Source organism: Rhyacophila brunnea, unplaced genomic scaffold (assembly GCF_057557595.1).
Source record: "Rhyacophila brunnea isolate RB1 unplaced genomic scaffold, BYU_Rbru_1.0 scaffold_16, whole genome shotgun sequence".
In the NCBI taxonomy this organism is placed as follows: Eukaryota; Metazoa; Arthropoda; class Insecta; order Trichoptera; family Rhyacophilidae; genus Rhyacophila; species Rhyacophila brunnea.
In genome coordinates, this window is record NW_028232816.1 from 25,407,017 (window position 1) to 25,479,105 (window position 72,089).

The 72,089-nt window shown below is 33.7% G+C and overlaps 1 protein-coding gene across 1 annotated transcript; it reads right to left on the reverse strand.

Annotated features, from left to right (window-relative positions):
* Positions 1-6,651: 6,651 nt before the first annotated feature.
* On the reverse strand, positions 6,652-27,772 carry LOC147074552 (mitochondrial potassium channel ATP-binding subunit-like). Its single transcript, XM_085943371.1, has 14 exons — positions 27,607-27,772; positions 27,112-27,460; positions 24,335-24,490; positions 23,265-23,410; positions 22,288-22,363; positions 21,050-21,190; positions 17,363-17,547; positions 16,276-16,453; positions 15,155-15,274; positions 13,958-14,061; positions 10,255-10,429; positions 9,674-9,852; positions 9,066-9,213; positions 6,652-7,820 (listed from the first exon to the last, which is right to left on the reverse strand). Exons 1-14 carry the CDS (start codon positions 27,651-27,653, stop codon positions 7,737-7,739), a joined length of 2,088 nt encoding a protein of 695 aa, XP_085799497.1. The 5' UTR covers positions 27,654-27,772; the 3' UTR covers positions 6,652-7,736.
* Between the last annotated feature and the right edge of the window lie 44,317 nt (positions 27,773-72,089).

Sequence of the window (72,089 nt, forward strand, 5' to 3'; positions counted from 1 at the left end):
TTTGTCCAACATATAGTGGACAAAAATATATCTCTAAATATATATCTAACTCAAAATTTTATGACAACCGTTTTAGGGGCTTTTGAAACTAGGCGCTTCATATTATATTTATCTACATATTCATATCGTCATCATCGACCTGAACCAATCCACTGGTTAATAAAGACCTCCCTAGCCTGATTCTACTCCTTTCTGTCATATGAATTTCTGTATTTATCAAAATCGGTGATATTACATTTATCTACATATTCATATCGTCATCATCATCAACCAGGATCAATCCACTGCTGGATGAAGGGTTCCGCAACCTGATTCTACTACTATATTATACCTATTTCTATCGTCCTTATCATCATTGACCTGAACCCATCCACTGCTGGATAAAGGCCTCCCATGCCTGATTCTACTCCTTTCTGTCATTTGAATTGCTGTATTTATCAAAGTCGGTGATATTATATCTATTTATATTTCCATTATCATCATGAGCCTGAATCAATCCACCGGTGGATGAAGGCCTCTCTAAGTTGTTTGAATTTCTGTCGGTCATATGAATTGCTATATTTATCAAAATTGCTGATATTATATTTACCCATTCATAATATCGTCATTATCATCATCAACCAAGATCAATCCACTGCTGGATGAAGGTTATCCCAACCTAATTCCACTCTTCTTGGTCATATAAACTGCTATATTTTTTAAAATTTGTGATTTTATATACCTACCAATTTATACCGTCATTATCGTCATCAACCTGCATCAATCCACTGCTGGATGAAGGCCTCTTTAAGCTGATTCCACATCTGTAGGTCTTATAAATTCCTATTCTTATCAGATATAATATGTATTGCTTCATTATTTATCAACATTTGTCTCGATATGAATGTCCCGCACCGGGAAACTATATTGTTTAAGGTTAATTTTTAATTCAAATTTTGATTTTTTAAATATTATTCTATGGCTGCAAGCATTTATTTTTTATAGACAATGAAACAAAATGTTTAAATTTATTTTTTACACTGCTAACCTTCTTCTATTATCTCAATGGGACCCGAAGAAGATTAATATCACATTATATTGGATCGCTATTTATGATAATCACATTGCTTTATATTCGAATGATTGAGATGTATAATTATTAAACATATTTAACTTCACATATATTGTACTTATTAAACTTAAAATGTCAGTGGTAGCAATCGGCGATTGTCAGCTGTTCTGCTAGGCATAGCAGCCTAAGGTGGTGTAAGACGATATTGTGAAGGCCAGACTCCTGAATAGACTACGCATATGAGCCCAAATTTATATTGGCAGTGACGATTTGCAAATCGTAAAACTGACAAATCAGCGAAATGTCAAACTGTCTGACGTGAATAAAAAACCCATCCCGAAGGGAAAACTATGGCGCCATCTATGCATACTTCACAATTATATTAAAATCCAACACCGCCAAGCCATCTGCAAGACCTAGCGAGACAGACTGGCGACCGCCAGCTAGTGTAAATTATTACCCCTCGAAGAGAATATAAAAAATATATTGTTTGGCTTCTTACTCCAATGCATAAACATGGCATTTGTGTTAAAAATAATGCAATAGACATACTTGCCCAACTAGGATTTTTAATAACACTGCAATAACTTTTTGTTTGAAAATAGGGTGACCAATAATTATTATAATAATAGTGAATCTTGTTTTATTTTTAACTAACTATTTATAACTTTTTTAACCATCCTACATATATGTAGGTACAACGTTCTTAAGTAGGTAGGTACCTACCTACAATATACATGCAGCACAGAAAAAATTCAGTAAATTTTGAATCTCTCGGACAATAAATTAATATTTGTATTTATTTTAAGTCCTTAATCTGTTTGATTTTCATTCTGTCTTAGCCAAGTGAATAAATAGATTGTTTTTAAATATTGTGAATGTGAATGAAAACCTGCAGAGAAACAAGACATCAGAAGAATTCAGATAGTGAAATTTGTATATTAGCTAGGATAGCGAAAAACACCTACGTTGGCCATGCGGCTTAAGCGTTGGACTATCACGCCGTGAGTCCCAGGTTCGAATCCTGGGTCTGGCAAGTACACATATTGTTTTTCAATTTGTGTATGAGTCAGGGTATGGACCTAATAGGTTGAGCAAGTGGCTGACATCCATTTCTCGTAAAAAACAAAAATCTGTTAATACAAACCTCTACTCTGTGGAGGTCCATATGATCCTATTAGGATCGGACATGGTCGGAATACTTAATAAAATTGTATCACATTATTTTCATATCGTCTGGTCGCCTGACTGACTGCCACACCCATCGACCGCCATTGCAGTGTTGCCATATTTACTGAAATTTCAGTAGATCTACTGAAATTTTGGTCAGGAAAAGAAGAAATTAAGATATTTGTGATGAATAAAAGTCACTTTTTACAAGATTTTTTAAAAGACACTTATGAGATTATGTCAATATACACGCTTTCACCAAACACAATCGTTGAATTTTATACATTTTTGTCATTCTAACGATATTTTGAAGAAATCTACTGAATTTTGAAAATTGTAGTTGGCAACACTGCGCCATTGTTATATTGTTACGCTTCTACACGGAAAGTTAGAAAATCTTTCCAATATGCTTAGATGGTTACCAAAGTGGTGATGTGCCTATCACTAATATAAGTGCACAAACGAACACACCCAAAATGGTGATCCAGGTAAATGGACCTATCAATTAGAATTTTTAAATTATCTAGTAACACCGAACATAAAAAATAAAACAATTTTCACATTCAAGATCATTTTTATTCACTCCTTTGTTAAAAACAGGTTTGCCGCCCGAAGTGTAGTTAATGTGAGAATACATACGATAAGCTCTATAATTCGCCGGTATTCGATTGTCAAATTCAATAGTCAACCGCGTTCAAGTATACAACGCAGATGAGACGGGTTTATGTTGGAAACTTCTCCTTCGTAAAACGTATGTTCATCACGAAGAAAGTAATGTACCAGGGAGGAAAGTGCCCAAAGACCGCATCACAATTATGCCGTGCTCCAATGCAACCGGGACACACAAAATGAAGCTTTTGGTCATAGGAAAAGCCAGGAATCCTAAGCCATTCAAGAATATCTGCCTCACTGAATAACTGGTTGTGTCAAGTGATTTACTGTTTAATATTTAGTTAATAAACTTAGTTAATAAATATATATAATTTAGTAAATACGTGATTTAAAAAACTATTTTCACGAAATACCTGTTTTAATTTGTGCCATATTTTGTATGTATGCACTATAATCCGCCGCTTTCACTAATTGGACACTTGTCTGGTTTTTGGGGTGGCAGATTACTGAGAGAGTACTGTAGCTTAGATTTGGACTTGGATTCCAGGGGGAAAAAACATTTCCTAGGAGTGCGAGGCATAGAAAAGGTTAGGTACCCCTATTTTATGATATAAACTAAAGGCATATATACTAGAAAATGTACTATTTCGAGAAAGCTTGAATAAACCAAAATCTACATTTTTAAATTAATTTTTCAAAAAAATACTCAAAAAGATTAAAAATCGTAAGTACCTACATGCCCTATCTACTTGAATAAGCCTCAAAGAAATGAAAAAAAAGTACGTAAATCCACTATAAAGTTAATAATCATGTAATAAATGCAGAAATAGATCAAATGAGAGCTGTACTTTCATACTTCTTTTTCAAAAGGCTTTCTCGGTTACATTAAATATGCTTCGGACAGCAGAGTTGTAATTTACAAAATAATATTTCTACAATATGATCTGTTAAGCGACAACAATAAAATAATGTACTTATCGAACTATAAAACAACAAAAAAAAATTTGTCAGTAATATATTAAATGAATTATGAATAAAGTATTCGACATGAATACTTTGGTATCTGAGAGAGCTTGTAGCTCTACCGCCCTGCCCTAGGCTTAGGGCCGTCATACCAGTATCAATTCAATACTTTTTCCCTAATTAGAATATTTAAATGCCGATTGGTGATTGCGATGTTTTAGAATATTTTCAATATTTTAGCGATTATTTTCACTGTAGTTTTTTTCCAAATGGAGCCATATAGATATTATGAAAGTGTTTTGTTGTAATAACTATTTTTTGTTCGTTGTTTGCCAACGAATGTAGGTAAGTATATATTGTAAATAATACAGCTATCAATAATAAATTAATAAACTACTGTGATGTTAATAAGTTTACAGATGTTTTGAGTCGATCTGTTAAAAATATGAAACCTCTCATTGTGATCAGGAACACGAACTATTTTTTAATACATAACAAATAAACATGTACCGTAAAATGGGGTGAAATTAAACCAATGCAATTCAAAATTTTTGTACCTCAAATTTTATTAAATAGTCATCTAGCACCACTAGAAAAATTTAATATAATGAAGATATTGCATCTTTGTAATATTCTGGACTGTAAAAGTCTCGATCTCTCGATAGTTGGGTATTGATATGATACCGATAGCAACTATCGATAGTTTTTCTTTCGATATGACGGCCCAACCCGACCTTACCTGTACTTACTATGTATTTGTAATCCATAATACCAAATACATCAATGCCGGAAAGCTAAGAATTTCTGTGTGGTGAGGAAATTAATACATATTATGATATTTATTTATTTTAAATCCATTTCCAATCATTATAACATTTAAATAAGTTATTACTTAGAGCAGTGTGCGGATACTAAAAATATATAAATTGGTTACAATATGACAGGTATATTATTCAGCAAGCGTGAAAAATATGTCCACATGCCTATTACATTATTTTTATAATTACATACTAAATAAATTTAGTGATAGAGGATACGTTATCACATTTTTTGTTGTAAATACAAGGGTACATTTAAATAATTATTTACATAAAATTTAGCTACATAATAAATATTTTAAAATTCAAAATCACAAAAATAATATAAAGGGAATGGAAAAAAATACTAAATGTGTAATAAATGACGTACATCACTGTAGGTAGTAAAATCAAAATGTCATGCCGATGTTTATTGTGAGCGGCACATGAAAGAAACTTGTAATATATTTTTTTAAAGACAGGGTCTGACATAACGTCTCTGTTCTGGCAGAACACACTAACTGGAGAATACTAGTTTTGAGTAATTTGACTTTGAAGTTGTTAAAATGTTTATCATGTGAGTTTATTAAGTAATCATAAAAAGGATGACTTTAAAATAAAGACTGTTTATTTATTAAGAAGGTTTCCAGACGGTAAAGTTTGAAATAAGGAACATTTTGGTATAACTAACTCAATATGTCATTTTTTCGAATTAGTGTCTTCTGCCAGAACAGTGACGATAATGTGTTGATAAGGTATGGGGGCTGTCGAAAATGTGGCGTAATTATTTTAGACAAAGTGGGGGTTAAAAATACCAAAAGTCTTGCCACGTAATTTATGGATGGCCCCTTATCATAAATGACGCTTTTATATTTTTAGATTTCATGATGAAAAAATTGTTTTTTGCTATGTTTTTACTACCTATAGTTTTATCACTTTAAAAAAGGTACATTTTTTACAAAACAAACGTTATTCTACCTAAAGCCTCGCTGATAGGCATAAAGTGAGCATTAACCTGATATAATAAGTGCACATAACTTTACTATATCATTTTTATCGGTTGATAGAGCAGTCAATAGGCAATAGACAATAGACAACCAGCCAATTATACAATCTCGTCAAAGAGATTTGACAATTATTAAAAGAGATAGTTTTATTGATCTTTTTTCTTTGTCTTTAGTGTGTTTTAATTGGTAACAATATAACAATTAATATTCTATATGCCACATTGCATTGTTTATATATGTCGCTGAGTTTCAAAACCAGCTATAACAGTTTTTCATTATGTCGAGAAAATCAATAAAAACTTTTTGAACTAAAAAGGTTTTTGAATGTTTCAGTAGTGTTATAGCGGGTATTGATAGACGCATTGATTTTGTTTCATAAATGACAGTTAAACGTAGCGAATTTTGAAAGAGGCGATAAAATTTTCATGTAGAGATTTTAATAACGAATCCATCGATATATATATCTTAATTATTTCAAAAAAGTGTTTAGCGGGTTTTAAAACTCAGCGACACATATAAAAGGTCGTCTTTATTGTTTGTTTCTTTCTTGTTTATAAGATTGATATATATATCAGTGGTCAGCAACCGATGGCAAATATGCATTTTTGCAACCCATCAATGGTTGACCATGCTTACATAACATGTATGTAGTAATATTTAAATAATAATAAAATTTATATATTGCAAATCCGTATCAGCAATTAGACGGCTGACACAAAAAGGCACTTTCGTTAGTATTACTGAAAATTTACAAACTGAATTTTCAACAACATTTATGGATTTACATATAAACCCTGTAAGACATGAATGTTTTTATCAAGACAACGACAGATGGAAATTTTGAATCTACATGATACATTTGCGAACAAGTGCATTTTTTGCCATGAGTTATTCTTCTAGACCGACTGATGAACTTCTGCAAGTCTCATTTCAGGTTTTAAAGAAAATTTTGCAACGTAAGACATCCACAAAAGTCACAATTACCAGAGTATATCGTTTTTATCTAATATTTTTATATCTAATAGATAAATAGATAAGTATTTTTTTTTTTGATCTTTATTGCAACTAAAAAATAATTAAAACTAAAAGTTAAATGCGGACCTTAAGTCTGAAAAGGTTGCCGACCTTTGGAATACATAATAGATAACCGACTATGTACTTTCTGCAAAAAATCTGGACAATTATAATAATGTTGAAGGAGTTTTTTGATCTCGATATACTACAAAACTTGATGGAAATTCCAGAACATTTTTAGTATGGCTGAATCGATAACAAATAATATTCTCTACGTTAACAGCATTTGTATGGTTTATAACATTTATCATCTTAATAATGATGATTCATTGCAGTTAACGATATTAATAATCAACAATGGTCACTCACTCTTATGACATATTATATTTATGGCTGTAGAATGCAAAATGCAATAATGCGAATTGCGTTGTTTCCCACCTAAGTCTCATAATTATTACAAGCCAAAAATTTTATGAGAAAATAAATACATACTGTACATACTGTTTAAAATATTTTGTCATTTGCTTTGGTTACTTACTTATCTATTATTACATGCATTTTTCTGTGATTGTTCATTTATATATTGAAGGTTCATTGTTAAAAAAAACTTTTCTTAGGCTTGCAACACTAATATGTACAACGCGTTTTTAAAGATAAATAAATCTGAATTCTGCTACTTACAAATGAATCTGTATAAGAAATTACACGAGATTAATTTTGAAACCTATCTTTAGCTTCAGATATTTAGGCTTTATCTATATCTGCATAGGAGAAAGTTTTCTTGATGTTTACCTGAATCTCGACTGTGTCTTCAAATAGGCGGGATTTTTACATCAAACTTCGCTACTAAACACCATTTACAGATGCATTCCATAGAAACGAATTGCTGGCACAACATCAACAAGCTTATAAGGTTGTCAAACAACGGGGATTATTGGTGACTCCACATGGCATAAGATGAATATGGATTCTTCTAAATTTTTTACATTTATTTATTATTTGCAGTTACGAATTCATACACCACAAATTTCTCTTATCTGTAAGGCGGCTGTGTAATACAACATTTCATATGATAGCTACGTACTAATAAAGTAATTAAAATGAATACTACTAGAGAATTGATTACGATTCAGGAGTTTGCTCCTGTTGTTTGATTAAATTCCAATAATGCCCTTTCAATTTCCGTAAACTGTCATGGTTTCCCATCTGAAATCAGTAAAATTAAATACATAATCAACACTGTTTAGTGAACAAAATACTACCTATATTCTTTCAAGAATTTTATTTCAATTGACTTTTCGGATAATATTTAAAAATTTAAAATACATCTTATAGCTTGTTTACACGTGCGTGGATTTACTGGTGGCAGTACACATCGTCGCGACTATAACAATAAAATGCAAATGTAAACATGTATTATCGTGCAAGTTGCAAGACTGCCTGCATGGATCAAAAAAGTTTAGCCTTCTTCTGAATTCCCACGCGATAGTTGCAAATTGCATGAAATATGTGCATGCGCAGTAGAACGATAGTGGCAAACCTACCGGAAAAAAATACGAACTACACCAGGCAGAGCATTTTGATGTTTACCGACTTTCACAACCTGTCCGATCCTGTCAAAAAGCACCACACAACGACAACAAACGCGTCCGTTTACGCTTCATGAATGAGATTGGCAAGACAGTCGGCACTTTTGTGTGTAAACAGTTATTGTTGCAATAGTTTAATTCATATGCTATCATTACCAGTAAATGTATGCACGTGTACAGGTTATATTTTACTAATAATTATAAATCGTTAAATTGGAAGTCTATTGGAGTGCTTCCTAAACCCATGAGTCGCGCCCCTGGGAGACCGTAGGCTTCTGCGAGGAGCCGCGACTACAGAACTACAAATGTTAAAAATTGTCAGATAAGAACACATTATACAAAATTTTTATTAAAATATTTATATTGACGGAAAATAATACTATCAAAAGAAGAAATAAATGCATGGGACACAATAACAAAATTCAATTAATACTTCAGATTAAACAAAATTAAACATCTTTGCAATTCCGCTCCAATTCAGCTTTAGTTCTAAAATACTGACATCTGTCAATAAAAATTATATCTCTGTAAGGAATTTGAATGTTTTTATCTGATCTATTTATTTATCCTGCGCATGAAGAAATATCAAAATTTTGTCGTGGAGCAGTAATAATGATTTGATAAAAAATTACCTCGTTTACAGAATATTGAAAACAGTTATGTAAACTTTACATTTGCATTTTTAACTTTGAATTCGATTGACTCAACTTGCCGCCGGTGTACTTGTATTCGTTCAACCCTCAATAACTCGTATGGTACACGGAGGAGAAATAGAAAAATAGAAACACAAAACATTGCGTTTCATTCGGGAGAATACAGTAAGCCAACTTCAATAATAGCAAAGTGATTAATTTTGACGAACCTCAACGATTTTTCCTCCCTGTAAGACGACAATGACGTCAGCATTGCGCACTGTCGAAAGGCGATGCGCAATAACCAAGACTGTCCTGCCTTTGCCTGCAAACTCCAATGCTTGCTGTACCACTTGCTCCGATTCCGTATCCAACGCACTGCGACAAAATGATAAGCATTTATTTTATTCATTGATTGTTATTCTGTCTTTAAGCCCACATCACCCTTCAATACAATAATGAACGAATGTAAGAATCCAATCTACTAAATCCATACTAATCGTCATTAATTTGAAGTCAGCAGGTACCTACCAGCGTTTATTACAATAAACAACTTCTTTTGTAGTTTATGAATGCCATGCTTGTTTCGGGCAAAAATTCTAATCGTGTATTTTTGTTTGAATTGCGACTTTTTGTGTTATGTGACCGCTCATATAAAAATACGTGTTCTCTGATATAACGAGTAACTCTTATAACGAGCAAATTCAGTCGGTTCCATCTTCCTCTTAATAACCAAGTTCGACTGTATTACTGTTTTAATTGATTTTTATGATTTCAAAAATATTTATTATATTAAATTTAATCTTTGTTAATGAATAATAATTGTTTGATGTGTCACCTTGTAGCTTCATCTAATAATAAGATAGGAGGATCCTTTATTAGTGCTCTAGCGATTGCAATTCGTTGTTTTTGTCCACCACTGAGCGCGTGTCCTCTCTCTCCAACCAAAGTGTCATATCCTCGAGGGAATTCTTTGATGAATGAATCAGCATTGGCGATCTTAGCGGCCTTTTCAATCTGAAATATGTTTTTTATGTTTAAGTATCCATCAATATTTCTAAAATTAATGAAAGTAAAGTACTAAGTTTAGAACTAGTTCTAAAATTACAGCATTATTATTATTATTAATTAATTATTCAATTTATAGATATTGTGCAATTTTCATAATTCGACTATTGTATGACAACATTATGGAAAATAGGAATTTAAAAAAATGGCAGCACTTTGAATCGCAAAAAGCGACATTGCCATGTTATTTATTGTTTTACTGAACTGCCAACCATGCATAGGGTCCATAAGTCTGAAAAGTATGTATGACTGTCCATATATTCATTAATTCATTACTTTCTTCTTTTCGGTATACAATCAGCAATGTTCGTCACTGTCATAACAAAGTATTCATGACAAATATATACATACCTCCGCATCTGTGGCTCCAGGCTTTCCATATCTTATATTTTCCCTGATCGATGTAGCAAACAGGACCGGCTCTTGGTTAATATATCCTAATGCTCTACCTCGAAGCCAACTCGGATCAAGGGTCCTGATGTCATGTCCGTCGATGGTGACTTTCCCAATATTTACATCATAAAACCTGAAAAAGACATTGTTATTAATACGGTATCAATTCGATCAGCTCACTGTTGAACGAGAAGGATGTAATTTCGCAATGCTTAATGAAAACATCGTCACTGTTCTGGCAGAAGACACTAATTCGAAAAAATGACATATTGAGTTAGTTATATACCAAAATGTTCCATATTTCAAACTTTACCGTCTAGAAACCTTCTTAATAAATAAACAGTCTTTATTTTAAAGTCATCCTTTTTACGATTACTTAATAAACTCACATGATAGACCATTTCAAACATTTTAACAACTTCAAAGTCAAATTACTCAAAACTAGTATTCTCCAGTTAGTGTGTTCTGCCAGAACAGAGACGACATATTGTCACATCAATATGGTGGTGTCAAAAGGATTTGTCAAGTGGCTTTCAAATATTCATCCAGTAATTAATACGAATCGAAGATACTCAAACCTTCCGGTTTCGACAGAATTATTGCAAGCAATATTAACATATCGTCGGTATAGTGGCAAAAGGCGTTAAGTCAAAAAACTTTGTTTTGAGATAATCGTCTTTTTCTAAATTCAAGAAATTGAAACATCTCTATTTAATTAGTTTAAACATTTTTACCTAAACTTGCTACTTTATGATATTCGGTAATCATTTATGAATTCGATTTAAGTATTGCCAAGTCTTTTTTATAGTAATAATAATTAGTTTTTTGAGTTTATTTACAAAAAGGTGAATTAACGTTTTTTGCCACAACGATTTTTGAGTTAATAGAATAGTCAAACATAAAATGTTGTAGTTGAGTAGTAATACATTGGACTCTAATAATAATAGAAACTGGCCAATTTAAAATAAAATTAAAACAGAAATAATATTAGGTAGGTGGATACTATTAGGTAATAATATTAGGTAGGTATAGAAGTAATTTGATATTTTTGTATCTAAGATTAGTAATAATCTTGTTTTAAATTATGATACTTTTCATCTTTATTAAATTATTGTGTAGTTAAGCACTAGGTAAAAATAATAAAAATAATACATTTTTATTTAATTTATTTATCAGAACGTTAGGTTAGGTTAGGTGGATAAACGGTATGGGGATGATGATTACACAAAAATAATGTATGAAAACAATTAAAATTAACAATTATCCTATAAAATTAATTAAGAAAACTTAAAATATAATTAAGAGATCATTTCCGCTTCATCATAGCCAACCTCGAAGGGTTCGAGAACAGTATTTAATTTATTTATTAGAAACATCGGATAACAGGTGGATAAACGATATGGAGATTTAAGAAAGAAATTTGGCAAATACTTTCTTTTAATTCATTTTGATAAAAGTGGTATGATTTTGAGTCCTTGTGCAGTTTGCCGTCAGCAATTCGTACCCTTTGGGTTTTTGGAGCAGCACTGTCTGCATTCCTTAAAATAAAATCCCCTTTGCGCTCGAAGCTCTTTCTTCGTCTTCTTTGGCCATAACCGCCCCTTAATTGGAGCATATGGACACCACGCGGCGCCTCCAAGAATCCCTGTCGCTCGCCAGTCTTTTTGCTCCATTCTAGGTCAAACCAGCATCCCGTAGCTTCGCCGTAAATACTCTATAGATAGTATTTAGCGGCTTACCAGGACGCCGGAGTCCGGTCGGCTTGAAGAACAGGAAAGCCAAGTTGAGGTTCTCTTCTGGCATCTGCAGCACGTGGCCGAGCCAGGTCCAACGTCGCCTCTTCACTCTCAGCGTGATGAGAAGCTGTTTGGTGCATTCTCTTATCTCCTCGATCCTAAAGTCATACCACCGCACACCCAGTATTCATCGCAAACATCTGTTTTCGAAGCTCAGTATATGGTTGCTCTGAGCCTTCGTAAGGTGCCACGATTCGCTACCGTAAAGCAGCACCGTCAGAATGCAAGCGTCAGATAGGCGGCATTTGGTTTTGACCGAGTACAATCGTGAGTCCCAGACATTTCGCATCGAGTTGAATGTTGCTCCAGCCATTCCCATTCGGATAACGAGCTCTTTCTGTAAAATGCTATCTCCCGTGATGTGTACCCCCAGGTACTTGAAGCTATCGACGCTCTCGATGTTTTGTCATTATTAATTATTTATAATTATTAAGACTGGGTGGATGGTAAAACCAGATTAACAATCGCACGTGGGGAGACCATGACCAGATGAAGTAGAAAATACTGACATTCTATCCGACTGGCGATTCAAGACAAACAAGAGGAGATGAGCCCACCCCGGGTTTAGTGATTAAACTATCAAGATTTCAGTTTCCAATTTCATTCCCATTTGACACATTATTTTGCTGCCGTTGTCACCGCAAGTATTTTATGTTCGTCAGCGCATGATTATCGGTATATTCTCCAAGTCAACTTCATCATTTATCGATCCGTCTTCTGTAATCAAATGCATAATGTTAGCATTGTAAAGATGAAAGTAAATCAAGGGTAAAGTACCTAAACACTTTTTCATCTACAATTTATATTATACTACCTACTAAAACCTTCCTGAGGCTATAATATAATTTGTAAGTACCAAATGAACGAGCTAAAAAACTTAACTATTGTCCTACAAACCTGTTGTCATGAAAGTAGTAGGATTATTATTAATATTGTCTCCATCCACAACATCACTTTGGTGTGCATCATCTAAAATATAAATAAAACATATGCGTTAGTAAGGATGTCTTTCCGATTACATTAAAATACGCCATAGAAATGTGATATCAGTACACAAATAATCAATAATTGTAGAGCAAACTTCATTTTGAGGTTATATTGAATTAAGTTGCTTACCTTTTACATGCTCCCTTATTTTATTCTGTTGCCCATACAGAAACATAATATTTTCCAATCTTAAATTATACACGTCGTAAAAACGATTATACAATAGATTACAAGCACAATTGTAGAAAATATGAGATATATAAATACGCGCGAAATGTCAACATTCAGAACCAACTGTCAAATGGTTGCAAGCTGTATGTGGCATAGACAATAAGTCAATATAAATGACGGACAAGTGACTAGAAGCTTGAAGCCAAATAACGTTAAGTCATCTTATTGTTATTTGCCACTATGAAGTATGAAAGAAAGTGACTTAATACGTATTGAATTCTTTAAATTATGTCACAACTACATGGACTTTGGCGGAACTTGTTTTTTCAGACGATAGAGCATGTTAAACTTTATCATTCTGCATTCATAACTCAAATCAGCCAATTTTTGACTTATCGTCTTCTGCCACTACACCGACGATATAGCCGTTATTATAGAAACAAAATTAAAATGCTAACCGAATCCATAGACATTGTGTGCGCATATTGGTATTTATGATTTTGTTTCTGTGTTCTATTCTGTACTCTGCTGCCATATGAGAAGAAGAATTCATAAACAATAACACATGTTAACCTACGTCCATCAGATTCCAGTTAATGTGCTTTTCCAATAAGATAATCTGCACCATACTAACCATGGCTAAATTTACAAACAACATTACTATGCGTCATCTGTATATTTAAATGTAATGTGGTAGTACAATTTACCTCTCTAGAAGAGCTGCTATAGTAGATTTACCATTTCCAGAGGTACCAACAATCGCAACTGTTTTTCCAGCTGGGATTTTCAGGTTAAAGCTATGCAAGATTTTCTGTAACATAAAAACACATTCAATAATGTCAATTATAAAACCATGAATTTAAGAAAACTAAAAGAATCAGTTTGCAGAAAAAGTTAATTAAAATATATACATTCGTATATCACTGATTAATAATATAATTAAGTACTACTCGAGAAGTAGAAAACATCTGAAAGAGACCTAGAGGATAGCAGATAAACAATTAAAGAGGGATATATTTGAACTGGATGCAAAACTATAATAAGTTATAAAAAAACAACAGATGACATGTGAAAAGAATTAGTCCTCCGACAATTATGCTGCAATTACATTAAGATCACGTCACATGCTGACACGGCAACAAATTTAGTTTATGGTTTCGTAATTCTGCAGAATATTTTGAATGAGCACTCTCTATAAATTCAATTATGGAAAGTGCCAACTCCAATTCATTAGTATTTTGAAAAATTACTTGCGATTTTGCATCTATAGATAATATTTTGAACAGAACCCAACCAGGACATCATAGATAATAGACGTAAACACCAGACATAGATATTAATTTAATAGAAAATCCACAGAGAAAACCACTAAAAACAAAGAACACGGAATTTTGATGTGTCGAAAATTTGTAGCTCTGCAGATACATGATAGAAAAAAATGTTCACTGACCAGTGCAGTAGTCATGATGTAGGGCGATACGCGTGAGGTGACCTTATTGTTGTTCTAGCGATCTCGGCAGATTTTGACAATGTTCATTTAAAGGTTCAAAATATGCTACAGGATGGGAGCATCAGTCTGATAACATTTCAAAATACGAATAAAAAAAACACACTTTTCACCTGTAGCGGCAGTTTACTGTGACAGCATGTGACAGAACATAACATGATGATAATGTATTTGATGGTTTAATCTCTAAGGAATTGTCAAAAACGTTTTCTCATTTCAAATAAGAAATGAACATTCCAGAAAATATCTTCGTTGTAAAGCGATGTATTGGTGTAATATTATTCTTTAATATTGTGGGATAAATCCTTTGAAAAGCGGATATGGAATAGTTATTGTGAAATGGATTTGTAGAAATGCACTGAAAAAAAAAATTTAATTATTATGATCAGAATCTTACCGATTGTAATCTGGTAGGATAGGCAAAAGTTACATCTGAGAATTCAATATCACCGACAAACTCGTGATATGGTATCCTCTTTCCTCCTATCATTGGCATTCGAGGTTCCTTATTGATATACTGTAAGACAAATATCAATTAGTATTGAAACTGCATACTTTGGAAACTGGGAGTGGAAACAGTGGCATTCAAACACATAATAATATTTTGTTTGTCAGACAAGTGCTCTAACCATTATGCCGCTGACCCAAGTCTACATATTTTCCAATAGGCATGTTACTTCACCGTGAAACCCCGATTTTACATTTTTGAAAGGACTGACAAAAACTCATTCTTTGTAGAAACATTTGAACGGGTATAAACAAAAAAAAACAACATAACTGCAGATATGCCTATAGATAGGTACGCACATATCTGGGATTCATTTCAATGATTGCCATGCGTTGAATTAAGTGTTCAAATAAATTATAATTTTTGTACGTAATAATATGTACGTATTTTTAATTGAATTTTGAATATTTCAGATAAATTGCGGGAAATAAAAATTTACAACCGGGAGTTAAATGCACTAAAATGAAACGGGATTGCTGAAACGCAAATAATGAGAAAAAATGAATTCCAGGTAACATAAAAATGTGTTCCACTGTATTAATATTAGAATAAATTACAAGATAAAAAGAACTTTTTATATACAATGTTTTTAAATTTTCTGTTGAATCATATAAACTTGACTTGACTAGCTTAAACGACCAAAAAAATTTGTACTTGATAGAGAAATGTCATTTCATATTGATTTCCATAGTAACGCACGTATATATTAATAATTTAGTTGCTAGGACCCCAGACCCCTAGCAACCAATAATGGTGTCGAAATAACTTTTCATACAAAACAGAATTAACTGAAAATGAATTCAATTCTACTTAAAGCTGTCTAAAAGTATTAAAAAAATGCATTGGCATCGTGTTCTGATATATTCTAAAAGTTTTAAATGTCTAGCTAGTCAGGAAGTTAGTTAAAAATCGATTGCAAGATTTGTACCGGACAAAGAACCACCGGACGAATAATAAGAATACGAGCTAAGAAAAACGTTGTAAAAAATACTGTTTTATTTAGAATTTACCTCAAAAACCCGGCCTCCGGCACTTAGTCCTTTAATAACGGAACCGAAAAGTAGAGACAATTGTGCTGTGGAACGCTGTATGGTTTGCGAATTGATCAGGAAAGCCATAACATCTCCTGCGCTCAATTGCCCCGTTGACATAAGATGTCCTCCTAGATATAGTGTCCCCAGTACCATGCTAAAATAATAAAATTACTATTATGACTTGCAACAGTGAAAATTTATGGTAGTTAGTTCACTACTCGATTGATATGGTGTGTTAAAAATGTTTCTTGTACTAAATTCAAAATAATCTTTAATTAGCGTTTCAAAAGAGAAATAGTTATTACAAAATGGTATTCATAAAAATATATGATAACCATTTTCATTTCTTCGACGCTTCGATACAAGATTTTGATGTTTGATTTGACAAGACTTTTAAAAAAACCTTTGAATATTTCGTCGATGTTTTGTAAAAAGAGCGAATCAACCATTTTGGCGAAATCGAGATTTTAATGAAAATACAATATGTACCCCACTAGCTTTGTTGTGTAAAAACGGCGAATTTGTATCTCCACAGGAAAGTACTTAAAAATGATAATCGTAAGGGCGAATATCCATTTAGTATTACGAATAAAAAGCGAATGTGACATATTAGGCATTTTAAAATATTATATAATAATGCCTATTATAATATCAGTATTCTTTCTAAGCTTTATTATAAACTTGTTCGATATTTATAATCATCCACAGGTAATAAACAAATAAATGTCTAAAGTTAAAAATCCTTCTCCTGTAAAATAGCATTTTGGTTAATTCGCCCTTTTTACAAAACACCGACGATTTGATGACTTCGAAATGCGAAAAGGAATATAATAATAAATTATAGTACATGTGTATTATTGAAAGGATTGATATTTTATTTAATTAGTGGAATATTAATTGTTATACAAAACATGTACTGGAAATACATGTTTTTTTGTTAAACTATAGGTTTTTTTTATTGATAACACAAAAAACCTAAAAATGAAAGGCATATATAAGACAATTTTTCGAGAGCATCAGCATTTGATTAGTGGAGATCATAGCGGGTAAATGAAAACTGTACCTATTCAAGAAAAGATTGGTGCCAGCCTGAAAGAGTCCAATTCCCCTTCCTAGTTCTTGTGCAAGAGATGCCGCCTTTATACTTTCTTTAGCAAAAGCTTTTTTCTCCTGCTCTTCAGCGGCAAATGCCCGAACTGTTCTGACATTGCTCAAAGCCTCCTCGGCTACGAGTGTTGATTTTTCTATCTAGAAAATAATAAATAACTTCAATTCAATACATAACCTAACCTAACTACTTACGTTATACACAAATAAACAAAAAAAAAATATAGTTTCCTAACAAAAGATATTGGAGTGTTTATGTTTATTAAAAGTACGAGGGTGGGTCAATAAGTCCTTAGAAAAGCCGACAGGTGGCGCGACTAGTACTGTAAGCGGTTTGTTTTCATGCAGCGGCACTACCGATTCAGTATGCTGCGAAGTTTCAATCAGATTGGTCGGGTTGTTGTGTGTTTCTCGTACATTTAAAAAAAAATTTTGCTTGTGGAAAATGGAAAAATGGAAAATGGAGAAAATTGAGTTTAGAGCTGTTATTAAACATTTTAATATAAAAGGGTTAGCAGCAAAGGAAATAAAAAATGAGTTGGATTTAGTTCACGGCATATCTGCTCCTTCACTTGCAACTATTTATAACTGGTTAAATGAATTTAAACGTGGTCGTACATCAACAAAGGATGAACCACGCTCAGGACGTCCTGTAGAGGTGACTACACCAGAAATGATCAATAAAATCCACGATATGGTGTTAAGTGACCGAAGATTAAAGTTGAGTGAGATAATTGAGGTTACAAGGATCTCTAAAGGTAGCAAACATGACAAATTGGGCATGAAAAATATTTCTGCAAGATGGGTGCCGCGTTTGCTCACAGTCGACAATAAACGCAATAGGGTGGTGGCCTCTAAAGCCCTGTTGTCGCTCATGCAACGCAATCCGGATAAATTTTTTCGTCGCTTTGTGACTGTAGATGAAACATGGATACACCACTATACTCCCGAGACGAAAGAACAGTCAAAGCAGTGGATTGCGAAGGCAAACCATGTCCAAAGAAGGCGAAAACCGTAAAATCAGCTGGTAAGGTTATGGCTACTGTATTTTGGGATGCACGTGAAATTATTTTCGTTGACTATTTGGAAAAAGGAAAAACAATAACAGGGGATTATTATGCATCCTTATTGGACCAGCTAAAAAACAAAATTGAAGAAAAACGGCCTCATTTAAACAGGAAAAAAATCCTCTTTCATCAGGACAATGCCCGTGTTCACACATGTTTACGATCAATGGCTAAAATTGAAGAATTGAAGTTCGAATTGGTCGACCACCCACCGTATTCGCCAGATTTAGCCCCCAGTGACTTTTTCCTTTTCCCAAACTTAAAAAAATGGCTAAGTGGACAACGTTTTTTTTCAAATGAAGAAGTCATCGATCGGACAAATGCTTATTTTGAGGACCTTCCGAAAACTTATTTTTCTGACGGTTTAAAAAAAATTGAGAAACGTCTAACCAAGTGTATTGAGCTCCAAGGAGATTATGTTGAGAAATAAAAAAAAAATACAAAAATAAAAACTGTTTTAATGCTTTTTTCTAAGGAATTATTGACCCACCCTCGTAATATTATAAATAAGAAGTTTCACTAGAAGTACTGCTCCAGTCAATGCGTTAATTTGTATGTAGGTATATCCTAAGAATAAGATTTTGACAACCATAATGTGAGTATCATGGCCCCCACATTCTAAAGCGGGCCCCTAGGCTAGGATCATTGTCAGCCCCCCCTACCTATCTCAAAGGTTAAAGGCAATGTGACACTCTATAGTAGCGCTTTCCAAATGTCGTTCACGGTAAAATTAAGGGTGTTTAGTGTATTTTTAATACTTACGTCCACTTGAATTATGGAGTTATCAAATAATGACACAATTAAAAATTACATCACACAATCAAATATTCTAAAATATAACCATTATGAAAGGAAAATAGCGCCGCAGGTGACTTTTTCTACTATTAGAGCAAATCTGTCATGTGTGTGTTTATCTCACTTATTTGGTCGACTCGCCACGCCGGGCCCCCAGGCTAGAGCCCTGTCAGCCCCCCCTTGTGGGGCCATGGTGAGTATCCTACTCACATGATGCCCAATCGGCCCTATTTGTATTATTATAAGTACTATCATTTCCCTCCATTTTGGTAAGCGAAAACAAACTGTCACTTTTATTTTGTTGTCTGTTTTTCGTCTGGATTTTAGGATTTGGAGATGAACAAATAACACACCGGAATTGTTTTGGAAACGGCAAGGTATATTTACGTTAAAATTATATAATAGTTACATTTTTAATAATTAAATTTTACGGAGCACGATATCGGCGTGTTCGCGATTTAGCTGTTTGTAGCGTTCTGCGCGCCATCTTGTGTTTTTTTCCAACGAAAGCCGTCGTCGAAAAAAAAAGCGACGTTGCAAATCTTTAACGGTTATAATTTACTCTACGGCATTGCCGGCTCGGCTCTGTTATTATTATTTATTTTCGTAATCAGCGCTTTACTATTTGTTGGGTTTGACACCGATTCGGGCCTCTCCAGATACACAGAGACATCCCCAAATGGGGTCCATATGGGGGTGCCACAGTACCTATATTATTATATTGTATATCAACGCATTGAATAAAATAATTGAATCATTAAAAGTACATAATTGAATGAATTGAAATTAATTCAATCAATATGTAAAATGAATTATCTTTTTTGTCAGATCTGTTTTATAAATGTAGTAATGTGGAGATTTAAAATTTTTTGTTCATTCGGAACTTCTACAATTATTGTGAATAATATGTGGTTTGTGTAGGAATGATAGAGCATTTTTTTTTTTAATTCACGAAGTGGGCTTTTAATTAGCGCACGCAAAAAAACTACATAAACACAGTTTATTTTTAAACGGAGGCGGAGACTTATTGTTAATACTGTAGTTGATACTTTGATGTGGGTCGATTGACAAGGTGGTTGAATGGATAGAAAGATTGACGATCTAACTGATAAGTCGGAAGATAAGTTATATGATACTGATACTGATAAGTTGGTGGCAGTCAGGACGTGGACACAGGGCAGAGGAGACACAATATGAGACTCGGATTCTCTACTTATTACTACACTGGTGCCTTTATCATTGGAGAAGACAACTGTGGTTATTTTAGGACCAAAGCCCATTATAGTCAGGATGTGATACAAAACTATAAACTTTGATCGTAATAATAGTTATTGCTCATATTTTGAATGCAATAATAATACTATGGTTGTCGATCGGGCTAACCTTCTAGCAACAGCAAATATACTCCAAAACTTAGAAACAGTGGTCGAATTTGTATATATGGGATCGACCATTAATGGAAAAGGCGGATGTGAAGCGGAAATAAGAAGGTGCACACAGATTGCAAAAAATGCGATGACACGTATATGGAAGGATTGGGTAATTTCGATTGCCACAAAAATTATGCTTGTGCAAACATTAGTGTTCTTCATATTTTTATATGGTGTCGAGTCATGGACCCTGAAGGCAAGGTAGCAGAAAGCAATTGATATCTTTGAGATGATCCTCAGTCATGAGAGTTCGAGTCAAGTCAAGTGGCAGACATACGGCGCTTTCAGTTATGACGCTTCTAGGAAACCCGGGGGCGTGTCAGAAGCATGATCTTAAACCGGCGAATATACCTGTGCCTGTGATTCACGGGATAGTTTCCTTAGCAGCGATCCAATAAAAGATCCTCCTATGACAACAGAAGGAATACAAAGTAACGTCAAGCCAGTCAATTGAGGAGATATTACCAGCAAGCTTCCTGCAGACCCGACTACCTAAAATTCATAAACATTATATTAATTTAATTTATATTCTTGTGTTCTGGCAGAAGACACTAATTCGAAAAAATGACATATTGAGTTAGTACCAAAATATCCTTATTTCAAACTTTACCGTCTGGAAACCTTCTTAATAAATAAACAGTCTTTATTTTAAAGTCATCCTTTTTACGATTACTTAATAAACTCACATGATAGACCATTATTTCAAACTTGTTAACAACTTCAAAGTCAAATTACTCAAAACTAGTATTCTCCAGTTAGTGTGTTCTGCCAGAACAGAGACGATATATTGCTGTTATTATATTTAATTGTGTTAGTTATATTTTCCCTTCACATAAAACATTAAAATAAAATTTATATAGATAGGAACTTATTGATATTGTTCCTAACAAAATAAGATATTTTCATATAGTAAAGACCAGTGGCGAAGGGTGGAGGCTGATAAAGTCAAAAGTATTTGATTGCATTAAGACTATTATATTGTGTAGATAAAGTTTGTTAGTTTTTAATATTCAATTAAGCCCTGCCTAATCCACGCCACAGTAGATTATATTAAAAATATATTCATATATCTAAAAACTATGCCATTAAACATAAACCATACATACTTCAAGATATTTTAAAGATAGAAGAATATTTTTTATCGATTATGAATTATTGGTATAGGTAGGGTTTAATTGAATTAATAAAAACTAACCAGTACCATCTGCAAATTGTATTCTTAAGTTGAATGAAAACAAATAAGTATGACTGACAAAGTTTCTTTGACCATGTCCGATCATAATAAGATCATATGAGCCTCCACAGGGTGGAGGTTTGTGTAAGAAGATTTTGTTTTTACGATAAACGGATGTCAGCCACTTGCTCAACATATTAAATCCATACTCTTGACTTATACACAAATTGAAAAACAATATGCGTACTTGCCAGGCCCAGGATTCAAAACAGGGATCTGGGCCGACGTTTAAGCCGCGTGGCCATTGTACTTACTAAGTTTAGTTTGCACTATTTATGTTGAATCTTAATAGCCTACCTCCACTCTTCACCACGGGTAGACGTTTATTGATTTTTTTGTAAAATACCAAACAAACCTGCGTTATTGCTCGAAGACCGTTTGATATTGTTTGTTTGAAACTGCTTTTAAAGTCTTGAACATCAACGGTTAACCTAAAAATTATAATGCGATTAAATTTTGATAATACCAAACTATAACTAAAGATAGTCTTATGAACCTTTTGTATCAGAGAAAGCGATTTTTTTTAAATTTTTGGTGTGGTCATAGAAATATTAATTTTCTGTATGTTGGCGCATTAAAACATGGCGGTTATAAAATAGCTACACTTGAATCAAAATATTAATGCTTTGGCTCCGGTAGAAGTTTTTAACAAGGGTAAACAAGATGAAGTTTGTTATGGATGAACCTGCAATGCGAAATCACTTGTAGCTAGTTTAATCATTAGTCTTAGTAACCTCTTCTTCAGTTTCAGCTTAATTTAACCGGTTCTATGCCTTCAGCGAGTTTTCTCTCTCTATATCGACAGTCCACACATACAAATTTCGCGAGTTGTGTCATTGACAATCTGCGGCCTGTCAGATACTGCAATAGTAATATCGTGAGGCATAGCATAGGTTAATTAGGTACTGTATAAAGAAGGTTTTTTGTCAAAGTCTAGATTCTAGAAGCAAAATAGACTCTCAATGTAAGAGAAAATCAAAAATTACAAATGGAAATGGAATCGAAAGGTGCAGGTTGGGCATAACGTATAAAGATCACAAAAGAAGCCAATGGATAAGGAAGCAGACAAGACTAGGTGATTTGACATAGGTCGCTGAGCAGATGAAATGGTAATGGGTTGGACATGTTGCCCGTCAAATAGACAACCGCTGGACGAATGCCGTCATACAGTGGACCCAAGGGGCACTAAACGCCCACAGGGACGCCCTAAAATCCGCTGGATAGATGAGATCATAAGGTTCGGTGGATGTCTGTATGTAGAAAATAATATGACTATTATTTCAGATATTATAATGTGGATACTTCAGTAATTTGAGTCTTTCAATTGGTCACCTGTTCAGAAGTTCACCTGTTCGTTCTTGGTCAAAGAATGCAATGTCCTGTCTCATTATTGATGCAAAGAGATCTTGCTTCATTTGACATGCTACGCCCTCTCCAATCTCGGCAAGTAGATGAATATAAATAAATGTGAATATAGCCTGAAAATAAAAACATGTAATTAAAAATTTGGCTTCATACAACGATGTTATTCCCAACAAATGATAATTATAATACATTTATATTGAAAAAGTCAACAGAAACATTGCTTATTACAACGTTTTTATTAGATCGTATTCTTATTTGTCTGGGTGGTTGTTTGTCCGGTACAAATCTTGCAATCAATTTTTAACTAACTTCCCGACTAGCTAGACATTTGAAACTTTTAGAATATATCAGAACACGATGCCAATGCATTCTTTTAATACTTTTAGCCATTTTTAAGTAGAATTGAATTCATTTTCAGTTGATTCTGTTTTGTATGAAAAGTTATTTCGGAAGAAATCCGTAATCCAATCCTCTTGATCACTAATCTGTTTCACTTCTACTAATATAAGGTTCATCAGATATTCACAAACATAATATTTGTCAGGGCTTCGAACCGGAACTGAACCGAAAAAAAAATATCGGTTTTTTCGGTTTGGTACATGTTCAAACACGCACATGATTTTACTCCCAACTTCAGTTGTCATTTAGTTGTCGTAAGCGCAACATTCTTGCGTCCCGGGTCATGGAAACATTTAAAAATTAATCACTTGGAGCTGAACCGAAAATTGGAACCGAACCGAATATTTTTTTACTTGAACCGGAACGAAAACCGAAACGAAAAAAAATAACAGTTCGAAGGTCTGATAATATTTGTATCAACCAGCGATTTCTGTTTTGTTATTGAAATTTTTATAGCTGCGTGGATTTCAGTGAGGGAATGTACTAAAGCCTAGAATTATTGTTATTTGTGACAACTAATTGAAACATGCTGCGGGATACTATGTCTAGCAATCAGAAAGATTTGATGAAATCATTTGATGCTACAAAAACATTGTGGGATGTCCCTCACGCCATTGGTAGAATTTATTACTTATTACCTGTCCTATGTACATGGCTACAAGTTTGGCAGCCGGCGTTTTGACTTCTTCCAGGAAGTTGGAACTGGATCTGTCTCGGACACTGGCCAACACGTTCACCACACACCCAATCAGCTGCGGAATGTAAATGTTTACTGCTGCTACAGCCAGAGCTGCCTAAAAATATAAAATATATCGAATAATTGTCCTGCTCATAAAACTGATGTTTGTACCTTTTGTTTCTACCGCATAAAATCATATGTCTGATAAGCTAATTTTATATTCATCATTCAAGACAGGTACAATACTAAAATTTTTGTTTCAAATCAAAATAATGTTTATTGTTTTAAGTATTGGAACTTGAAACAGCTCTATTGTAGTGTGATTTCTAACATAACTAAGACTTTATGCATATAAGATGCAGATGGAGGTAGGCTGTTGCGATACATGCAATACAAATTGTGCAAACTAAACTTTGTTAGTCATGTTTATTTGTTTTCGTTGAACTAAAACTACAATGTTTAGATAGTGTTTGTCAGTTTTTAAAATTCAATCAAACCCTGCCTAATCCAAGCCACAGTACATAACAGTCAAAAAATATTCGTTTATCTATAAAATATCTAAAATTTTGCAATCATACATAACTTTGGATATTTTATAGATAGAATAATATTTTTATCTATTATAGTTTGGTTTAGGCAGGGCTTAATGAATTTAAAAAAATGAACCAACAATATGTGTAATATCTAGGAAACCAAAACAAATAAGTATGAATGAAAAAGTGTGCACAATTTTGTCGTATCGCCCAAAGTATACCAAAACTATTATGGTTTGGCTTAGGCAGGGTTTAATAAATTTTAAAAAACTAATCACCACCATCTGTAAATTGTAGTCTTAGTTCAATAAAAAGAAATACGAAGGACTGATAAAGTTAAATGTGCACTATTTATGTCGGATCTTAACAGCCTACCACCACCCATCGCCACTGATGTGAGGTATCAACATAATATTTTATTTCTTGCCTTTTTTGATCAGCCTAGCGCCCATACCGCCCCTTGCCTTACTCTTCCTTCTCTAATGATAAAAAGTGATAAATCTTTGTATACAGATTCCATTGATCGCAGGGATACATCTTGGACATGGTTGCATTAAGCAAAAATTTGCGATCAACAGGGGATTTAAAAAAAAACGATTTAAAGGATGAAAACACTTTAAATAACAAATTAAACATAATATAAAAGAAATCTATTTTTGCAATACACCTAAAAATTTACATCAATTTTGTTCCGCGTTCAAAAATATTATGTTATGACATATCAGCTTACTTTTGTTTCATTCGCATTTAACTTTATGGTGTTAACTGTCAATTCATGATAGAAATGAATTGTATTAATTAAAATAACACACAATTTTTAGTATCAACTCCACTTTTTAATAATATTATTCTGTAAATTTATGCCTGAAATGAATTTATTTAACGCCTGTACACGTGCATGGATGTACTGACAACAATATTGTGTAAATTAAACTATCGTCTCAAAAACTTTTTATACAATTATAAAAGTGTTGACTGTCTCGCCAATTTCATTCTTCAAGCGTAAGTGAATGCATTGGTTGTCCTTGTGCGGTTGCTATTTGAGAGGTTCGAATAGGTTGTGAAAATCGGTAAACGTAAAAATGCTCTACGCGGTGTAATTTGTATTTTTTTCAACAGGTTTGTCACTATTGTTCTACTGTGAAAGTTGCAATAATTGCATGAAAATCCAGAAACCACTATTTTCTCATCCATGTCATGTAATTTGCACGATAATACAGGTTTACATTTTCATTTTATTGTTATAGTTGCGACAATACGAAATGCCACCAGTAAATCAAGGCCATGTAAACGAGCTATTATTATATGTGAGCGATTGAGGAAAATGATACGTGTGTGATGCCACTTATTATGATGATTTCTGACACGTGGCACATATCAAAACAAGTGCGGAATAAAATAAATTAAAAATCGATGGCGTATACCAAATTTGCACTAAGAGGAGTCATGAAAAAACGAAGGTAACCTTTGTATGGTTTTAGCCTTTTCTATGCCTCACAATATTACTATGGCAGTATCTGACAGGCCGCAGATTTTTAACGACACGTTGAATGTAGAGCAAAGCTCTTACTACAATCGCTGCTTATACTGATAATTTGTGGCTTAGTATATCATAATTATTCAAACAGATGTCACTGTGTGTTTAATTTTTTGGATTATGTAAATCAATCGACAATGGCTAGTAATTTGAGTTTAAAGTCGGACGAGTTAACTTGTCGAAATTCGTATGTGCGGGCTGTCGATTACTGCCTCATAGCCCAGGCGCGCACGGGTGACTTTTGTCACGGTGACAGTTTCGTCACTGTGTCAAAATACATAATGCAGTATATGGAGGTGCGCGCATGAAGCGATGTGTAATTGGGGTGACTTTTAGTTCCTCCAGCCGGCGACTTTTAAGTGACAAAACTGTCACCGTGTCAGTACTTTTATATCAGCGCCCGCGCGAGTGACAAGTTGTCGCTAAGTGACGCGTCCGCCGCTCAGTTCAATACACTACGTTGCAACGGGTGGACATACAAATAGCATCAGTATCACTGATGAATCGTAGACCTATGACATAATATGATCTGATAATATCCCAACTCCTCCTTTAAAGTTCCTAATATATATTCCTAATAGATAACTTGCTAAAGACATAGAACCGGTTAAAAAGGATTAATTTAATGTTTTTAGTAAACAAATAAATAAAATTGGATTAAATTACCACAACAGCTGCCAAGAAATGCCACCGGAAAGGCCATAGGTACAGTAGAAATCTGTCCCAATCAAAATGTTGTTGCTCATCTGTATAATTTCTTCTTATACTCAGCGGCTTAGCGGTGATTGCTTGTTTGCAGTGTACAGTCCATTTGTTTACGAATATATTGAAGCATGCACCAGTAAATATTCCATAGCCAATTTTCCACGACGGGCAGAATATGTTATCAAACGCCTTCTCTATCTGTTTCTTTGGTACATTGGTAACAATTTTGCGACTATTTGAATATGAATATAAATTTGATTTGCCTATATGTAAGGACGTTTTTAGATGGTATTTTGATAATGGAGCATTGCTGGAACGAAAACATATTTTACGCACTGATTAGTTTATTGTCTTGTGATAAATTTGGGGCAATTACGTAAACATCAATTTTGACAGTTGTTTTATAGGTTATACCCATTTAACACCTATTTTATTTAATACTATTTTGTAAATTACCCAATTAATGGCTTGCAAAATGATTGGACTTGTAATATTCTCCACATTTTAATTCATGATATGAAGCAATGACAGATTCAAAATGTATTTAAACAAAAAACATAATTTGACAGCTAATACGGTTCATAGTCCGCAAGCAAAGTTTCGAAGAATAATTACTAAAGGTAGGTACATACTAACATGGTATGACCAAAGAGATTAGGCATAGACTAAAGGCTTGTTCGGACTGTTACAGTGATTTAGTCGATAGCGAGTGATTTGGTAAATAAACGTGTCTGAACAGACAAATTTAGTCGAGTAGTTTAGTAAAATCGTCAGTCCAGTCGATCCATTTTATTCTATTATCTCGGCCGAGTAGCGACCCCCACCACCTCTCACTAAATACTAAACAAGTCTGAACAGGCGAGTTCATTAGTCGCCGACTGCCGTAGAAATGGCACAGCGTTGGAGCGAAGATTCTATTCGAAATAATATAACTAATAATAATTATACTTCAATGCGACAAACATTAAGATAACCGTCGCGAACGTGTGTTTATAGATCCGTAGATAAATGGCAATATTTCACAGAAAGCTTGTTGTTATTGAGGATAGGTAAATTATCTGATGACACACAAAACTTTCCATTAGCTGAGAAGCCAACAAGCTAGCGACTATTTTGACAGAACGTAGTTCGTTTTTTACCGGGAGGTCGCTACTACGCTCTACTGCACAGACGCAGTAGGCCCACACGCCGGCGTGTAGCGTGTAAAGTTGACCGGCTTTCAACTTTTCTCGATAGATTGTTTACAATCTGCTTGTTAGCTTGTTTGATGATGACACTGAGCTACTTTACAGGCAGATTGTAAATTCGCCAACAAGCAGCTCGTAAAGTAGCTCAATGTCATTGACGCATCACTAATGCACTGTGTTCGGACATGTATCTATAGTCTAAGTGCTCGGCCGTAGTGGTTTGGCGGGCGCGGCGCGGCGGCGTCTTGCGGAACTCAAAAGTATAACCGTGTGTATTATTCCCCAAAAAAGACATTGCCTACGAAAATTTCACACACGGTTATACGTTTGAGTCTCACAAGACGCCGCCGCGCCGCGCCCGCCAAACTACTACGGCTGAGCACTAAGGTTCGGACACTTTTCTGTTACTAATTCACTAAATCACTCGACCGGTCCGAACCGACCTAAAGGCACAGTGCAATGTCTTTTATACCCGCATAAATATTTTTCCCTAAAATTCATCATCGATAATTGAATCTTTTTGATTTTATCGATAAGATAAATTTCTCTAATCATTTAATCAATAAAATTATTTAGCAGATCTTGTATACCAATATTTCTTAGTAAATATTACACAATTATTATGTAGTCCAGGGATAGTGTTATAATCAGCGCTCGAAATGGAAAAGTTTACGTACCGGAGCGCTCGACAGTATTCTGAAGATATTTACATCGTTATCACATTTTATGTGTATTTTATGAAAATAAATGTGTTAGATTTTCTATTATAATATGGCATATCTGGCTCAGACGGTCAAAATATTTTTTTCTACGAGACGGAGCGATAATTTTACCGATGTCACGAACCGGAACGGTGCTCCGGTGCGCTCCGGTCCATTTCGAGCCCTGGTTATAATGTACTTACCTACCTATCTTTGTATTATTTTATCATATATATCGTTATTAATAATATTATCAAAGATCCAGCAGTTGTTTAAACGATTAAAACCCCTTTAACATAATTAAAACACAATACAATTTGAACGTATTATTAGATGAGGGTCAGCGACGTATAGATCGCGCAACCAGAGTTGCGGTGGCCGAATACTCACACAGACGCATTAAAAAAAGGAACAGCCTGTAAAAGAATACTATATTCTTCAGAAATTAACCAATATGTACACACAATCTTTCGTATATGTGTCGCACCAATTCTAGCTGCGCGATCTACACTTACCTCCTTTATTGCAAGAATAGAGGAAGGACAAAATTCTTCTAGCATTGTGACCACGGCGAAATCACTTTGGAATAGTGTTGGTCAGTTAGTGTCATTTGAAAGTAACGATACCGACACATAAATGAGTTGCCTGCACTGCCACAAGACTCTTACACCATTCTAATAACGCAAAGCCTGCGTATTTTTTGCATAGATATGGGGCTATATTATTTTAGTTAGGTACGTCACTGGTCTGTATAAAGAAGAAATAGTGATATTATTTCCTGGAATATAATATTATTAATAAAGATACACCATGTTAAAATTTAGAACTAAGATAATCACATTATGAAAAGTATTGAATGATATTATGTGTGTTCCTATTTTTTTTGTTAATTTTTTTTTACAAAAACATTTATTTTTCTGAATACCACCGCACAACTACCACAAAACTACCGCACAACTTCCACAGAACTACCGCACAACTTCCGCACACCTTCTGCGCAACTACCGCACAACTTTCGCACAACTTCCGCACAAATACCTCACAACTGCAGTTCAACTACGGCACAATTACCACACCCTAGTTCGCAACAATACGTAGAAACGGGGCTGATTTTGATGTCACTAATAATGAGTTAAACAAACTTGTGTATAAGTGAAATTGGGAGAGTGACGAGTAACTATTTTTGGATTTGTTAGAGTTGAACAGATGGTAAAAACTGATAAAATGCTCAAAAGTTGTGATAGAAAGATAAAAGACCGTCGTCGGAAATTGCAAATACAATAATGGAAACTAAGGAACGTACAAAATTTTAATTATTGTTAACAAATAGATTATAAAATATAATTTTTAATCGTAAATATGTCACTATATAATGTTAAGATTAATTTTACTAATTATTTTTTAAATGCGTTTAAAAATTAATAAACCTAAAAAATCTTAACACCACTTCACATAGACGTACTGAAATATGACTATATTCTAAAATATTAGAGCGAGACGTTTAAAAGAATACTATTTTATGTAATAAAAATACTTTATGCAGTCATAAAATGTATAAAATAAATATAAAGGATAATAAGGCTTCAAAATTATATAAATATACTATCTACAACGTTTAAGGAATGTCCAGGGTTATGCTCTGAAAATACCATAAAAACTCCATTTTGACCTACGCTGAGGATGTGGGCCGTTAAAGAAAAAAAGATGGATGACTTTTATGTCGAATAATATCTACACAATTATTATTATTTTTGACTATAGAATATTTATGTAATTATTGGCCTATGAGATACCTATTTGGAATGTTTCAATTTTCATGTTTTTAATGATTTGATTTATTACGATATTCTGCTACATGCCGATAAGAATTGTAAATTGGTACCTAATAATATTATATTGTAATGTACCTACATAATAAATCTAATATGAAAACTCCTAGGTATGCATAATCCTCAGTAAGTTAGTAGACAGTCAGTTGGCGTTTAATGCTAACAAATTTAATTCCGAGGCTGTACCTATATTATAGGAAGCTGGGTATTATGCAATTTGGTACTTGTACATCTGGCTCACTGCTTTACACACTTGTCATGAAAAAAACACACCCGCAAGGACTTTATTGGCACACATACCTACCTACCTAAATACCTACTACCTAGATAATATTACAAAAATACGTTGATTTCCAAAAAAAGGAATTATCATACTTAATAATTACAAACAATTTAAGGGTTCGGCACATACTTGTTTATTATATTGGGTAGCTGAAAACCATTACCAAAATATTTAGTTAATTTAATTATTCAGGAAATGTCTTGTCCAGATTAATTATCGATTGTGTTCCTTTATGGTGTAATTAAAATTTTATTCATGGTGGAAATGCGTTGTAATAGTAATTAAATAAATATTTAGTATCTACTATCTAATAATTAGTGGAATAAAAGTGCAGTTATTCCACTTTTTTATATTATTCTGGACCGGTTTCGTCCGCTTCAGATGGACATTGTAAACTAGTAAATAATATGCAATGCTATTTACAGATATTTATACTAACCAATTTAAAAAAAGGCAAACAATATTATTTATTGAAATTAGGTACATACCTATAATAATTAAGTAACTTATAACTACAAAACAAATCAAATACCTTGCTCATTAGAAAAACATTATTATAATCGCATTTAGGTACCTACTTATAGCTCAAAATGGAAAATTTTACGAACCGGAGCGTTCGATAATTTTACGAAAATGTTAATATTTTAATATTAAGGTAATAGTTATCTGATTATGTGTATTTTATAAAAATAAGTCTTGTTAGATTTTTTTTTATTATATAACATATCTGGCTCAGACGGTCAAATTAATATTTTCACAAGACCGGGCGATAATTTTGGGGATTTTATGAACCGGCTCCGGTCCATTTCGAGCCCTGATTTCAATACAAAATAGGAATAATAAGATAGGTTACCGGGATTTTTAATGCTTCCATTATTTTTTAAACTAAGATATCGGTACTTTCTAACGAACCGACCGTATCGTTTGTTTCATGGAAAACCGCCACTACTCTCAAAAGTTATAAAATTCGTGTTATTTCCTTCATTTTTGCCGCCCTTTATAAAAATGTGCCACCCTTAAGCAACGCGTGGCGTGCCTACCCCACGGGACGTCACTGCTTCCCACCATCGTCGATAAGCAGAGTACTGACCAACAAACTTATCTGAAGAATTGCTGGGGGAGAAACATTAGAAAACTACCCAATCAAGACTCGCAACTGGACAGAATCTGACATTTTGATGACGTTTTCAATATGGCATCCATATGGTAGTTCGTAGTTTCATTTTTAACCGTTCTTCAGATAAGTTAGTAGGACTGTAGGTAACTATTATTGGCTTGCATAAACTCATCACACTAAAAAAGGCTCACAGACTTAGTTAGGGGTGGTTTATTGACTTAATAGCTTGATTTATACACTTGTTATGTCAAATACAAATGCATTATAACCGCTTTATTAAATCTTTTATTCATAACTACCGAAGGTTTGAATCACCAAAATTTACATTTTCTGACTAAAGTTAAACGAAACTTTACAACACATTTTGATAATTTAGGTAGCTCCAAATTTTCAAGTGAAGAGAAGTAAGTATCGCAATGGATATTATGTTTGCAGAGATTATTTACTGTTAACAGTGACGTCTCGAAGGGGTAGGCAAGTCATGCGTTGCATAGGGGTGGCATATTAATTTAAATGACTGCGAATGAAAAAACAAATACAACTATTACAATATTTTTTGAGAACAATGGAGGGTTTCTATGAAGCAGACGGGTGCGGTCGCTTCATTATAAAGCGACGACATCTTTGTTTAGAAATATCGAATCTATTATAATGGTTTATCTCATAAAGATTTTTGGTTCTTGTCTGCTTAGTGGAAGCAAGCGGCAAACAAATTTTGGAAATAGCCGAATAATTATTCTTGAATTCATGAATTTTGCCTAAATTGATTATGAAAATTACCGCTGTTCCCGCCTGGTTTCCAGTAAACAGACTTTTACCAGATATTTTAAAACAAGGTTGCCTTCAGATCTGTCAGTGCCATAGATTTCCACGTACACAAAACGACCGTTGTTTGAGAGTACCTAGGTTTCATGGAAACTCTTTAATTTTCAGTAGATGGTGTATGTGTGTCAATTTAAAGATTTTTGGCTAGCGTTAGAAATGGAAAATTTTATGAGCTGGAACGCTTGATAATTTTACGAAAATATTAACATTGTTATCTAATTGTATATGTACGAGTATTTTATAAAAATAAGTGTGTTAGATTTTTTATTATATCACATATCTAGCTCAGACGGTCAAATTAATGTTACCACAAGACGGAGCGATAATTTTGGGGATTCTATGATTTGTATGATTTATTTATTTATTATGGTTCATTTTGAGCTTTGTTTTTGGCTTCGGTATGTGACCAAAATGACCAAACCAAAAATGAAAGAGGATTACATTCTAAGTCTGTGCTGACTAGATAATTAATTATTAATGACCACATTTAAATAGCATGTTAATTATATCGAATGGCTACCTAATCGTTACGCGCCGGGCGCGTCTTTAACATCCAATGTATTAAGGGCGGCATTTTGTCTAGGGATGTCACTGACTGTTAGCCATTGCTTCAACGTTCATTCAATGGAAAGGATGAAGGAAGAGATCATGAGAGTTTTGCGCGGCCCTGAGTGTGACTGAGTTTTATCTACAGACGTAGGTAGATACTCGTATATCCATTCAGGCGCACGCACACAAAAATAGTTGGAGGGGTCCATTTCGAAATTATGTATAACAAAATGTAGCATGTACCACTGGGTGTAGCTTCTAGTCGCTTCAACCGGGGACGACTGCAGTTTTGCGGGTACATACTTCATACTCAGACACTCCGCACTTTGAGTCTAGCGATAAATATTTGACCTGCATATACCTATAACTATCTGTACCTATCACACTGGTTTGATACGTTCTGGTATATTATCCAAAAATATATTGACAGAGGTGGGATTTGAACCTGAACTCTTACAGGCTAGTTTCCAAAACTACCATTCAGCTTCTGCGGCCAGTTTCATATTGTGAAACGTCATTAGCTGTCGTCAAATCTCTAAATCCCCCACATTAATTTCTGTCAATAAATATAATATTGTAGGTACGTGCATAAATAATTTAATAGTTCACGCCACTGGCTATTGTCAATATTTCAGATAGCTACATATGGGGTGTCATTTAGACCTAAGCTTCGGAATCATCCCCCATAGTAAATGATAAGAAATTATTTTGCAAGTAATTTATCGCTCTGATTGAAGGATTAGTATCCAGGAACGGGCCAAGGGTAGCTGCCAGCCACAAATTGCCTACCGCGTAATGGAAATATGACAGAAGTCAAAGAAAAGTTGAAACACTTCTTTTATTGTCATCAAAATGTGTACATATTAATAAATAATTACAAGATAAAAAGAACTTTTTGCATACAACGTTTTAAAATTTTCTGTTGAATCATATAAACTTGACTTGCTAGCTTAAACGATCAAAAAAATTTGTACTTGATAGAAATAATACTGAAATGTCATATTGATTTCCATAGTAACGCACGTATATATGAATAATTTAGTTGCTAGGACCCCAGACCCCTAGCAACCAATAATAGTGTCGAAATAACTTTTCATACGAAACAGAATTAACTGAAAATGAATTCAATTCTACTTAAAAATGGCTAAAAGTATTAAAAAATCATTGGCATCGTGTTCTGATATATTCTAAAAGTTTCAAATGTTTAGCTAGTCGGGAAGTTAGTTAAAAATCGATTGCAAGATTTGTACCGGACAAACAAACACCGGACAAACAACTACCGGACAAATAAGAATACGAGCTAAGAAAAACGTTGTAAAAATATTATGAATTATAATGTAAAGCGTCTTAAATCGATAGACATATTGTATACCTAGATAGAGCTCGATACTACAATTTTATTGAAATATTTAATTACCCTTTTTCATGATAAAGTTTATTATATTTAATCGAATAACATATTATATTTTCAATAATAGTATTAAACATGTTTTTCCGGACTTATTTGGTTTCATACCCCCCGCTTACATACGTATCATGAAAGTATCCAGAAACCTTTTCCACATTACGAGTATTACGACGTATCTACCTTCCATGTTATGTCGTAGATCTGGTATTTTTTATTAATTTGATATTGAATGACATTATATTATTTAATAAAGCATATTTGTTTAATAATAAAACACAAAAAAAATATTGGGTAAATTAGGTACTAAAAAGTAAGAAAAATATTTTGGATAAGATCTCATATTCGCCTGATGCATTTATTCGTCAGTAATGCGTCAATTACATTGAGCTACTTTACGAGCTGTTTGTTGGCGAATTTTAAAGCGGGCGATTCAGCTACTGCGATTGTGATGATGGCACACAAAACTTTCCATTCTGAGGCTGTGAAGCCAACAAGCTAGCGACTATTTTGACAGAACGTAGTTCGTTTTTTACCGGGAGGTCGCTACTACGCTCTACTGCTCAGACACAGTAGCCCCACATGCCGGCGTGTAACGTGTAGAGTTGACCGGCTTTCAACTTTTCTCGGTAGATTGTTTACAATCTGCTTGTTAGCTTGTTCGATGATGACACTGGGCGACTTTACAGGCGGATTGTAAATTCGCCAACAAGCAGCTCGTAAAGTAGCTCAATGTCATTGTCGCTTAAGTAATCGAATAAAAATGTAATTACCTAATTTAATTTTTTGTAAAAATTGATGTTTTTTTTTAAATTGAAAAAAATTAAAATAAAACTACAATTAATTGAAAAAACCGTATGAGAGTCCAAATAAACTTAATAAACAACATTTAAATTGACAATTTTGTTTCAAGACTACTTGGAATACAAAATAACGAACCATTTTTAGCCATTTAAATAAAAAAATATATTTTATTTTTCCCATTGTATTTAGATAGGGATTGATAGATTAAAATGTGTTTAAAGCTTCAATTTGACAAAAAAAAAACTATGCCTCTCCCCCTTAAGTACCTAATTATTATGTTGGTAATTAATAATATTTTATTGTATGTAATGTTTTTTTAATGAATGTGGTTCAAATAAATTTATGGTGACCGCCTGGTAAAAATAATTAGAAAACATAGCATGGGTTATGAAATTAAAATAAAACACACATTTGTGTATTGCTAAGTAAGTACTTAAGTGTATTGCTCTTTTGAAGAATCGGAACCGAATCCTAATGAAAATTAATAAAAATGGCGTTCTAACAGTTCTGCTTATTCTGTTAATTCGACAATCATGAAATGAGAAAAAATATTATCCTTATTGGTTATTACACACCGTGACATATTTATGACAGGTAATTGTTGGTGGTGGAGTAGTGGCAGAGCTTTCACATCTGAGGCCGTAGTTGTGTGTTGTGGGTACGTTTAAAGCGTTAAATGAATGGATCATTTCTCATGAAAAAAAAACCTTCTCAGAAGCAGTGACGACATTCACATTGAAATTTATTTATATTTTACATACCGTAAACATTACAAATTAAAAATTTAAGACGTTCACAACATGACATTTAAAAACAAAGAAAAAGTGTAAAAAAGAAATAAATATATTATGCAGTATCACAAAAACAGTATGAAAAGTAAAGTAAGAGGTAAAAAATTATAAAAAAATAAAATATAAATTATAAAGCATGGAAGCACACAGAATGAGCTGAGCGGAGCCTATTTTAAGAATTTATTAAACAACGTCCACCTATACTCATCCTCACGTAGGTGGAATATATCAACACCCGAAGCGATTTGGTTGAACAGAGTTATTGCCCTCCCAATTGGCATCACCAACGGCAGGTTAGTTCTGCTCCTCGGGAGAAAAAACAACTGATGCTCCCGATTTCTAAGATAGTTATTAGGGACACACAAGTCAATACTACCATGAATGGCAGAGTTCTCATTTGCAAAAAATACGGGGCCCTGCTTTCGTCTTTTACACTACAAAAACGCTATGAAATCGCAGCAGTAGTATGTAAGTATTTAAAATATCTCTTAATCTATAACAATAAAGATTTCTAGACACATTTTTTGAAAAATTGTTTTTTTTTTTTTAATATTTTTGTAGTTAGTTTTTCATATACTATAATAAGTACTTACTGAATCCAAATATTTCGACATTCGTGTGATGTAGATAAATGTAAAAGCAAATATTATGGCAATATTACATAGTCAATAAATAATTCCTAACAATAATATGTATTATTATTCTTCACACGTTCATCCCTACAATTTATGAGGGGTTGCGTATCGAACACAACTTTCATCTGTTGGACATTCACCCCATTAAAGTATTTTGATAATTAAATTTTACTTAAGGGGGGACATGCTCGTCGAAGGTCAAAATTGAGTTTTTATTGTATTTTCAAACCATGATCCTGGACACTCCTTAAACGTTGTAGATAATCTATTTATATAATTTTGAAGTCTTATTGTCCTTTATAGTTATTTTAAACATTTGATGACTGCATGAAGTATTTTTGTTACATAAAATAGTATTCTTTTAAACCTCTCGCTCTAATGTTTTAGAATATAGTCATATTTCGGTACAGAACTGTGCAGTGGTGTTAAAATTTTTTACATTTATTAATTTTTAAACGCATTTATAAAACCATTAGTATAATTTATTACGAGATAATTTTTGTAAAATATTCACGATAAAAAATTATTTTGATAATCTCTGTGATCCCAAATTTGACAAGAATTAGGCATTTTATTATTCAAAAAATCGGCAAGATTAACACATTTAGAGATGATTCTAAAGATATTTATTATCAGCTATGTCTTTGACCATTCAAGTGTGATAAACATCTTATGAATAATGATTGCTTTATAATAATTATTGACCTAAGAATAAGGTAGTGTTTTTTTGAAATACGCCATTTCTTTTGTCATTCCCTAGTGGTTAAGCTACAACATACGGCCGTAGCCATAAAAACATCAAACACGCGCGTCAATATCATTTTACTCCCTACTTCAATTAAAGTTTGTTAATTTATGGCTACGGCCGTATGTTGTAGCTTAACCACTGGGGAATGACAAAAGAAATGGCGTATTTCAAAAAAACACTACCTTATTCTTAGGTCAATAATTATTATAAAGCAATCATTATTCATAAGATGTTTATCACACTTGAATGGTCAAAGACATAGCTTATAATAAATATCTTTAGAATCATCTTGAAATGTGTTAATATTGCCGATTTTTTGAATAATAAAATGCCTAATTCTTGTCAAATTTGGGATCACAGAGATTATCAATATAATTTTTTATCGTGAATATTTTACAAAAATTATCTCGTAATAAATTATGCTAATGGTTTTATAAATACGTTTAAAAATTAATACATGTAAAAAATCTTAACACCACTGCACAGTTATGTACCGAAATATGACTATATTCTAAAACATTAGAGCGAGAGGTTTAAAAGAATACTATTTTATGTAGCAAAAATACTTCATGCAGTCATCAAATGTTTAAAATAACTATAAAGGATAATAAGGCTTCAAAATTATATAAATAGATCATCTACAACGTTTAAGGAGTGTCCAGGATCATGGTTTGAATATACAATAAAAACTCAATTTTGACCTTCGACGAGCATGTCCCCCCTTAATGAAAAAATTTAGACTTCGTACAACGCTACCAGTTTATTTGAAGTAAAATGTTAACATCTTTAAACAAATAAAAACCAGATATTACCTATGTGCTTTACAGGATAATGGGAAAATCTACAAGGAAGTAGTTCATGTATGCTTCCTTTTAAATCATCGGTAGGTACTATTACCAACGTCGGTCTTGGAGACGTCTCCAAAGTGCCTCCCTTAAGCAGATTGTCCGTATCCTGTTATTTTACAACGTTTTTATTAGGTCGTATTCGTCCGGTGGTTGTTTATGAAGTACAAATTTTGCAATCGATTTTTAACTAACTTCCCGACTAGCTAGACATTTGAAACTTTTAGAATATATCAGAACACGATGCCAATGCATTCTTTTAATACTTTTACCCAACTTTAAGTAGAATTGAATTCATTTTCAGTTAATTCTGTTTTGTATGAAAAGTTATTTCGGAAGAAGTCCGTAATTCAAACCACTATTATTGGTTGCTAAGGGTCTGGGGTCCTAACAACTAAATTATTATTATATACGTGCGTTACTATGGAAATCAAAATGACATTTCAGTATTATTTCTATCACGTACAATTTTTTTTGATCGTTTAAGCTAGTCAAGTTTATATGATTCAACAGAAAATTTAAAAACGTTGTATATAAAAAGTTCTTTTTATCTTGTAATTATTTAGTTTCAAATTGTCTGCAAGATTGTTAAGTAGGTACCTACGTATCTACCTATTTTATTAATCATGTTGGCTATCTTAAACTGACTAATATACCATAAATCTTAATTTGCCATTTACACCATCTACCTACCAAAACAGAGCGTTTCCATGAAACCTACGAGTGGTGGCTTTAGGTACGTGGAGGTCTGTGACGCTGACAGATTTGGAGGCACCGTTGTGAAAATGTTGCGATAAACTCCCATTACAACATAACGAAATGTGTGTAAGAAATAGAAAATTAAAATGGTTATATTGTTTTACCATCGTATTATTGCCAGTTATTTTTTTGTGAGTCAGTCGATTAGCAAAAGATCAAACATAAAATTTTAAAGTCTCTAACGTTAACATGTCGTGTTTTAATAATTCCGCAATTTGCGAATGTTTTATATCCTCTTTCCATTATAATCCTAAAGACAAACGTTTTTTCGAAAAGGGGAATTTCAAACAAAAAATAATAACCATCCTTTGTTTGATAAAACATTTTCACAACTGTTATTAATGCCAAACAAAAGATTATGCCTTCATCTGTGTATATTGTTCCTCCATAAGTTTTTAATCTCTGTTATTAGCCACAGAACGGTGCTTTTATATTGTCTTTCGGCAAAGTTGGGTACAGTAATTATTGCAATAAATTACCCATTGAAAGTACTCGTACATAGGCAGATACCTACTACTTCTTGTGAGTGGTTTTATTCTAGCTCAAATAAGGGGGTGACTAATAAAATATAGAATGTTTTAGACTTTAAGCCGGCGCTCCATTGGCACGCAAGTCAGACGATTTACAGTCTTCGGACTTTTTTTCGCGTGGAGCACCCCAGACCTGCGGACTTTTTAATCTGCAAACCAGGCTCGTTGGATTTCAAACATGTTTGATATTTTTGCCAGACTTCGTCAGTCGATCACTTTGCAAATTCGATTTGACATTATTCTGACCGAAAAAAATCTGTAATTGTTTTAAACATTTTCATTGATTAATTTGTTAATTTACACATTAGAAAATGAGAGATTTACCAATTATTTTATTATTTGTATTTATGAAATTCATAAAAGAAATCGTAAAACTTGTGTTGTTTTCACTGCTATATTATTTTATGCAAGTCTACATATAAATAACACAAAATTATAGGATTATCGGAAGACATTACGAGAATCGTAACTTTTCACTTTTAACAGATCGACTTTTTTATTCGTTCGTTGATCAGTAGCAGAGCATAGACAAATCGGACAATTTATTGTCCTCGGACTTTTGGCTCGCCAATGGAGCGCTGGCATTATGGATAGCGTCGGAAAATTTCCCGACAACTAGTTCACAGTTTAACCACAGGTAACAAAACAAAAAAATAAAAAAGGCTTATGGTTGTCGTTAACAGAGCGTTGGAACAGAACTCAGACCAGGAGCATGACCCAGTGGAGCAATGGGGTTTTACCCAGAGCAGAAGCAAAGCTGAAGCACCGAAAATGTGTAGTGCTTCACTGCTCCGGATGTTGACAAGTTGACGGATGATGAAAGACGATTTGCTGTCAGTTTTGTATAAGGAGTACACAAATATGTAATACATGGTACCTACTTTTTATTTTTTATAATACTATTTTTAAAATGTAACAAATCCACAAATAAATTAACCTAATGTAAGAACATTATTGGATATTAATTGTTTGGCTAATAATTTTTAAAGACTGATATCATAGATATAATATCTCATTAGTTAACTCCATTAATTTCCAATACGTTACCATTGTTCCTAGAATTGACGATTTTACACCTCTTGAGTGTAGTATTTTTATTGTTTATAAGTAGGTACTAATGATCTATTATTAGGTTTTGACGATTATTATTATAATATGCTTATCGAGTCTATTATTATTAATAAGATAGGCGGTTTTTTTTACTAACACTTCAATTATTCATAATTTGTTTGCTATATTTTTATTGAGACCTTTGACTTGATAGGTAGGTAATGGAGTTTTTACCTACTTAATTGTATTGATTTATTATAAAAGTTAGAGTTAAGAGTATTCGTTGCCACTGTGTTTGTTGCCTTTGGTGAGTATACACAGCGCCTGAAGATGCCGAAAGGCGAAACACGGGTCGCAAAAAACGACTCAAATGGAATAGTACAAAACTTAAATCAATTAGAATTTTTAATTCAAATTCCATCAAGTACCTTCAGTCGATAGTATCAATGTAATAATATAACTATTTTAGTTTCGCTTACAGGTGGAGTATACGAAACTCAAAAGTATGGAGGTATCTCGTGGAGACATTCAGGTGCAGTATACGAATCCTCGACCCATAAAACAAGAGGTAACTGTTTTGGTGTCCCAAGGTGGATATAAAATGAAAAATAATATTTTCCTAAAATGTATTTTTAATATTTAAAAATATATAAACAACGAAAAATGTATACTCATTAGTATAAAGTAAAAAAAAAATAAACCCAAAATCGTATTATACCTACATAAATGTCAGCGGAGAAATCTCCGCTTCCCTTTACAACAAAGAACGGCAAAATACGTAGTGTATTTGCAATATACATACCTAAATAAAACTTAAGGTGTAATAACATAAGTTCAAAGCTTTGAAATAGGCAAAGTTTTCTGTCGGACGCAAGCTTTTCAACAAAGCACATGGGCGTCGCGAAAGGAAACGGCGGAAAGCGTGTTCTTTATTTTCTTACAGTCGGTTTTTTTTAATTCTGTGCTCCCTGGTTTGACGCATTTCATGTAGGTACTTATATATTTTTTTCTTCTAGTGAGTATTTTGTAGACGTGGGAAAACTGGTCGATTTTGAAGACTAAGTATACTTACTGCCAGTATAAAAATACTTACTATCGAAACTTGTTCCAAAATACTTACTAGTAGCGTTTGGCGTGCAAAGCTGTGTCAGTGCTTTTTAGAATCCATTTGTACACAAATTGTTTATATAATTATTATCCATTTACACAATTACGCATAAATTTTGAAGTCAGTTTATAAGTTCCAATTATAACACTAAAAAATTGAGAAACTCAACGTGATGAAACCGTAACGCGTAAATATTTATCAGTCTCATACTCAAATGGAACTAAAACTAACTCCATATTTTTTCTATAAAACGAACTTGTCACCATTTCTGTCCTTCACTATACCAACTTTACAAATTAAGAGAAAGGGAGAGCAATGACGCCAATGACAGTTGATTATATCACGGCTCGACATACGTGTATTATGCTATCTCGCTCGCGCGCATTTAATGTCAATAGTATTGAAAGTCTACCAACAGTACCGACTAGCGAGTCGCGGCGATGATCTCATCGCATGCGTTCGAACTTCGAACAAGTTTCATGGAACAAGTTTATTGGGCCACACGTACTGAGTATGGGTAGTAGCATGCCGAGACTTGAGTACACAAACTAGTGACAGTATTTACCTTTAGTATTTTGCCTTGGAATATAATATTACATTTACATAAACCAAAGCAGTACTTTTAATCAAATTGTAGTTGTTCATCACTTTTCGTCGGGATCACCATTTGTAGTCGTTTGGTATTTTAATGTGGTATAATGTCAAAGTACTAAGTTTAATTTTATATGGATACATATTGGATTAATAAACACAGAATTTTGTTGTGGTCATTGTATTGTATGCACTTCTAGGGATTGCAATAATGGTATTCAATTATTTATCGATACCGAAATACCGGTTTAAAAATCCAATATACCGGTATTTTCGGTATTAAGAAAACATACACGTTTATGTTTTTCGAAAATGAATTTAATGATATTTTTTCATTATTTATTACTATATTGTATATTAAATTTAATGTGTAATTTTTATGCTGCAAAAAAAGCAAATATCATATTGACTCAACGCAACAAAAGTTAAATAAAAGAACAGCTAATTTTTATAAATACTATAAGTATGAGTACCTACAGGAAAATCTCTCTCAAATTCAACTTTTGTTGGATATACTGTCAACGTTGGATCAATAGTAAAGTTATAGAATAATTAGAAATATTTTCCACGAATGTTTTAGTTATATAATTTATTGATAGGTACTTATTTTTTCTATATGTTTTGTCGAATACCGGTATTCAAAAAGAAATATGTACCAAAATACCGGTATTGATATATTCATTCGGTATTGCAATCCCCATGCACTTGTACAGAGTATTACATTTTGAGGATGTATATATTTAGATAATATTAATTTGGTTATCTATGTGAATTTAGTATTAATAGTTTTACGTCATTCTCGGACAAAAACAATATGCATGGAAACATATCACATATCATATCCGATCATAATTATTGGATCATATGGGACCTCCACAGAGTGGAGGTTTGTATTAACAGATTTTTGTTTTTACGGTAAATGGATGTTATCTATTTGCTCAACCTACTAAGTCCATACTCTGACTCCAAACACAAATTGAAAATAAATGCCTATATGTATTTGCCAGACCCAGGATTCAAACCTGGTACCCACGCTGAGCTGATGCGTAAGCAGCTCTCTCGTTAGTACTATTTTATGTTGGTAGATGATCGCTCATAAAGTTAGGTGGATGTACATAGAAGCGAAGAACTAGGGCTCGAGACCTCCATCCAACAGTGTATCGAAGATGGCTGATAATGATACGTAAGATACGTTTTAGTTATGTTGTGAACTCCTTACACTTGTGATTTGTAATGTTGTTTTAATGATTGTAAGTATGTAATGAGTGTAAATCATTGGTTAATTAAATATTGATTTAGCTTGAGAGATTGTAATCGTATATATCCAGAAATTCAGTGAGAACATATTATTTAGCTTCATGTTCATAATTTTTCGTGAATATTTTCCCATAAAATTTTTTTTTGTCTATTAGCTTGTAGGTATCTACGCAGAGACGTCACTGCCACAATACACGGCTCATGCCATAAGTTCAATTGCTTGCGACTGTTTGAAGTCCGCCTGGCCCGGACGAAGGCTTTGTGCTCGGAATTTGATATTTGAAGAAGGTAAACGTTTCCTTTTCCGGTATTTCCCCTTTGCGCCGGCGTCCCCGCAAGATGGCGCCGGCAAGTATGCAAAAATCTTTAGCTGAATAAATTGTTCAAACTTTAATAACACACTTCCTAAGGTTTTCTTTGATGTTTTATTTTTTATGCTTTCTACACAAAGAAGTTGTTTGACTCAGACAATTCGTTACAGGAATTTGATAATATCAACTGAAAACTGTTCACCCAATGAAATTCGTATCTCTGCAGTATTCACAACAAACGGATATGATGTTTCATGATGCAGTATATCGAGCGGTGAACTCTTTTGAAGATTGCTATATTATTTTAATTATTTAATTTTTGGGTATGTGGATTTCAGATGATAGGTATATTTTTTCGCCCACTACATAAAGAGAGTGGAGGCATTAATACCCATAGAAACTACGCACAGTAAATAAAAGCTTTCGAGACGTGAGTGTAAAAACTTTAGACTATAGATACATCTAGACGCCACCCATTGCATTGCTAAATGAAGCTGCATGCCATGCGTTTTGTTTGTGCGCGAGCGAACGCATTCGTATACAAATGTTTGAGACCATAGACCATTTCGCTAGTGCTCGCCAAAGTGCTCGCACTAGACGCTCAGAATTAAAATATAATTTTCTATTTTTTTTACGTTATATAGTATTTTTAAGCGGTTAAAATGCAACCATTAGGTAAAGATATCCATAATTTAAGCTATTTTAAAGAAACACTAGGTCACTTGATATTAATAATAATATACAAATAAATTATCACGACCATGTATCAACTTACCTATAAAACGTAATACCATCTTCTTGCTTATCAGTACGGCTACCGCATTTTAATACAACACACAGAACCATCTTTTTTACTTAATTAACTAAAAATATTTACCACTGACGGTACTGTTCGGTTAAAGCGGATACAGCGGAAAACGCATTTTGAAAATAGCCGATAAACTGGATTATTTGTTAGGTTAACCTAACCAAACCTAACCTAACCTAACCTAACCTAATCCAACCTAACCTAACCTAAAATAACCCAAACTAACAAATAATCCAGTTTATCGGCTATTTTCAAAATGCGTTTTCCGCTGTATCCGCTTTAACCGAACAGTACCCCACTGACTTTATGTTTAACACAAAAAATAGCAATTTTAGCAACACGGTTATCGACGCTTAGTTAAGTAATAAACTAAGATTAGGCGGCGACACCATAGCAAACCATCTCCCACATCTATAAATCTATTATCTTACTCTAGCGAGTGTCGCAGAGATTAGAAAGGTGCCGAATACTTTCTCACTCGCACTTATGCATCGTTTTTGTTCAGGCCTTGGTAAAAACTCTTGCTAGGTAAAATTACGAATGTTGAGGATGAAAACGGCAAAAAATGGGAGAGGAAAAAACAAGAATTTTATCATACTGTGACCACACCATTTGTAACAATATTATGGAGAAAAAAATGTATCCGTCAATGGCTAGAGAATAAAGGTACTTTGACATATCTAAAGAAAAAGAATTAAAAAAGGTGTATTACTATGGGTCAGTAGGCACTTTAATGAAAAGGACAATTTCGTCTCAATTTTATGATGGGTATGATGATTATGATAAGTGGGTACTTACATTCATATGGAGTCTTTTGCGATTTTGTGGACTCGGTATACGCGAAATTATAGTTCACGGAAGAAACACCGCGGAAAATAATGATTATTGTATGTAAACAAAAAATAAAGCTATCATTTAATTCCATTGGTAGCAATTTAATAGGTAGCGAACCATGGCACCTTACGAAGGCTCAGAGCAACCGTATACTGAGATTAGAAAACAGATGTTTGCGACGAATACTGGGTGTATGACTTTAGAAGCAACGAGGAGATAAGAGAACGCACCAAGCAGCGTCTCATCACGCTGAGAGTGAATAGGCGACCTTGAGAGAATTACAACCTGGCTTGCCTGTTCTTCAAGCTAACTGGATTCCGGTGTCCTGGAAGGCCGCTGAATACTATTTATAAATAGAGTATATACGGCGGAGCTATTAGATGCTGGTTTGACCTGGAACCTGGAACGATGCAAGAAGACTGGCGATCGTCATGGATTCTTGGAGACGCCTCGTTGTGTCCATATGCTGTAACTAAGGGGCGGATATGGTCGAAGAGGAAATGTTCTAATCGTCTATTCGTCAGTAGATTTTTAGGTACCTATATCATTTTTTCAAGATTAATTTAACAAATTTGCATACGATTATAAGTATGCTTATGTGCTGCAATTTACCTGCGCGAAGAAGCTCCGCATCCACATAAAATATATATTATTCAGCACTGATGCCTACTGTTTTTAGTCTGTGTCTAGATCATAATGAATAGGTAACAAATGTTTGAGAATAATATGTCCACACGAATCTGTTTTGTATAGCTACGGAAATTTGATGTACTTACCTTTTCAAAAAAAAAATTGCATTATTGGGTAAGTACATTCTCTTTTTAAAATTTCTACATTCCCAAAAGAACCATATATTATATATATTAAAATTTAGCACATTCCTATGACGAGTTGTCGGAAAAGTGTGTCTGACACTATGAAATTTTGAAAAGCGAACCCATTAAAAGCGTCGTTGAATGATAATTTTTGTAATTTGGAGGGCTGGGTTTTAAGGGGTTAACTTTACGTGACATGAAAGAAACGTAAAAATGTTTAATGAAGCGGGAAGAGGGGTGAACTCTATAGCGTAATTAATTTTTCTCTGGTGGTTAATTGCTTGAAATCTAATAAAAGACATCCCCTGATAACATTCCCCAAAAGAATTATCTATACTAAAATATAAAACATACATATTATTATTTATTGATTTTTAAAATAGGATAATATTTATAAATACAAAAAATATAGACATTTATAACTATTTGGTTTGGTTCATAGTTATCAAAATAGATTGTGAAAACAGCTATAAATTGATATAAAGGATTAAAGTACATCCACAGATCATAGTCTAGAAAAGATAGAGTCCAACAACAGCTATAACTTAATGTTCGGCGGTTTTGAGAATTAATATCTTGAAATACATCGACAATTACTCACAACACAACACTATCGTCAAGGTCACGCATCAAGTTTGGTTGCCGGTCTTTGTCTTAACGAAATTCAGTATGGTAGTTAGAGAGTTTCTGAAGATATTTGGGTAAAGGCCTGTTTACGGGCGGGAACAGCGGCAATTTTCACAGCCAATTTCAGCAAAATTCAAGAATGATAACCTAACCTAAGCTAACAAATAATCTAGTAGCTAGGTATATCGGCTATTTTCCAAATTTGTTTGCCGCTGGCTTCCACTGTATACAAGAACCGCGTTTTGACTTCCACATTTGCCTCGCTTTTACTTAGAGCCTTTCGTCACTTCAACTACGGAATACCGCACTTTCCAGGCACATTCCCCATAACCAGACACTATGTCTGTTTGTGTCGTCCGCGCTGTCTTATCTTTTAGAGAAGCGCATCGGAATATTAAAACAAACGTTGAATTCCAACGGATTACCACGGATCTTCCAGTGACCACCATACCTTGCGTGTCGTAGAATGCCGAGAGGAGTGAGGTCAACCCGTTGAGAAGGCTGTTCGACAGACAATTCATCCGATCAACGAAGCTCATTCATGGGGTCCTGATGAAGAGAATGAAGATTTAATGTTACATTTACCTAAATAATAAGTCTTTTTACGTTTCTGGGGTGGTTCAGATCGGCTTGTGTGCGCGTTTGATATAGTTTTATACAAGAGCACATATTTCATGTAGAATAAAACATACCCATGAATATATTATAATTGTTATCAGTAAAAATACTGAGCCATTTTACATAAAATCACCATAGTGATTATGAGAATGATAATAATAATATTAGTATTGTCTTTCTATCAAATTGAACCTTGTTGTGTCGTGCAAATTGCGGTGAAGTGAGCTTCTAGGCGCCTCCGCAATTTCTATACATAACAGTGCTTTCAAACTATATTATCATTCATAGGGCATACGGAGGCATTGTTGGAGAGCATCCGTCTCTGAAATCATAGTTCAATTCAATTTTTTCAATTCAATTCAATTTATTTATTTTTACATTTGCGAGTTCTAATCCCATGTCTGGTAAGCGACATGTTGTTTTTTCGATGTGTGTTTGATCCAAATGAAAAGAACGTTAGTATATAGGTACTTATTTTTATTTACTACTCAGATGATTATGTGTGCTGCGTGGATACTTATTTAAACACCAGTGACGTCCCTTGACAAAATGTCGCCCCATTTTTTTTATACAGTATTATATCTAAGAAATGTGTTGTGTGGATACATTACTAACAACAAATGCCATCTCTACTTCAATTGACAATGTTGTAAGTCTACGGTTTCAGATACATTCATTGCGTCCAACGCAACTGGTGCTTTGCCCATCAGGTGGCCATTAGATATAATTAGCATGTTATTTAAATGTGGTAATTAAATATTAATTAAAAGGTCCGCAGCCAATGGGTTTCAAAAAACACACCTGACAACTTTCAAAACTCGCGAATGACTGGCAAAAATATTCGAATAAATTAATTAGGTAAGTATGTATCTATCTACCTATAATTCAAATATAATTCACCAATCTGCACGTGTCATTGCTGGTCATCAAGGACGTTACGTCCAAGGACAACGGAAGTAAACTAGACATCGCAAACCCGACAAAAAAGTACATTCCTGTTAAACCTTGTATGTTAATTAATACACTTAGTTTCCAACTAGTGGGGTGAAGTCTTTAAAGAAAAGATATTTCCGTTATTACTAAGTTTAGGTAAATATTTTTGTATATACATAATGATTCTTCTCGATTTGCCGCCCTTCGAGTAACTTCCGCCCCCAAGCGATGCCCAATCTGCCTACCCCCACGGAACGTCACTGTTAAACACTAACGCAATTTTTGTACTTTGTACTACAATACAGGGTGAGTACAAAACATTTTTTTATAAAACAACGTGATAATTATTTACCACAAAGATTAACGGTTAATAAAATTAGTAATAGACTACCTATTTTTTTTATTTATTCAATGAACAATTTTCAGAAGATTTAAAAATATGCCATCTTTATTGAACGTACATATTCGAAAACACCTCAGAAACATACGTAAATCATTTGTAAAGCATATTTTTTGTTGGAATCCGATGAATGCGGATTTGAATCCCATCCGGACATCCGGTAATATATTTTTACAAGATTCTCTTCTTAATTATGTATGTAAAGTAAAATTAGTAGATCGTCGGATCATAAAAAAAGTACAAGGTCATGCGCAAAGTTTTTTTGTTATTATTATAATATTATTATTAACCACAGCCTTGCTTTTTCGGACAATGTGGTGTGTTATTAATTTGAACAATCACAAACATTCAGACTTTGAGAAAATCACATAAATATATTGTGTCCTCATTGGGATCGAAACTAGAGCTCCCGGATGGAAGGCCAGCGCCTTATGCACTACACCACGAGAGCCGCCCCATGCGCAAAGATTATAAAAAAAAACATTTAACTTTACGGCTAATCTTAAAAAAAACTTAAGTACCTAGTAGTTTATTAGTAAACATCACATTCGTACTTATGGAAGGTGGTTTACCTCTGGCATCATAGTATTATTCAGTACTCGTCAAGAGGGGGGCGCGTCACGCAGGGGTGGCGCGGAGAATAGAAATGCAATAACGGATATCGCTTTCGCTTTGTGCCCCGTCGCGGTGTGCAGTGTCAATATTTGTTGACACGAATGCACTCCTGCGATGCTCGTGGTATCACGATAAAGATGTATTTATTTAAATTGCTCTTCTAAAATTAATGAATAATATGAAGATAAAAATACAATATCAAATTATATGGTAAACCATATAATTTGATATTTATAACATATTATCGTGGGCATTCTGATAATATGGTATATCTGACATATTTACTGAAATTCATGTTTTATATCCATTTAATGTCAAAAAATCGTGCGGATCTTTTGCAATTTGTCCCATGTGTTAAAAAAAATATTTATAAAGTTATAGGGAAAAAACAATTTGGCCTATTAAAACATTAAATAAAATTGGCGGCAACATGACCTATCTAGCAACATTCCTATGACAACTGCGTTGTTAATGTGTGCTCTTCGTTGTTTTTTTAATAAATTTCATTAATGATATGTATAAAAAAAAACTAATAGTTTCATATAAAATATATTGTTTACTATTTTGGCCAAAAACGATTATCTTATAGCATACCAAGCGTGGCTATCGTCCGGGCGCCATCACTAAATTGCCGCCCACCCGAATCTATATTTAAATATTAATGGCAACACAAAATATGTGTACCAAAAATGTTGAAATAATAATTATTTTATCTTCATCAAAATTATAATAATATAAGGAAAAAGGGCGTAATCCACACAAATCAAATTTTACAGGAGACACAAAAACGTTTTTGTTATGGTTTTCGTTCAAAATTAAAATACAAAATAGACAACCTTTAAGTATGATAATAAAAAATTTGTTTTTATATCCCTAATTTAGTATTAATTAAGGTATTATTAGTTAGTAAAAAAAAACAAAAATGATGGTTAGGTCGTTTTTAGCTATATTTAGATAATAAATCGGCATTTGCAGCTTACATTCTTTGGACACGTTGTGTAGGTATTTAGTCGTGTACAACGTTAGTATTCAATAAAACCTATTTTGAAAAAAACTGAGGGTTACACCCTTTTTCCTTTCTAAAGTCGATACTCAAACACAATATATCGATATGTATCAACATAATGGAGTAAGGTCAACGATAAAATTACGCCGAAACGCTTCTGACGTTCTGACAAGTCGGAGTTGGACGAAACGCAGACAAATATTAATAATACGTTTTATTTAGATATGGTTGTAAATATGTTCAAAGATAGGAGTGTAATAACCCACCTAACCTAACCTAACCATCAGGTATAAAGCCTGGCCATCCTAATTCTCATTATGACTTGCGAATAATCGTTTACCTTTTCGGGCGGGCCCCGCCATTTTATTTCTTTAATATTTACATACAATAGAAAATATATATACATTGTAAGCTGTCCTCTCCGCCAAGTGCTTGATTGTTGAATTCGTCACCCCCTAGCTTTAACACTTATTTATGTAGGTATTCTTAACTAATATATTGTAATGTAATGTTTAAATTTAACTAACATTAACTGTTAGTTATTCTCAGGGCCCAAAATAGGCCGGAGCGCACCGGAGCGCCGTTTCTGTTTGTTAAATCGGTAAAATTATCGCTTCGTTTCGTAAAAAAAAAAATTTTGACTGTCTGAACTAGATAGGCAATATAATAGAAAATCTAACACACTTATTTTTATGTACACACACATACAATTTGATAACTATGTAAATATCTTCAGAAAACTATCGAGCGCTCCGGTTCGCAAACTTCTCCATTTCGAGCGCTGTAAATTCATGGTAGAAAGAGATGGTAATAATTAAAATAAGTAATTAAAAAAAACCTATTAAATGGACGAATCTAGTCCAGATCTTGTGTAAATTATGAGGGATAGGTATTATATTATTATGTTGTGTATTAATTTAATTAATACAATTCATATACCATTAACAGTTATCACTTTAGCTTCTTCTTATTGTGCCATCCCCTAGCGGAGGTCGGCCACCATCAAGGCGATCTTAGCTTTGTCGTCTGCTACCCGGAACAGTTCAGTAGAGCTGCACCCGTACCAATCACGGAGGTTCTTATGCCACGAAATGCGGCGTCGTCCTCCGCTACGCTTACCATTTATCACTTTAGCAAATTTCCGTTATTTTCATTGGTCCAGATTAACACGGAAGGTATTCCATACACAAGGCGGTTACGGCTGTCAATTATCTACAATAATTGGTAAATTCGTAATACGGCGAAAATTTTGGTTGGTAGATATGTCGGTCAAATTCAGGTATATTCGTGCTGGCCTACAATAAGCATGTCATTGCGATTGCAGCATGGTAGGGCAATGGTAAAATAAGTATTATGTTACTACTAGCCACTCGATATTTGATATATCGCGGGGAACTATAAATTATAAATTATTTTTCAAAACAGCCGGATCTTGCATTTAAATTCTCAATATGTAAAATTGATTGATTACACTATCTCGCTCGAAAAGTAAATACAGCCAAGAAAGGGGCTGTTAAAAGATAGCACTTTTTGACAGTTCATCCTTATTGTAATAATTAACTGCCTGATTACATAAAGTGATAGATGTGATATACTTATCATATGTATTAATTGTTCTTTTTAGATGTTAAGTGATATGTTAGAATAGCCTCGTGATGCAATTTGAGTTTGAATCACATAAGGGGGCAGAAGCTTTTGGCCAGATATGTTACTGCATGTTGTAGCCTAATTAAGATCAGTAAATTACACAATAATCAATTGTTTTAAATAGGTAGTAATTAACGTGCCCGGAAATTTGTACGTATGCAATTCGTCGTATCACACTTCACCGTGAAATGTTGTATCGGAAATATATTGTCGTATATTAAAGACCGTCCAACCTCTTTGGGTTGTATCTTGGTTCTTGTCAGTTTACAGGAAGCCAACGGCAAACAAATTTTGAAAATAGCCGATATACTGGATTATTTGTTAGGTTAGGTTAGGATCTAATAAAATTTGAACATTATTGTCTGCAATGCTCCATAAACAACGCGTACTTTTTTTCATCTTGGTACTACAGATATGACCGTATATTATATACTATACGTTCATCTCTTTTCTTATTATGAAAGCTCACGGCGAGCTTTGATACGGTGAATACGTACAATTTACATGTAACCATTAATTAGTTATATTTTACACTTACAATTTTCAATATATTATTTTTCAATGTGACAACACTGCGAGAATACTGGATGAACTATTTGATTACGCATTGTCTTCTATGAATAGTGATATAAATGCGCTTGGAGACACCAGACGCGAGAGACTTTTCAAGTTGTGCTGATGCCGCGAAACCTCCGAAGCTTTCTGCCGAGGCAGGGTGTTATAGGAAGACTTGTCATTTCCGCTCTTTCACTTTGTTTTCCGTTTACTAGTTACTTTGCCTATTCGCTTTATTGTGCGGTATAAAGCTTAGGTTTAGTTTTCGTTAGATCTGTTTCATTTATTACCAGCGTACACTATTTTATTATCTCAATTTATAATACTAAAATATGGATAGTTTTTGAAGTTATACTTCTTTTGGCGCGTTTGGGAAATCAGATCATAGTGTATTTTTGGCGTGTGACAAAGTTGCGCGCGCCGATGTAACGCATTCGGGGTGTGACACCGATGTAACGCGTTTGGCGAGTGACGGAAGTTGCAACACAATTTATTATTATGATTATTCAATCTTATAACTTTTATAACATTCTACACTGTTAATTTATATTCATAAAACTTTATTTATAAATTGTAGTGTATATTTATTTTTCATTGTAAAGATTGTGTAAGTATCAAGATTTGAGGCTATATTTTATGAGAAAAATTATATATCAAAAAATTAATAAATTTTCTGAATGTTGAGTTGGTAAATAATTCAAACAATGGTATGTTGTAAATTTACAATATTTAGACACTTCATATACAAAAATACATATTTTTACAGTTTAGTTTAGGATAATATTTGTCGTATATCCCATGTCAATTTATTTATTAGCGATTTATAATAATTGAAGACAATAATAATATTATGTTTCATCACAAAAGCCAATATCACGTTTCAGTTAAACCATTAAATAGGCTATGTTTTTCTTTTGATTTGTAATAAATTATAATTGTTAACGAAAATAGTTGTACAGTCATCCATCTGTTTAAGCAAAGATGGTCGAAATAGCGGTTTACTAAATTTTTCAAACACAGGTTATGGGATTTTTTTTCTTCCAAAGTAGGCAGATACATTCTGCAATAATATTATTTATTCGCATACATAATATTATTGCTGACGATACCTATATCGATAAAATACCCTTGAGACCAAAATGAATATAATCATAATAACACGCCAATAAAATTTGATTTTTTATTAATTCATCATGGGCACTTCTGAATCGATTATAACCGCTGTATGGTAAAGATGAGTTTTGGTCCAATACAATAATTATTTGTTATGTTACGCCAAAAAAGTATAAGCTAGTTTGAAAAAAAGCAAGTTTGTGGTGTCTATCTCACTTAACTAATCGACCCGCTACGCCGGAACCCCCTAAGCTCAGCCCCCCAGTCTAGAGCCCCATCAACCACCCCCTTATGTGGGAGTCATGGATGATACAAACGTAAACAAACGATCCTAATAACCACTCGTGGTTGGGATAACTCTAGCACATTTAGTAATAGCTGGAGGTAAGTTATCCATAGACACGTTTTTCCTAAAGTGCGGAGTAACTGGGTATGGTAAATGTTCCTGCAAAAGTGCGGGGTTCACAGTTGAAGCGAGAAGAAGTCATTCGTAGATGGTGGGTAAATACGGAAGTCAGTGCCATCTGCAAGCTTTGGTTAACTCTGCCCCTCCTGCCGCCTTAAAAATCAAAAATAAATCATTATGGATATTTTTGAAATGGACACCACTCTACCATTTTTCTGTGTGCGTCCCTACACTACAGTAATGATTTTCTACCAGCATTAATAAATAAAATAAAGTAAGTAAGTTAATTAAAATCAATTTTATACAAGACTGCTTAATTCGAATGACGTTTAATTAATGATAAAACAATAACATATTTTTCCTACGTATTTTCAATTACGATATAAAATCATCAAAGGGAAAAACTCTCTACATAGATTTGTAGACTGAAAAATGTTAAACATAATGGTAAATTATCGTAGTCTTAGTTCAATGAAAACAAAAACCTATGACTGACAAAGTTTAGTCTAAACTATTTATGTCGGATCTTAACAGCCTACCTCCACCCTTCACCACTACTATCCAACTACTTAGTATAGGTTATATATATATAAAATATAAATTTATAGTATACATTATATATATATATATATATATAACTACAGAAGTGTTTATTTAAAAAATAAGCAATGTTTCTGTTGGCTATTTCAATATAATATGTATTATAATTATTATTTGTTGGGAATAACATCGTTGTATGAAGCAAATTCTTAGTTACATGTTTTTATTTACCCTTTGCCACTGACTGACATGCTAGGTAATTTAACATAATATTAAAGGAAGCGCTTTACGTGCGTAAAAAAACATAATAAAAGAATGCAATTCCTTACCAGACATGATAAGGCGAATTATTATATTGTGGTTTACGTATGCGATTCACATGTGGACAATGCCTGCTTGTAATAGGTCGACTAGCATTCTGCGGTACTGCAGCCATTGTATAGCTGAGGACATCTGCTCTATATAGACATTCACAACATATGAACAGGAACAGTCCAGCCACCAAAAACAGGGTCTTCGTAATTACACGAATAATTCAAATAGACGTTTGAAAATTATTCGTTGCATAAAAAGAAATTATTAAATTATTAGTAAGTACAAGCACGTTCGTTAAATTATTGCCTTAATTCAAATTACAAAAGCCGGTACTCAATATTGGCGACATTTGAGACGCGCTTCAGTTGCATGACTATTATTAATTAACTTTGCCATAATTGGGTAGGGAATATGTAGCCAGGCGCAGTGGCAAAGACTCTATACTAGGCTATTATTCAAAGCCTACCTTCTTACGAAAAATATTTTTTAATTGCAACTTAACGTATTTCAAAAATAATAACGTGATTATTTTATATTCTACAAAAAATAATTTGACAACGCCATCAGACGATTCTATCATATATTATGTAGAAATGTATTATAATAAATGTATACAGAACCTTCTGTCAAAGGTTAAAAAAATACAACAGCGACACCTCTCTTCAGCTATTGTATGTATTGGATTATTATGCGATGAATGTCAGATTTTTTGTATGGACTTTATATGGACGAAGCCTTTGCGCATAATTTTATTGTCGAAATTAATTAATAATAAGATAATTTAATCACATATAAATATATTATATTGTTTTTAAAAATTAAATTTTATTTTATTTGATGATTTTTAATGTGTATAAATGTTTAGAGAAATACATAATTATTTATACGGGTCTAGGACGATTTGGCACCGGACAACTGGACGCTACGGAATTCGAAAATAAATAGACCTTAGGTACTTATAGGTACTTTAAAAAAATATATTATTATTTATATTTAAATGATTATATTATGATTTAATAGTTGGTGAGAATGTAAATATGCAGACTTAAATAATGATTTAATCGTGCATATGTTTAAGTTCCAACGAAAAAATAGTTTTTTATTTCATATAAAGCCTTAGGCATGGTAATTCTCATTCCGCAATAAAGAATACACTATGTTAGAGTAAAATGAATTAAAACTACTAAGTAGTAGATAGAAACTGATTAAAATATCTCGTTTACGTTCTGTATACGTGTCTACGACAGTGGGGCGTCTAATTGTCCGGAGTCCAGCTGTCCCATTCCCTATTTATACTCATCGCTCAATTTTTTATCGTCAGTGAGCTTTTGAAATTTCATTGATTTGCTGTGTCGTTGTCATTAGTGTGTACATATTTATAAGTAATAATATCGTATTATCTTCGTATTTTTCGTAAGTAGGTATACCTGACAAGTATGCTCTTTTTCTCTGATATCGACAGCCAACCTCTTTGCAAAAGTCACCTTTTACCACTGGGTAAGTTTCCGGGTCTAGACCCCCAAAGAACGAAAAAAATACAAATTATATAAGTAGTTGAATGGAATACTATTTCTTCTTTTTCTCCGTTAGAACCACATGACTAAAGGGTCTTGGCCTAAATTATTTGGCTGTCAAACCGCCTTTTATGGGGTTGGAACCACTCCTATGAGCAATTTACGGCACGAAATGACTATGTCAGTGGAATAGCCCTGGTATTCATGAATTTGGTGAAGTCATCAGGGGTATCCAAAGTTTGTTTTAATATTCTCGCGGCATATCTAAAATACGAGACACCGCTGACAATACAAATCGATAATAACGATCCTAATAATTATAATAGTTAGGCCACATGCATTCGACAAGCTCTTGTGGATGCGACACGTCGCAATTACTCGTAGTTATAACTGCAGAACAGGTATTCATCGCTATACCCATAGTGTGGTGGAAGGTCTGAGTATGAGGAATAATCCCGAAAAAGTGCGGGAGTTCATAGTTGAAGCGACGAGTAGCTATTTATAAGTAGTAGGCGAGGTAAATGCGGAAGTCAGTTGCACCTGGTAGATTTTTATGAACCCCGCTCTCTTCTACCGCTCTAAAAAAAAATACCAAGTATAGGTGAATCATTCTACAGTGGCACCATAGGCGTTACGCGTATGTATTGGAATTGCATGCTGCAATGCCTGGTTTAATGCTAACAAACAATACCACACAACTACAAATCGCTTTTTCCGTGCCCATGGTGCCACTGTAGAATGATTTACCCATACCTATGTACATTTTTTTCGAAATGGTCCCACCCATTACATTTCTCTGTGTGCGCGCCTGTAGGCACCTATATTGATAAAACACATTCCGATGGATGCAGGTTTGTTGTCCTGTCTTACACCATATGTTTTCTAATACAAATAGATACCTACTCATATTTCTGAATTATGTATGTAGTAATTATTCCACAATTATAACAAACTCAAGACCAGTTTCGTCATAGAAATGAGAATGGAATACGCTTGTTACATAGCTCAAAGAAAGAGCAATTGTTGGACAATTATAACTATCCAGTGGTACTCAAGTGGTAGAAAGGATCCGTAAGCCGGCTCGCAGATCTAAACTCGTCCCGTCTGAAACGTGTCAAATATGTATGTAGCTGTGACGTCATCGTTATTCACAAAACACACGTTGCCAAATGGAGCTCCACACATTGGTGGAATGTGACTTTTTAGTACAAGAAATCTAGCGTTACTAGCAACAAATCGCACTCGTCTCGGGCTGCAAGTCGAAATTGCCAGTATGCATACACACACGCTACGAATTGGAAATTCCTGTTTAATGTATGGCTGTGCTGTGCGTTCCATGACAAAACAGAACGGTGACTAAACAGAACATGACAAAACAGAAAAGTGACAAAACAGAACAGCCAGGGGAAATCATTTTTGTAGAATCTAAAGTACTTAAGTTGTATAAGTATTTAATTAATAAATAGATCCCACAAAAATGAATGATTTATTTTTCGCCTGGCTATTCTGTTTTGTCACTGTTCTGTTTTGTCACGTTCTGTTTTGCCCTGTTACCGTCTGTGCGGCAGACACGGCGAGCTTAGATGTGCGAGCCGGCTAGTGTAGATCTAAAACTCTAGGATCGATGAAATAGTTAAGATCTGCGGAAGTACATGGCTACACCACGCGCAAGACTTACAGGAATGAAATCAATTTAGAAAGGCCTTCATCCAGCAGTGGAGAGATTCAGGATAATGGTGACGATGATGACATAGTGATAAATCGTGAAATCGACAGGTACATACTTAGACTGTAAATTTACGGACATGAAACATAAAAAAAAACTCTAAAGTACCGGGCGTGCGGTTTACCGATATAACTACGTCATTGGCGAACGGAGCACCATATCAGTATGGAAGACTATTTCACCGGACAATCCGGGCAATTTCGCGACGCAAGCAATAAAAGACGTGTCCGAACACGGTCAACGAGGTCATTTAATCACGCGGCGGAATGTATGGGAGGGTGTACACAATTCTCACCCCTACTGCTAATACACCCTGGGCGGCATATGGAGCAACCCTCGCCGCCCTGGGAGCTGGTAGGCGGGTCCACCCACAGATATCAGAAGCATCGCAAAACCGTGTAATAGAAATGTGAACACGAATACGTATGTTGTACGAATTAAAGAAATATGTACATGGTGTCATTAAAAGTACAGAGATACTTCCATCCATACTACATACTACGTACCACAGCGCCTCAGACTTCCACGTACCTATAATCACCGTGCTTGAGATTAGGTTTTGTGGAAATAATGTAGATTATCTGTAGCTATCATTTTTTTCAAGTTTTTCGTTAGATTTTTCTCTAACATTTTCGTATACAATTTTAGAGCAAAAATGAGAGGGTGCGGCATTATATGTCTGCTTAAGGACTTTCCCTAGGAACGTCACTGCTGCGAGCAATAGTAAACATGGTAACGAACGATTTTTTTTAATTTTTTTTCATTTCTGATTTCTCACGCATAATAATATTTTTTTTTTTTACAATTAATGTATTATGAACCATACCCTTGCTTTTTCATAGAATATAAGAGACAGGTGTGTTAATTATAATATATATATTAATTTGTGAAAGGTTTAATTAAAGATTGTTATACTATTAGACTCCTTTATTTGAGGTTATATGGATACTATCCGTGGCTTTATCTAACTGACTTTCTCTTAGGTATGCTTACATACTGTAGTTTAAGTGCTAGAAGATATCAATATTTGGCCACGTATTTTTTTCGACTTATACGTGGTGTGAATGAGAACTTTGTTATTCTTGGTAGTATTGACTTGTGTGTCCCTGATAACTATCTTAGAAATCGGGAGCATCAGTTGTTTGTTCTCCCGAGGAGCAGAACTAACCTGCCATTGGTGATTGGGAGGGCAATAACTCTGTTCAACCTAATCGCTTCGGATGTTGATATATTCCATCTACGTGAGATGAGTATAGGTGGACGTTATTTTATAAATTCTTAAAATAGGGTCTGCTTAACTCATCCGGTGTACTTCCTTGTACCCATATAATTTTTTGTATTTACACATTTATACTGTATAATCTATATAATTTTCTGAAAATTTTTACGTAGTTATCAATTTTATGTATATTTTATAAAAATAAGTTTGTTAGATTTTTTCTTATATGACCTAGCTAGCTGAGATGGTTAGATTATTTTTTCCACGTGACACCGATAGCTTTGGGGATTTCATCAACCGGAATGGCGCTCCGGCGCGCTCCGGTCCATTTCGGACCCTGTGTTAAGTGAAAGATATAAAAAAATATTGCTATAGTACTTACTATATTTGAAATTACGAGTTTTAAGTGGAATCTGTAGTGCGCACCATGTCAAGCTTATGTTCCTCAGTTTATTTCTTTATTTTCTTAATCGCCAGAGCTAGATATTTTATATATTGTTTCTATGTTGTTTCGTTGTTTAGTATTTCATGAGGCTTTTGGAGGTCAATATCGTGATTTTATTATCAACGCGGAGTGGAGCTCAGAGAAGTCATTGATCTTTTTTTATATTAGGCAGTCATTAATTACTTGTCACACTGTTTGACTGAGGATTAAAGCATTTTACGAAACCCATTCTCAAACAGGTACGTTGAGATCTGAGGCGCTGACAAGTATGTAGGCCTCTTTTTTTAAATTCTGCCTCTGCTATAAACCGTTTGTATTACAATATAAACATTCCATAGGCTACCAGGATGTTTTATGCTTTGTTGTTTTAGCGATGTCACCATTTTATAGGGAAGCGACCGCATCGCTTGCTTCGTGGAAACCCGTCACTGATCTCAAAAGTTGTAATATTATTAGTATTCGTTTCTTCATTTTCCGCCCTCTATAATGCGCCGGACCTAAACAACGCCTGACCTGCCTAACCACGCGGGACGTTACTGGTTTTATAGGTAACCAATATGACAATATTCGTAGTCATGTAAAAGACGTGTTTCAAATCACTCCACAATCCATATAGGTACCTATTATAATGGTAATATAATATGTATCATAAAGGATAAATTACTTTTTTTCACTCACAAACACAGCATATTTTCTTGAAGTTCTTTTAACTTTTTATTATTGATGGTTGTTAGTTATTTACCCAACTCTGATTCAAACACACTTTGAAAGTTTATATGAAACATTTTATAGACGCGGAAATCGAACCCGTGACTATCCCGTGGACATTGGCGGCTCTACCTTAAGGGTTCGTAGGGACCATCCCCACATCGATAGCATGAAAAAATACACGTCGTTGTCATAATTAACAGTCAACTTAATTATATGATTAAATAAACTATTTATTTTATTTTATCCATCTAAACCCGTCGTAATTTTTTAGAGATGTTTAGATCATTATACAATTACATGCAATGATTGTAAATTATGTAATAACATGATGGTGATTACGCGGTAATAAAATAATTAATTAAATTAGCTAAACTCTATTTTACGTTGACACCTATGATGTACACATTAAGAAAGCTATGGCGTCTATTTTTCGCTGACCGGGATGACTCAGTCGCATCCCGTCGCCACGGTATAAATCTCGTTCTCCAATGGATATGAATGCATTAGCGTTAGTATACGCATACTGGGGGCGAATCATATAGCCCTATAGGTGAGTGAAAACGCTCGCTGTATGTCATTGTGCAAAACTGATAATGGTAAATATATAATAATTATTATTGAGTATTATTTAAGTTAATATTTTAAGCACGCTTTTTAGATGTGATTATGTAAGGACTCAGATAATCATATTATTTATTCTGGAAAATTACTCATTTCCCATTAATAAAATCATATTATTAAAAGTTGCTTGGTACATAATGTATAATATGAGAAAGTAGGTAGGTATGTATATTTAATAATTAATGGCTAAACCCCACCACCTAGAAAGTCGTCGAGCCGCCACTGCCCGTGGATGTACAAACAGATAATAATTGTGATCCAATACAGTGACGATTTTATTTGACGCAGATCGCGCAATCGATTCGACTAAAGATTTCAAAAGAGCTTCGTAACAGTCATACATTATTTAATCACAAATAATAAAATTATGCGGAATATCTCACAAATTATGAATAACGTATTACCGAAAACATAACCTTCAACTAAAACATTAAAGGGGCCAATAACAACAACTCAAACAGATATTTTTTTGTCCTTGTACATAAAAATATATCACTAATATTATCATTATTTATAATCACTGTAGTCTTAAATAATAATTAGTTTTATTTTTATTTTGATGAAGCGATTCTAAGTAAGAGATATAATGATATTTTTACTAGGTCCCTACATAAATGGGTTTATAATTGAACTTTTTATAGAATACATAGTTGGAATTCATGATCTTTCTTTCCCTTTTTTGAAGTGTCCACAAAATCGGCCAGTGCGTTAGATCTCTATTAATTTGAACCTGCCACTGGTACAATGATATGTTACAAAGAGTCATCGAAGTGCAGTTAGTTTTCAGGTTAAAGTGTGTCTTATATTAACTGACTTGAGAGCTTTCTTTCTTTACGAACTAAACTTTCTAAGCTAAAGTCACGTCTCAAAGCTCAATATCCAACCTAACCTCGTGTACATCTCCACACTCCATCACAAAGCATTTTGTTGTTCTTTTTACTCATTTTGTTCGAATAGTTTGCTAGGCTTTGTACCTACCTCCGCCTGCAAAGTAAAAAGTATAATACTCACCATTCTCTGACTTTTCTTTATTCCGTCCAGGAATTTCCTTTCAAGGCGCTTTTCGTATAGGCGGTATTTTTATTTCTTTGCTTTAGTTTTTCTTTTCTTTTTTTTTTGATCCGACGGCGCGTTCGGGAAAATGGCGTTCGCTTTTTCACGCGGCGCCGAAAAGTGGAACGGGTAAGACAAATAAATACTGAGCTTTAAGAATAATACCTACCGAACATAAAAAAAGCTTTGAATTATAAGGAAAAATGCTGTGAAATGAAAGTGAATTAAACAATTAATCCAATGGCCAACTTTAATTTGTTTTAACAATGATAAAAACCAAACTATAAATCAGAATTATTCTTGAATCGAAATTCCAAAGTGATACTAGTCTTAATCAAATTACGAAATATTCTTTTATACGTCAATCCGGCCATTTTAATGGTAGGTATCCATTTCAAATTTTATTATATGTTCATATAAAATAACTGTGTATTTTATCAATCTTATTTTTAAAATGCTGACTAAAATTTAATTTTCTGGAAAATTTAAAAGAAGTAAGTAATATTTTTTGCATTACACTTATTTCTTTCACCGTATTAAATTGACGACGCTATAGTATTACCGGTAAATCAAGATAATATGTTTAAAAAAAATAATAATCTCAAATATGCAGTTAATATTATAATTAAGTAATATAATTAAGTATATTATACTATAATATAAAAGTAGTGTTCTAAAATAGCTAAGTAATTAGTGTAATTTTCATAGGTTAAGTGGGCATTACGGAATAAATTATTAGTCTGTTACTAATAAACAATATTTTATAAACATAAGTAGGTACTATATAACAGTTATCACTTTAGCACGTTTCCGTTATTTTTATTGGTCCAAATTAACACGAAGGCATTCCATACACAAAGTAGTTATCGGCGGCTATCTCCAATTCGTAATACGGCGAAAATTTAGGTTGGTAGACATGTCGGTAAAATTCGGGTATGTTCGTGCTGACCGTTACGGCTAAACCCAAGCGGATTGTCAATGATTTTTACATGGTTTAAAGCAATGATACTCAACCTTTTTTTTCTTCGGGCCAAACACATATATTTGTAAAGTAACGCGGGCCGCATCACTACTGGTGTGACGAAAAAAATCATGAAACCCCCCCTTTTTTACAAAACATTTTTGAGATTTTAAAAATTATGCCTGTTTTTGAAATGAATCGTGTGCAATAGCAACACTCTTATACCAGATCTGATGTAGACCATAATGACAATCCTCTTCGGGTGTCACTATCTGTGCGTCAAAGTCGAAACGAATCTCAAGATATACGAAATTCCTGATAATAAATGTGTTTCGGGCCGCACATAAAAGCTTAAAGGGCCGCAGGTTGAGTATCGCTGGTTTAAAGTGACTACTATTTTTCTTTATTTAATGCCTTTAGAATCACTTGGTATATTTAACTCAAAAATGACAAAATTGCAAAATGTGAGTTATGACTCTAGGCGACTCAATGAATAGGTTCCTGACTATTTATTATATTTGTTGCTTTGTTTTTCTTCATCTTTTGTATTATACAAATACATTTCATGTGAAAATACTTTACTAAATAAATACGTAACTGTATAAACGATTTTTTTTAAATACAGTAATAATTCTTAATTCATGATTATTTCAAACAATCAAATATAAGGCTATTGTTTTGTTTTATTCTTCGTATAAGTACGCATTTATTTGGTCCCGCAGTAAGGTATTTTGGTACACATTTCAGTCCCTCGACTATTTTATTAAAATCTCTTTATCCAATCCTGAACCACAATCACCAGAGTGTTAACGTCATAACTGTCTTTGGTGAATGTGTTGGTAGGCGTGCGTGTGTGCAGACTAGCAAGTCGACATAACACTCACACCGTCTCATTTTGAAGTATGTAGGTGGCATGTCAGCGAATACAAAACGTTTTCACATTACAGAAGATACGAGTTAATTAAATCAATATTTAATCCCATATTTCAAAACCACAAAAACTGGGTTCTGGTAATAGTTATGTAGGCCGAAATAAATAATTACAATACAATACTTAAAACTGTTTTAATTATATAATTAATATAATTATGTCTAGTTACAATATTACTGTAATGTTAAAACATCCTTAAAAAATACATTCTTTTTAGTTTTTGTTCCGTGGACCAGGTGGAGAGTATACATAATAAAGGCACGCAGTTTCTTTTGTGATTCGTCTACCCGAGACGATAGTATACACGAAAAGTCAAGAAGTCATCACAATAGGTGGTAGTGGCTCCCACTCCTTACTTACGTAACGTGGTACTTAAAAGGCACCGCGCGCACACATTGGTTTAGTATGGATAGTATGATAGATGCATTTTATTTTCTAATCGAAGATTCATCGTGAATAATTATTAAGAAAATGAGAGTCATGAAGATGCAACATTTCATGGTAAAATAATTTATCTCACGTGTTTGTTTCATGGACAGTAAATTTCGCTTCTATTTTATGAAATAAATACATTTTATAAAGTGTGCTTTCGTGGTCCAACGACCTCCCATACAATATGGCATACCTATATAATATAACGTTTTAAAACTAATTTTAACATTATAATATGAAGTGTGTCATCATATAAAAAATAATTATTTCTACTTTGCTTTGATATCTTTCATATTTTTTTTACATTTGCGGATTTGGATGGGGGGGGGCAAAATTTTTGAGCTTACACCCTGGCGACAGCCACCTTTAGCGCAGCACAGCCTTTTTTCTCTAAAACCTACATAGGTCTCTCGATTTGATCTACCCACATTCAGCGCTTGAAATGTAAAATTCTACGAACCGGAGCGCTCAATAAATTTACGAAAATATTAGCCAACATTATTATCTAATTGTATGTGTATTTAAAAAAAAACGTGTGTTACATTTTTTATTATATGGCATATGTCACTCAGACGGTCAAATTAACATTTTTACGAGACGGAGCGATACTTTTGGGGATGTTACGAACCGGAACGGCGCTCCGGTGCGTTCCGATTCATTTCGAGCCCTGCCCACATTGCTCTTCCTCGCCCTATTTGATTAAAAATTGAACTAATATCATGGGTTTTCTAGGTTTTTATCCTCCCTGTGTGATATGTGACAAAAAAACTTCAGATTACTGTAGGAAAATTAGACAGACGACCATATTTATCAGACAGTTTACCGGTCACATTAAATATTTAATAAGAGTATTAATATCTCTATATATATAAAAATCTCGTGTCACGATGTTTGTGGTCGAACTCCTCCGAAATGGCTCGACCGATTTTTATGAATTTTTTTATGTATATTTGTTAGGTATGAGAATAGGTCAACAAGTATATTTCATACCGCTAGGTGATTAGGGTATCTCTATCCAGAAAAATTTTCTTTTATTTTTTTGACAATTTTTTTTTTGTATTTTTTTATTATTTGGCATAAAAAAATACTTATAACCTCAAATTTTCACTTTCCTACCCCCATCCTCCCATTTTTTAATCGCGATTTTATTATTTTTGTATGAACAAATTTAACCGTCGTTCGTATTTCAAACAGAACGAAATTATTTATGTGGTTGAATGACAGATGGCACTACGTCCGAGAAGAATTCAAGAGTCGCGTCATTTTGACATTTCATTCGGCAAATCACAACGCAGTGCGTGCAAAATTTTGTACGATTTATTTTAATTTAATTATTTTTATGTGCGTGTATTACAGTGCACAATGCCAGCAAGACGCAAGGGGGGGCATTTGGGCCGTCGAACGAATAAAGCAACAAACATGCGAAATAGTAGAGTAGAAAGAACAGACGAACAAATCCAACAAGATAACAAAAACGTGCGTGTAAGCATGTCGCAATTGCGTGCATCTCAATCACAAGAGGCATGAGCTGAACGAAATCAACAACGACAATTGGAACGGAGCCAAGCGCGCCGGTTCGTAGTTAACACACGCAGAGTAAATGACCGACAACGCCAACATTTACATCCGCTTCGTTCCTTCGTCTCGCATTCGAGTACGAGCCAGATATTGAATATTCCGCTCATCCGAAAGTGCTGATTGGTGCTATGGACAAAGAATGTCCTCATTGTCATGCGCTCAAATTAAAACATGAGTCAGCCGGGATGTGTTGCGCATCAGGAAAAGTGCAACTACCAGAAATTGAGATACCACCAGAACCATTGAACAGCTTGCTCATTGGCACGGTTCCAGATTCAAACCTGTTCCTGAAGTCCATTCGCACATTCAATTCATGCTTCCAAATGACTTCGTCCGGAGCAACAGAAATAGTTCAATTCCATTCTAAGTTCAAAATCAAAGGTCAAGTATACCACAAAGTAGGCTCATTGCTGCTAATGCCAAACGAACCACATACATTTTTACAAATCTACTTCATGGGCGCGGCGGTGAGGATATCAATCATGTGGATGCACGTTGCGGCTACAATAGCCTCAATTCGCCTAATGCCAGGCGCATCGTCGGCGAACTGGACGCCCTGTTGAATGAGCACAATGAATTATTGAAATTCTTCAAAGCACACATGCACGAATTGCAAAGTGACAATCACGCTATTGTCATCAATCCTGATAAAACACCAGCTGGAGAGCACGTACGTCGATTCAATGCGACTGTTGTTGACGAAATTGCTGGAATCATGGTTGGCGACCGCACATCGACGCGAGAAATCGTGATTCGAAGAAGAAACAATAATCTGGAGTTCATCGCTGACACACACCGTTCATACGACGCTCTCCAATATCCGCTAATTTTCTGGAAGGGACAAGACGGATATTGCATAAATATTAAACAACAAGATCCTGTCACAGGTAATTCATTCATTATGAACATCATTACTCATTTTGAATTGAGAAAATTAATGGTTGATGTTTTTTTGTTTTTATCGGCGGTCATCGTCTACAGTGCTCTATTCCTCTTTCTGTCATAGATCCCATCCCCACACACTTACGATACATTCGTTACTTTTTATTTAACAACCAAAATATTCACTAGAAATAATTTATATGGCAGAACAACGTTTGCCTGGTCAGCTAGTAATACTATAAAGAAATTGATTCTTGCTGCTGAATATAGCATATTATAAAGAAAACATTCGCTAATTTTCTGTATAAATGCCTCTTAGAATATTCAGAGAACAATCATATCAATCTAGGCTCCGAAAGATTTGATCGACACATGACCAATTGTGTAGCATACTATATACCCTAGAGTGATTTAATGCGTTTCACATTGACACCCATCACCTATTTACATACATCAAGGCAGTGTTTGGTAGTATAAACTGTAAAAAGATTAGCACAGTGGATTGTAATGGATGAATTTGGATACCCTTCAAAACTTCATATACGCGTCAATAGCTTAACATATAGAAAGCTCTTAGCTAGAAAATGTCCATTTTTTTTCTACGACCTTTTAAATGTGTACGTTTCAGATATTTTTAAGTCGCCGAATGGATGGTGGGTAATAGGGAAAAAATGTGAGTAGCCACGGCACACCGTTTAATATATCTGCGGGTCTACTCAGTCAAATAGCAGTATGAAAGCACACAGCCGCGGGCTGTGAAAATTTGGCTTCAGAACAAAGCGGTATTTGCTAATAAAACCTTTGTAGTATAACGCCGCTTCACGGAATAATGTGCAAGCCCTAAATGTACCCACCTCTACGCCAGCGTAGCGGTACAGTGCTACGGATGTCTACGCTGGTACTGATGTATACCGAACTGACGTGATTCTATGAAATATTTGAAAAAATCTACAAAATATACATGGAATCTTGTAGAGAAAATCTTATGTTTTCCTAATAACATTTAGATAATTCAAATATTATGTTTAAACTCTTTTGTCAACGAAAAATAAAAATTAATAAATAAATTGTTGCCAATTATTCTTTCTTACTTGGATAGTGTTAGAATTGATTTGGCATTTCTATACATACACTGATCATTATTATCATTATCCTGGATCCTTTATCTGAAAAGCATTGTATATCTTAGGAGTTTAGCATGAGCCTGTTGTAGCGTAGTGCCTTTCGGGTATTTACATAATTTTATTTGCGATATAAGACAGTTTTGCACCGTATCTCAGGGCTCGAAATGGACCGGAACAAAATGAAGCGCCGTTCCGGTTCGTAAAATCTCTAAAATTATCGCTCCGTCTCGTGGACATATTAATTTGACTGTCTGAGCTAGATTTACCATATACCTAATGTAAAAATCTAACACACTTATTTTAATAAAATACACATACAATTAGATAACTATGTCAATATTTTCGTTAAATTATCGAGCGCTCCGGTTCGTTAAATATTCCATTTCGAGCGCTGCCGTATCTATGTAGAGGTAGGAGATAAATTAAAAAAAACATAAATATGCTAACTTATTCATGTACAAATAGGTACGTAGTAATCAAAATTCAATGTTTTTTAGGTTCTTCTAAAAAGTAGTTTTCATTATATTTCCTTTCACACATATATAAAACTACTAAAAGCAAACCTGACAAATTCCAAAACCATTTAATATAAGTTTTCGGATATTTTAGATTCTCTTCGTGGTTTTTTTTCAATATTTTTATTAAGTTGTACTGTAGACAGAATAGTAACTTAGTATTGTATTGGTTTTAAAATTCATGAGTTGGGTGGAATCAGCAATCTGAAATATTAAATTATTGAAATTTTTATATTTAGAGTTTGATAATTCTATATAGATAATGTAATAAATGATTCTTTTTTTTTTTTATTACGCATACTTAATTTAGACCCATGGTAAGCCGTACAACTGTAACTTATGAACTTTTTATCTCTTTAGTTGGTCATAATTAGCATACGCCCACGATGACCGAGCGACTTACGCGTCGGGTTATAATGTCATTGGTCACAAGTTCAAATTTTGTATCTAGAAAATACATATATTGCTTTTCAATTTGTGTTTTGAGTCTAATGGGTTGAGCAAGTGTCTAACATCCACTTCTCGTCAAAACAAAAATTTGTACAAACCTCCACTCTGTAAAGGCCCATATTATGATCTTATTAGGATCGATTATGGTCAAATAAATAATAATAATCAGTATCGACACACTTTTTGGTTTTTTCATTACGAGGTATTTTAGATTTTTCCTCTGAAAGTCAGTATCATAGAATATTATTGCTTTTGCTTCTAATATCTTTAAATTCAATTCCCGGCCGGGGTGGCTTACTTTTTTCAAAATAGATTTTTTCCATTGGTTATAAATTATAAGATACTCTCTCAGAAAGTGTTTTTCTAAATTATATATGTTCAATAATCAGAGTGATATATTTTTTAATCTTGTGAATTATTCGTTTGAATAAAAGACATAGTTAATTATAAATTATTAGCAAGTGCAAGTAGTTACATCTAAAATATATTGGAGAAATTCCATGACGTCGGTTAGTAATCAAAGTAATAGTAAATAGTTACCTACTTTGATTTAAGAAACAAAAATCGATTGCCAAAGTAGCTTGGTTTCGAAGAGCGCTGATGAGTAGGTATTAAAAGTGACCAATAGTTAAAATTTGTCGCAATTAGTATGTCACGCCGTAGCATATTGGATAAATGCGACGTTTGGGGCGTTTACCCGTGGATATGCTGGGTTCGATTCCCGGCCGGGGTGGCTTACTTTTTTCAAAAAAGATTTTTTCTATTGGTTATAATATACTCTCTCAGAAAGTGTTTTTCTAAATTATATATGTTCATTAATCAACAACATTTTGTACAAGCGTACTTCCGCAAAAAAATCAAATGTAAGGTATACCAAATATAATTTTGGTATATGAATATTGTGTTATATAATACGGAAGTCATATAACGACAAAAAGGTTGCTTTATTCGACTCTAAATAAATCTTTTGAGGCCACTTTATTTAAGTCTAACCGGTAGTGCTACATAGGTTTGCAAAATCGTCTGTGTACATTGAGTCCCCTTCAGTTGGTAACAGTGTAAACTCAATACCTAATACCTACAATACGACAAAGAGTCGTATCAGTTATACACGTTTCATGCAAATATAGCCTCTCCTGCCCCGGCACGCGAAGGAAAATGCGAAAAATCGTCGATCATGGTATCTGTCGTGATTTGGAGCGCGGGAGGAGGCCATTTTGAATGGAATTTTCCCTTTATATAAAATATCCGTGAATAAATTATTTTGCTTTTGGTGATGAAATTTAGACCTTTGATGATTCGTGGAAATTGTGATACGATTATCGCTATATGGATGCTTTATTTGAGATGTTTGCGTGTATACGTGTTAGGTATTTGAATATGACAGTAAAGCTTTTATTAAGTAATCATATCGTCATAAATAAACAGAATTATTCAAATATTATCTTACAATGTCAATAACATTATATTAAATTTGCAAGGAGTATTTTACGATATATGTTTATATCTTTAATTATATAATCATTCCAGATTCAAAATGCATTATCATTAGGTACTCATTAATTATGTAACAATTCCAAATGAGTGTGGAAATAATTGCAAGATAAAAAGAACCTTTTATATACCACGTTTTTAAATTTTCTGTTGAATCATATAAACTTGACAATTCTATGTATTAATAAAAACTTTTTATTGTAGGTACTTGATAGAAATACTGAATAAATATTATAGAATACATAAATGTCATTTTGACATTTCATATTGATTTCCATAGTACGAGTAACTCTCGTATATATTAATAATTTAGTTGCTAAGACCCACTTAGCAACCAATAATAGTGAGTGGTAAATATTACTTTTAACGATTTTTTTCCGAAACATACAAAACGGAATTAACTGAAAATGAATTCAATTCTGATTAAAGATGGCCAAAAGTATTAAAAGAATGCATTGCCGTCGTGTTATGATATATTCTAGAAGTTTCAAATGTCTAGCTAGTCGGGAAGTTAGTTAAAAATCATAGACAAACAAGAAAAAATCTGTACCGGACAAACAAGAATACGAGCTAATACAAACGTGGTAAAATAAGAGATGCCCAAATTTGTTGTTTCTGGTCATGCATTCTCATAATATTGGAAATAAAACGGAATATTAATATTTATCTGCGTTGCAATGACTGTCAGATACTAGTTTCGGCCTAATCCGTAAAAAGGGGGGGGGG

Excerpts from the sequence above, each read along its gene's own strand:
- LOC147074552 (XM_085943371.1), bottom strand. The coding sequence starts at position 27,653 with ATGTGGAGAATATTACAAGTCCAATCATTTTGCAAGCCATTAATTGG. Across the intron at positions 24,491-27,111 it reads ATTTCTTGGCAGCTGTTGTG|GCAGCTCTGGCTGTAGCAGC; the intron begins GTAATTTAATCC and ends TTATATTTTTAG. Across the intron at positions 22,364-23,264 it reads ACAGGTGAACTTCTGAACAG|GTTAACCGTTGATGTTCAAG; the intron begins GTGACCAATTGA and ends TATAATTTTTAG.